Below are 72,089 nucleotides of genomic sequence, written 5' to 3' on the forward strand. Positions count from 1 at the left end.
GGCACTGGCACATACTTGTTGGATAAGGAACACATGCCTATCTATCCAGACTTTAAGGACAACCAAGTGGTTATGAATGAGGATGAACCATCTTATGTGCACGTTCAAGCAAAGAGAGAGAAGGCAAAGGCTGAGAAAGCTGCAAAGATGCCAACCATGGAAGAGGCATCTCAGTATCTTCTGAAGAGCAAGCAAGATCAGCTCGGCTACTTGATTGCATCCACTCTAAGGATTAACAAAGGGTTGGCCACCCTAACTCAAAACCAGGAGAGCTTGGAAAGGATCGTGGAGCAGAAGTTCTATGACATGGATGTGAAGGTAACTGAGATCCAGTCTGTTGTGGAGCAACTTCAGGATGATATGCAGGAGAGGAAGGGAAAGACAACCACTGATGCATTTGCCAGAGTGCCTAGAGCTCAGAGATCTGCTGCAGTGCCTGTTCTAGACACCAGAGCAACTTCATCTGCATCAGCTACAGCTTCAGTGCCACCAGCTCCAGCACCTACTCCACTAGCTCCATCTACATCGACTGAAGCCTTCGTTCTTGGAGTTATCCGGACACCTCCACCTGAAGACCAAGCCTAAGAGACGATTTAGTGCTATGCATTTTCTATGAACTTTTTGGTAACTTGTTGCCAAAGGGGGAGAAAAATGTATAGATCATAGGCTTCAAGAGAGAGTGTTGCTTTTTTGTTCTCTCTTGCTTTGGTGGTTGAACTTTATTTGGTTGATTGAGATACTTTCTGTCTGTGTGATACTTGGATGATCATGTGTGTTTGATCATATGCTACATTAATGCTTGTTGGATGACATTATCATTTTTTCCCTATATGATCATTCACTTTGCTTGGTGATGAGTGCATGTATTTAATCATTATCATTTTGAGCGCTCCACCAAGATGTGTGTGACATGGAAGAGTAACCCATGAGCTTAATTCTCTGTGAATTTGCTGTCCAAAGAAAATCATAAACTATGCACAAATTTAGGGGGAGCTCTTGCTTTTCACATACTTCTCAAAGCGACAATGTTTTCACTCTTATTATCATTCGTCGAAGCTTTGATCTATATGTTGTCATCAATTACCAAAAAGGGGGATATTGAAAGTGCAACTATCCCTAGGTGGTTTTGGTAATTCCTAACAACATATAGCTCATTGAGCTAATGCTATTCCAAGATTAATATTTCAGGAAAAGCTCAATGAATGGCATGGCATGGATGAGGAAAGTGGACCCCTCAAAATACTAAGGACAAAAATATTGGCTCAAGCTCAAAGCTCAAGACTCTACATTTTATATTTTAGTGATCCAAGATCACATTGAGTCTATAGGAAAAGCCAATACTATCAAGGAGGGATGAGGTGTTGCTTGATGAGGTTCTTGCTTCATAGTGCTTAGTGATATGCTCCAAAACCCTCAACTACCTTCCCACATCCACATATGACCTAAACCAAAAGTCAAACTCGGCCCCACCGATTCTTTCTATCCGGCGCCACCGAGTTCAGATGTCATAGACACTGCCACAAACCATAGGCAAATCGGTCTCACCGATAGGGATCTCGGTCACACCGAGATGGGGTTGTAATATCTCTGTTTCCCTTCGTAACGTTTTGGTCCTACCGAGATGAGCGATCGGTCCCACCGAGATTGCAATGTAAACTCTCCATTTCCCTTTTGTAACATTTTGTTCCCACCGAAATGAGCAAATCGGTCCCACCGAGTTTACCTGACCAACCCTCTGGTTAGCTTATTACCAAAATCGGTCCCACCGAGTTTGTGTAATCGGTCACACCGAGATTACGTTATGCCCTAACCCTAACCATATCGGTCCCACCAAGTTGCATCTCAGTCCCACCGAAAATCCTAACGGACACTAGGTTTGCTAAATCGGTCCGACCGAGTTTCTCAATTCAGTCTCACTAAGATTGGTAAATTGTGTGTAACAGTTAGTTTTTGTGTGGAGGCTATATATACCCCTCCACCCACTCTTCATTTGAGGAGAGAGCTATCAGAACATACCTACACTTCCAATACACATTTTCTGAGAGAGAACCACCTACTCATGTGTTGAGGCCAAGATATTCCATTCTCACCATATGAATCTTGATCTCTAGCCTTCCCCAAGTTGTTTTCCACTCAAATCTTATTTCCACCAAATCCATATCCTGTGAGAGAGAGTTGAGTGTTGGGGGGGCTATCATTTGAAGCACAAGAGCAAGGAGTTCATCATCAACACACCATTTGTTACTTCTTGGAGAGTGGTGTCTCCTAGATTGTCTAGGTGTCACTTGGGAGCCTCCGACAATATTGTGGAGTTGAACCAAGGAGTTTGTAAGGGCAAGGAGATCGCCTACTTCGTGAAGATCTATCGCTAGTGAGGCAAGTCCTGAAGGAAATATGCCCTAGAGGCAATAATAAAGTTATTATTTATTTCCTTGTATCATGATAAATGTTTATTATTCATGCTAGAATTGTATTAACCGGAAACATAATACATGTGTGAATACATAGACAAACAGAGTGTCACTAGTATGCCTCTACTTGACTAGCTCGTTGATCAAAGATGGTTATGTTTCCTAACCATAGACATGAGTTGTCATTTGATTAACGGGATCACATCATTAGGAGAATGATGTGATTGACTTGACCCATTCCGTTAGCATAGCACTTGATCGTTTAGTTTGTTGATATTGCTTTCTTCATGACTTATACATGTTCCTATGACTATGAGATTATGCAACTCCCGTTTACCGGAGGAATACTTTGTGTGCTACCAAACGTCACAACGTAACTGGGTGATTGTAAAGGTGCTCTACAGGTGTCTCCGAAAGGTACTTGTTGGGTTGGCGTATTTCAAGATTAGGATTTGTCACTCCAATTGTCGGAGAGGTATCTCTGGGCCCTCTCGGTAATGCACATCACTTAAAGCCTTGCAAGCCTTGCAGCTAATGAGTTAGTTGCGGGATGATGTATTACAGAACGAGTAAAGAGACTTGCCGGTAATGAGATTGAACTAGGTATTAAGATACCGACGATCGAATCTCGGGCAAGTAACATACCGATGACAAAGGGAACAACGTATGTTGTTAAGCGGTCTGACCGATAAAGATCTTCGTAGAATATGTAGGAGCCAATATGAGCATCCAGGTTCCGCTATTGGTTATTGACCGGAGACGTGTCTCTGTCATTTCTACATTGTTCTCGAACCCGTAGGGTCCGCACGCTTAACGTTACGATGACAGTTTCATTATGAATTTATATGTTTTGATGTACCAAAGGTTGTTCGGAGTCTCGGATGTGATCACGGACATGACGAGGAGTCTCTAAATATTCGAGACATAAAAATTGATATATTGGAAGCCTATCTTTGGACATTGGAAGTGTTTCGGGTGAAATCGGCATTTTACCGGAGTACCGGGAGGTTACCGGAACCCCCCGGTAACCTAATGGGCCTTAATGGGCCTAGTGGAGGAAGTAGAGAGGAGGCCAAGGGGCAGCCGCGCCCCCCCCCCCCCCCAAGTCCGAATTGGACAAGGAGGGGGGCGGCGCCCCCCCTTTTCCTTTCCCCTCTTTCTCTCCTTCCCCCCCAAGTCCTAGTCCAACATGGAAAGGGGGGTCCTACTCCCGGTGGGAGTAGGACTCCTCCTCGCGCGCCCCTTGCCTGGCCGCACCTCCCCCCCCCCTTGCTCCTTTATATACGGGGGCAGGGGGCACCCCATAGACACAACAATTGATCATTGATCTCTTAGCTGTGTGCGGTGCCCCCCTCCACCATAATCCTCGATAATATTGTAGCGGTGCTTAGGCGAAGCCCTGCGACGGTAGAACATCAAGATCGTCACCACGCCGTCATGCTGACGGAACTCTTCCCCAACATTCTGCTGGATCGGAGTCCGGGGATCGTCATCGAGCTGAACGTGTGCTAGAACTCAGAGGTGCCGTAGTTTCGGTGCTTGATCGGTCGGGCCGTGAAGACGTACGACTACATCAACCGCGTTGTGCTAACGCTTCCACTTTTGGTCTATGAGGGTACATAGACAACACTCTCCTCTCTCGTTGCTATGCATCACCATGATCTTGCGTGTGCGTAGGAATTTTTTTGAAATTACTACGTTCCCCAACAGTGGCATCCGAGCCTAGGTTTTATGCGTTGATGTTGTCCACGAGTAGAACACAAGTGAGTTGTGGGCGATATAAGTCATACTGGTTACCAGCATGTCATACTTTGGTTCAGCAGTATTGTTGGATGAAGCGGCCCGGACCGACATTACGCGTACGCTTACGCGAGACTGGTTCTACCGACATGCTTTGCACACAGGTAGCTGGCGGGTGTCAGTTTCTCCAACTTTAGTTGAACCAAGTGTGGCTACGCCCGGTCCTTGCGAAGGTTAAAACAGCACCAACTTGACAAACTATCGTTGTGGTTTTGATGCGTAGGTAAGAACGGTTCTTGCTAAGACCGTAGCAGCCACGTAAAACTTGCAACAACAAAGTAGAGGACGTCTAACTTGTTTTTGCAGGGCATGTTGTGATGTGATATGGTCAAGACATGATGCTAAACTTTATTGTATGAGATGATCATGTTTTGTAACCGAGTTATCAGCAACTGGCAGGAGCCATATGGTTGTCGCTTTATTGTATGCAATGCAATCGCGATGTACTGCTTTACTTTATCACTAAGCGGTAGCGATAGTCGTGGAAGCATAAGATTGGCGAGACGACAACGATGCTACGATGGAGATCAAGGTGTCGCGCCGGTGACGATGGTGATCATGACGGTACTTCAAAGATGGAGATCACAAGTACAAGATGATGATGGCCATATCATATCACTTATATTGATTGCATGTGATGTTTATCGTTTATGCATCTTATCTTGCTTTGATTGACGGTAGCATTATAAGATGATCCCTCACTAAATTATCAAAGTATAAGTGTTCTCCCTGAGTATGCACCGTTGCGAAAGTTCTTCGTCCTGAGACACCACGTGATGATCGGGTGTGATAGGCTCTACGTTCAAATACAACGGGTGCAAAACAGTTGCACACGCGGAATACTCAGGTTAAACTTTACGAGCCTAGCATATAACAGATATGGCCTCGGAACACGGAGACCGGAAGGTCGAGCGTGAATCATATAGTAGATATGATCAACATATTGATGTTCACCATTGATACTACTCCATCTCACGTGATGATCGGACATGGTTTAGTTGATTTGGATCACGTGATCACTTAGAGGATTAGAGGGATATCTTTCTAAGTGGGAGTTCTTAAGTAATATGATTAATTGAACTTAAATTTATCATGAACTTAGTACCTGATAGTATCTTGCTTGTCTATGTTTGATTGTAGATAGATGGCTCGTGCTATTGTTCCATTGAATTTTAATGCGTTCCTTGAGAAAGCAAAGTTGAAATATGATGGTAGCAATTACACAGACTGGGTCCATAACTTGAGGATTATCCTCATTGCTGCACAGAAGAATTACGTCCTGGAAGCACTGCTAAGTGCCAAGCCTGCTGCAGGAGCAACACCAGATGTTATGAATGTCTGGCAGAGCAAAGCTGATGACTACTCGATAGTTCAGTGTGCCATGCTTTACGGCTTAGAACCGGGTCTTCAACGACGTTTTGAACGTCATGGAAGATATGAGATGTTCCAGGAGTTGAAGTTAATATTTCAAGCAAATGCCCGGATTGAGAGATATGAAGTCTCCAATAAGTTCTATAGCTGCAAGATGGAGGAGAATAGTTCCGTCAGTGAACATATACTCAAAATGTCTGGGTATCATAATCACTTGACTCAACTGGGGGTTAATCTTCCTGTTGATAGTGTCATTGACAGAGTTCTTCAATCACTGCCACCAAGCTACAAAAGCTTCGTGATGAACTATAATATGCAAGGGATGAATAAGACTATTCCTGATCTCTTCGCGATGCTAAAAGCCGTGAAGGTAGAAATCAAGAAGGAGCATCAAGTGTTGATGGTCAATAAGACCACCAGTTTCAAGAAAAAGGGCAAAGGGAAGAAGAAAGGGAACTTCAAGAAGAACAGCCAACAAGTTACTGCTCAGGAGAAGAAACCCAAGTCTGGACCTAAGCCTGAGACTGAGTGCTTCTACTGCAAGCAGACTGGTCACTGGAAGCGGAACTGCCCCAAGTATTAGGCGGATAAGAAGGATGGCAAAGTGAACAAAGGTATATGTGATATACATGTTATTGATGTGTACCTTACTAATGCTCGCAGTAGCACCTGGGTATTTGATACTGGTTCTGTTGCTAACATTTGCAACTCGAAATAGGAGCTACAGATTAAGCGAAGATTGGCTAAGGACGAGGTGACGATGCGCGTGGGAAATGGTTCCAAAGTCGATGTGATCGCGGTCGGCACACTACCTCTACATCTACCTTCAGGATTAGTATTAGACCTAAATAATTGTTATTTGGTGCCAGCGTTGAGCATGAACATTATATCTGGATCTTGTTTGATGCGAGACGGTTATTCATTTAAATCAGAGAATAATGGTTGTTCTATTTATATGAGTAGTATCTTTTATGGTCATGCACCCTTGAAGAGTGGTCTATTTTTGATGAATCTCGATAGTAGTGATTCACATATTCATAATGTTGAAATCAAAAGATGCAGAGTTGATAATGATAGTGCAACTTATTTGTGGCACTGCCATTTAGGTCATATCGGTGTAAAGCGCATGAAGAAACTCCATACTGATGGACTTTTGGAACCACTTGATTATGAATCACTTGGTACTTGCGAACCGTGCCTCATGGGTAAGATGACTAAAACGCCGTTCTCCGGTACTATGGAGAGAGCAACAGATTTGTTGGAAATCATACATACAGATGTATGTGGTCCAATGAATGATGAGGCTCGTGGCGGATATCGTTATTTTCTCACCTTCACAGATGATTTAAGCAGATATGGGTATATCTACTTAATGAAACATAAATCTGAAACATTTGAAAAGTTCAAAGAATTTCAGAGTGAAGTTGAAAATCATCGTAACAAGAAAATAAAGTTTCTACGATCTGATCGTGGAGGAGAATATTTGAGTTACGAGTTTGGTCTACATTTGAAACAATGCGGAATAGTTTCGCAACTCACGCCACCCAGAACACCACAGCATAATGGTGTGTCCGAACGTCGTAATCCTAATTTATTAGATATGGTGCGATCTATGATGTCTCTTACTGATTTACCGCTATCGTTTTGGGGTTATGCTTTAGAGACGGCTGCATTCACGTTAAATAGGACACCATCGAAATCCGTTGAGACGACGCCTTATGAACTGTGGTTTGGCAAGAAACCAAAGTTGTCGTTTCTGAAAGTTTGGGGCTGCGATGCTTATGTGAAAAAGCTTCAACCTGATAAGCTCGAACCCAAATCGGAGAAATGTGTCTTCATAGGATACCCAAAGGAGATTGTTGGGTACACCTTCTATCACAGATCCGAAGGCAAGACTTTTGTTGCTAAATTCGGAGTTTTTCTAGAGAAGGAGTTTTTCTCGAAAGAAGTGAGTGGGAGAAAAGTAGAACTTGATGAGGTATCTATACCTGCTCCCTTATTGGAAAGTAGTACATCACAGAAACCGGTTTCTGTGACACCTACACCAATTAGTGAGGAAGCTAATGATAATGATCATGAAACTTCAGATCAAGTTACTACCGAACCTCGTAGATCAACCAGAGTAAGATCCGCACCAGAGTGGTATGGTAATCCTGTTCTGGAAGTCATGCTACTAGATCATGATGAACCTACGAACTATGAAGAAGCGATGGTGAGCCCAGATTCTGCAAAATGGCTAGAAGCCATGAAATCTGAGATGGGATCCATGTATGAGAACAAAGTGTGGACTTTGGTTGACTTGCCCGTTGATCGGCTAGCAATTGAGAATAAATGGATCTTCAAGAAGAAGACTGACACTGATGGTAATGTTACTATCTATAAAGCTCGAGTTGTTGCGAAAGGTTTTCGACAAGTTCAAGGGATTGACTACGATGAGACCTTCTCACCCGTAGTGATGCTTAAGTCTGTCCGAATCATGTTAGCAATTGCCGCATTTTATGATTATGAAATTTGGCAAATGGATGTCAAAACTGCATTCCTGAATGGATTTCTGGAAGAAGAGTTGTATATGATGCAACCAAAAGGTTTTGTCGATCCAAAGGGAGCTAACAAAGTGTGCAAGCTCCAGCGATCCATTTATGGACTGGTGCAAGCCTCTCGGAGTTGGAATCAACGCTTTGATAGTGTGATCAAAGCATTTGGTTTTATACAGACTTTTGGAGAAGCCTGTATTTACAAGAAAGTGAGTGGGAGCTCTGTAACATTTCTGATATTATATGTGGATGACATATTATTGATTGGAGATAATATAGAATTTCTGGATAGCATAAAGGGATACTTGAATAAGAGTTTTTCAATGAAAGACCTCGGTGAAGCTGCTTACATATTGGGCATTAAGATCTATAGAGATAGATCAGGACGCTTAATTGGACTTTCACAAAGCACATACCTTGACAAAGTTTTGAAGAAGTTCAAAATGGATCAAGCAAAGAAAGGGTTCTTGCATGTGTTACAAGGTGTGAAGTTGAGTAAGACTCAATGTCCGACCACTACAGAAGATAGAGAGAAAATGAAAGATGTTCCCTATGCTTCAGCCATAGGCTCTATCATGTATGCAATGCTGTGTGCCAGACCTGATGTGTGCCTTGCTATAAGTCTAGCAGGAAGGTACCGAAGTAATCCAGGAGTGGATCACTGGACAGCGGTCAAGAACATCCTGAAGTACCTGAAAAGAACTAAGGATATGTTTCTCGTATATGGAGGTGACAAAGAGCTCATCGTAAATGGTTATGTTCATGCAAGCTTTGACACTGATCCGGACGATTCTAAATCGCAAACCGGATACGTATTTACATTAAACGGTGGAGCTGTCAGTTGGTGCAGTTCTAAACAAAGCGTCGTGGCAGGATCTACATGTGAAGCAGAGTACATAGCTGCTTCGGAAGCAGCAAATGAAGGAGTCTAGATGAAGGAGTTCATATCCGATCTAGGTGTCATACCTAGTGCATCGGGTCCAATGAAAATCTTTTGTGACAATACTGGTGCAATTGCCTTGGCAAAGGAATCCGGATTTCACAAGAGAACCAAGCACATCAAGAGACGCTTCAATTCCATTCGGGATTTAGTCCAAGTGGAAGACAGAGAAATTTGCAAGATACATACGGATCTGAATGTTCCAGACCCGCTGACTAAGCCTCTTCCACGAGCAAAACATGATCAGCACCAAGGCTCCATGGGTGTTAGAATCATTACTGTATAATCTAGATTATTGACTCTAGTGCAAGTGGGAGACTGAAGGAAATATGCCCTAGAGGCAATAATAAAGTTATTATTTATTTCCTTGTATCATGATAAATGTTTATTATTCATGCTAGAATTGTATTAACCGGAAACATAATACATGTGTGAATACATAGACAAACAGAGTGTCACTAGTATGCCTCTACTTGACTAGCTCATTGATCAAAGATGGTTATGTTTCCTAACCATAGACATGAGTTGTCATTTGATTAACGGGATCACATCATTAGGAGAATTATGTGATTGACTTGACCCATTCCATTAGCATAGCACTTGATCGTTTAGTTTGTTGCTATTGCTTTCTTCATGACTTATACATGTTCCTATGACTATGAGATTATGCAACTCCCGTTTACCGGAGGAACATTTTGTGTGCTACCAAACGTCACAATGTAACTGGGTGATTATAAAGGTGCTCTACAGGTGTCTCCGAAAGGTACTTGTTGGGTTGGCGTATTTCGAGATTAGGATTTGTCACTCCGATTGTCGGAGAGGTATCTCTGGGCCCTCTCGGTAATGCACATCACTTAAAGCCTTGCAAGCATTGCAGCTAATGAGTTAGTTGCGGGATGATGTATTACAGAACGAGTAAAGAGACTTGCCGGTAACGAGATTGAACTAGGTATTAAGATACTGACGATCGAATCTCGGGCAAGTAACATACCGATGACAAAGGGAACAACGTATGTTGTTATGTGATCTGACCGATAAAGATCTTCGTAGAATATGTAGGAGACAATATGAGCATCCAGGTTCCTCTATTGGTTATTGACCGGAGACGCGTCTCGGTCATGTCTACATTGTTCTTGAACCCGTAGGGTCCACACGCTTAACGTTATGATGACAGTTTCATTATGAGATTATATGTTTTGATGTACCGAAGGTTATTCGGAGTCCCGGATGTGGTCACGGACATGACGAGGAGTCTTGAAATGGTCGAGAAATAAAAATTGATATATTGGAAGCCTACGTTTGGACATCGGAAGTGTTCCGGGTGAAATCGGCATTTTACCGGAGTACCGGGAGGTTACCGGAATCCCCCGATAACCTAATGGGCCTTAATGGGCCTAGTGGAGGAAGTAGAGAGGAGGCCAAGGGTCAGACGCGCGCCCCTCCCCCCAAGTCCGAATTGGACAAGGAGGGGGGCGGCGCCCCCCCCCCCTTGTCCTTTCCCCTCTTTCTCTCCTTCCCCCCCAAGTCCTAGTCCAACATGGAAAGGGGGGAGTCCTACTCCCGATGGGAGTAGGACTCCTCCTGGCGCGCCCCTTGCCTGGCCGCACCTCCTTCCCCTTGCTCCTTTATATACGGGGGCAGGGGGCACCCCATAGACACAACAATTGATCATTGATCTCTTAGCCGTATGCGGTTCCCCCCTCCACCATAATCCTGGATAATATTGTAGCGGTGCTTAGGCGAAGCCCTGCGACGGTAGAACATCAAGATTGTCACCACGCCGTCGTGCTAACGGAACTCTTCCCTGACATTCTGCTGGATCAGAGTCCGGGGATCGTCATCGAGCTGAACGTGTGCTAGAACTCGAAGGTGTCGTAGTTTCGGTGCTTGATCGGTCGGGCAGTGAAGACGTACGACTACATCAACCGCGTTGCGCTAACGCTTCCGCTTTCGGTCTACGAGGGTACGTAGACAACACTCTCCTCTCTCATTGCTATGCATCACCATGATCTTGCGTGTGCGTAGGAATTTTTTTGAAATTACTATGTTCCCCAACAAGTCCTTCGTGGGCGATGGCCATGATGGGATAGACAAGGTTGCTTCTTCGTGAACCCTTCGTGGGTGGAGCCCTTCATGGACTCGCGCAACCGTTACCCTTCATGGGTTGAAGTCTCTATCAACGTGGATGTACGATAGCACCACCTATCGGAACCACGACAAAAACATCCGTGTCTCCAATTGCGTTTGAGTTCTCCAAACCCTTCCCTTTACATTCTTGCAAGTCGCATGCTTTACTTTCCGCTGCTCATAGACTCTTTGCATGCTTGCTTGAATTGTGTTAAGATTGCTTGACTTGTGCTAAGATAGCTAAAATCTGCCAAAGACTAAAATTGGGAAAAGGATAGACTTTTAATTGGTCAAGTAGTCTAATCACTCCCCCTCTAGACATACTTTCGATCCTACAATAACCCCTCTGGCGGAGCTCCGGAACAGGCCCCAAGATGGGATCTCATGGATATAGAAGGTTGCGGCAGTGGAATTAGGTTTTTTACTCCGTCTATGATCGTTTGGGGGTACATAGGTATATATAGGAGGAAGGAGTACGTCGGTGGAGAAATAGGGGGCCCACGAGGGTGGAGGGCGCGCCTGGGGGGAAGGCGCACCCCCCTACCTCCTGGCTTCCTCCTTTGTTTCTTGACGTAGGGTCCAAGTCTCCTGGATCATGTTCGGTGAGAAAATCACATTCCCGAAGGTTTCATTCCGTTTGGACTCCGTTTGATATTCCTTTTCTTCGAAACCCTAAAATAGGCAAAAACAGCAATTCTGGGTTGGGCCTTCGGTTAATAGGTTAGTCCCAAAAATAATATAAAACTGGATAATAAAGCCCAATAATGTCCAAAATAGTAGATAATATAGCATGGAGCAATCAAAAATTATAGATACGTTGGAGACGTATCGGGGCCTTTTCTGGAGCTCCGCCGGAGGGGGCATCAATCACGGAGGGCCTCTACATCAACTCCATGGCCCCTCCGATGATGTGTGAGTAGTTTACTTCAGACCTTCGGGTCCATAGTTATTAGCTAGATGACTTCTTCTCTCTCTCTTTGGATCTCAATACAAAGTTCTCCTCGATCTTCTTGGAGATCTATTCGATGTAACTCTTTTTGCGGTGTGCTTGTCGAGATCCGATGAATTGTGGGTTTATGATCAAGTCTATCTATGAACAATATTTGATTCTTCTCTAAAATCTTTTATGTATGATTGGTTATCTTTGCAAGTCTCTTTGAATTATCAGTTTGGTTTGGCCTACTAGATTGATCTTTCTTGCAATGGGAGAAGTGCTTAGCTTTGGGTTCAATCTTGCGGTGCTCGATCCTAGTGACAGAAAGGGAAACGACATGTATTGTATTGTTGCCAAATAGGGTAAAAAGATGGGGTTTATATCATATTGCTTGAGTTTATCCCTCTACATCATGTCATCTTACCTAATGAGTTACTCTGTTCTTATGAACTTAATACTCTAGATGCATGATGGATAGCGGTCGATGTGTGGAGTAATAGTAGTAGATGCAGGCAGGAGTCGGTCTACTTGTCACGGATGTGATGCCTATATACATGATCATGCCTAGATATTCTCATAATTGCTCGACAGTAATTTGTTCACCCATTGTAATACTTATGCTATCTTGAGAGAAGCCACTAGTGAAACCTATGGCCCCTGGGTCTATTCTCCATTATATTAATCTTCCGTCAATAAGATTTTTCAATTACCTTTTATTTTGCAATCTTTACTTTTAATCTTTATCATAAAAATACCAAAAAAGTTATCTTATTATCTCTATTAGATCTCACTCTCATAAGTGACCGTGAAGGGATTGACAACCCCTTTATCGCGTTGGTTCCGAGGTTCTTATTTGTTTGTCTAGGTACGAGGGACTTGCGTGTGGCCTCCTACTGGATTGATACCTTGGTTCTCAAAAACTGAGGGAAATACTTACGCTACTTTGCTGCATCACCCTTTCCTCTTCAAGGGAAAACCAACGCAGTGCTCAAGAGGTAGCAAGAAGGATTTCTGGCGCCATTGCTGGGGATTCTACGCACAAGTCAAGACATACCAAGTACCTATCACAGACTCTTATCCCTCACATTACATTATTTGCCATTTGCCTCTCGTTTTCCTCTCCCCCACTTCACCCTTGCCGTTTTATTTGCCCTGCTTCTGTTTGTCTTTCCATTTGCTTTGATGTCTTACTTGGCTCGTTTGCTCGTTTGGTTGGAATAGTTGTTTATTTATTGCTAAACAGAGAACCTAAGATCTATGGATCCTCATCCGCTTGCTAATCTTTTTAAGAGATCCAATTATGATGAACCAATTGCTAGTGAGTTTTGCTTGAAATTCGTGAATCTGAAAATTGTGATGAAGTACTTTATGGAGTGATTCACGATGGATCTTTGAATAGAAAGCATGATTGCAATGATGATAGTATAAATTCTATTAATGTCAATTGTGCTTATAATATGCAAAACCCTAAGCTTGGGGATGCTAGTTTTGCTATGTCTACTACTTGTTGCAATGGTCATGATTGGGGTGATTCTTCTTATGATCTTGAAAATTTATTTAAGCCCCATGATGAATATGAGATTGATAATAACGTTTGTAATAATATTGAAAGTGGGTTTGGAAGAGTGTCGACTTTAGATCCCACATATTTGGAGAATGTTCAATCTTGTGATTTTTTTTGATAAAAGTGGGTTTGGAGAGGTCATGACTTTAGTTGATGTTAATCCCACTATTTTGGAAGAGTGTCAACTTTACATGCATGTGGATCATGTTGAGAATATTGTATGTGATAGCTATATTGTTGAATTTGATTATGATCTACATGTAATTATAATGAGAAAGGAAAATATGGTTGTAGAAATCTTCATGTTACAAAATTACCTCTCGTTATGTTGAGATTACTATTGTTCCTTTCTTCTTCCTTGCATATGCTAGTTTTTGTTCGCCTTGATAATTTGTTTGCTTATAAAATACCTATGCATAGGAAGTATGTTAGACTTAAGTGTGTTTGTCACATGTTTTATGATGCTCTCTTTGTGCTTCAATTCTTGTCTTTCATGTGAGCATCATTAAAATTATCAATGCCTAGCTAAAAGGATTTAAAGAAAAAAACGCTTGTTGGGAGACAACCCAATTTTTTTCCTTGCTTTTATTCAATAAATAATTCATCTAGCCTCTGTCTAGATGTGGTTTTATGCTTTTAATTAGTGTTTGTGTCAAGTAGAACCTTTGGGAAGACTTGGGGAAAGTCTTTGCGATCTTGTTGTAAAAAACTGAAACTTTAGCGCTCACGAGATTTGCTGCCATTTTTTTTACTAGAGAGTGCTATTTAGTTAATTCTTTTTGCAGATGATTAATAGATAAATTCCTCACGGCCAGAAATTTATTTTAGAATTTTTGGGGTTCCATAAGTATTTGAAACCTACAAATTACTACAGACTGTTCTGTTTTATGACAGATTCTATTTTGCATGTGTTGTTTGCTTATTTTGATGAATCTATGGTTAGTAATAGAGTTTATGAACCATATAAAAGTTGGAATACAGTAGGTTTAACACCAATATAAATAAAGAATGAGTTCATTACAGTACCTTGAAGTGGTGGTTTGTTTTCTTTCACTAACGGAGCTCACGAGATTTTCTTTTAAGCTTTGTGTTGTGAAGTTTTCAAGTTTTGGGTAAAGATTTGATGGATTATGGAACAAGGAGAGGCAAGAGCCTAAGCTTGGGGATGCCCAAGGCACCCCAAGGTAAAATCCAAGGACAACCAAAAGCCTAAGCTTGGGGATGCCCCGGAAGGCATCCCCTCTTTTGTCTTCGTCCATCGGTAACTTTACTTGGAGCTATATTTTTATTCACCACATGATATGTGTTTTGCTTGGAGCATCTTGTATGATTTGAGTATTTGCTTTCTAGTTTACCACAATCATCCTTGCTGTACGCACCTTTTGGGAGAGACACACATGAATCGGAATACTCTATGTGCTTCACTTATACCTTTTGAGCTAGATAATTTTGCTCTAGTGCTTCGCTTATATCTTTTAGAGCACGGTGGTGGTTTTATTTTCTAGAAATTATTGATCTCTCATGCTTCACTTATATTATTTTGAGAGTTCTTTAAAACAGCATGGTAATTTGCTTTGGTTATGAATTTAGTCCTAATATGATAGGCATCCAAGATCGGTATAATAAAAACTATCATAAAAAGTGCATTGAATACTATGAGAAGTTTGATACTTGATGATTATTTTGAGATATGAAGGTGGTAATATTAGAGTATGCTAGTTGAGTAGTGTGAATTTTAGAAATACTTGTTCTAAAGTTTGTGATTCCCGTAGCATGCACGTATGGTGAACTGTTATGTGATGAACTCGGGGCACGATTTATTTATTGATTGTCTTCCTTATGAGTGGCGGTTGGGGACGAGCGATGGTCTTTTTCTACCAATCTATCCCCCTAGGAGCATGCGTGTAGTACTTTGTTTTGGTAACTAATAATTTTTTTCAATAAGTATATGAGTTCTTTATGACTAATGTCGAGTCCATGGATTATACGCACTCTCACCCTTCCACCATTGCTAGCCTCTCTAGTACCGCGCACCTTTCGCCGGTACCATTAACCCACCATATACCTTCCTCAAAACAGCCACCATACCTACCTATTATGGCATTTCCATAGCCATTCCGAGATATATTGACATGCAACTTTCTACCATTCCATTTATTATGACACGCATCATCATTGTCATATTGCCTTGCATGATCATGAGGTTGACATCGTATTTGTGGCAAAGCCACCATGCTTAATTTTTCATACATGTCACTCTTGATTCATCACAATCCCGCTACACCGCCGGAGGCATTCACATAGATTCATATTTTGTTCTAAGTATCGAGTTGTAATTGTTGAGTTGTAACAAAATAAAAGTGTGATGATCATCATTATTAGAGCATTGTCCCAGTGAGGAAAGGATGATGGAGACTATGATTCCCCCACAAGTCGGGATGAGACTCCAGACGAAAAAAAAGAGGCCATAAAAAGAGAGAAAAGAAGGCCCAAATAGAAAATGAGAGAAAAAGAGAGAAGGGACAATGTTACTATCCTTTTTCCACATTCGTGCTTCAAAGTAGCACCATGATCTTCATGATAGAGAGTCTCATATGTTATCACTTTCATATACTAGTGGGAATTTTACATTATAGAACTTGGCTTGTATATTCCAATGATGGGCTTCCTCAAATGCCCTAGGTCTTCGTGAGCGAGCAAGTTGGATGCACACCCACTTAGTTTATTTTTGAGCTTTCATACACTTATAGCTCTAGTGCATCCGTTGCATGGCAATCCCTACTCACTCACATTGATATCTATTGATGGGCATATCCATGGCCCATTGATACGCCTAGTTGATGTGAGACTATCTTCTCCTTTTTTTTGTCTTCTCCACAACCACTATTCTATTCCACATATAGTGCTATGTCCATGGCTCACACTCATGTATTGCGTGAAGATTGAAAAAGTTTTAGAACATCAAAAGTATGAAACAATTGATTGGCTTGTCATCGGGGTTGTGCATGATTTAAATACTTTGTTTGATGAAGATAGAGCATAGCCAGACTATATGATTTTTTAGAGATAACTTTCTTTGGCCATGTTATTTTGAGAAGACATAATTGCTTAGTTAGTATGCTTGAAGTATTATTATTTTTATGTCAACATTAAACTTTTATCTTGAATCTTTCGGATCTGAACATTCATGCCACAATAAAGAAAATTACATTGAGAATTATGCTAGGTAGCATCCACATCAAAAATTCTATTTTTATCATTTACCTACTCGAGGACGAGCAGGAATTAAGCTTGGGGATGCTTGATACGTCTCCAACGTATCTATAATTTTTTATTGATCCATGCTATTATATTATCTGTTTTGGATGTTAATGGGCTTTATTTTACACTTTTATATTATTTTTGGGACTAACCTACTAATCCAAAGCCCAGTGCAAATTGTTGTTTTTTGCCTATTTTAGTGTTTCGCAGAAAAGGAATATCAAACGGAATCCAAACGGAATGAAACCTTCGGGAGAGTTATTTTTGGAACAAACGTGATCCAAAGGACTTCGAGTGGACGTCAAGCAATCAATGAGGAGTCCATGAGGCAGGGGGCGCCTACCCCCCAGGGCGCGCCCTCCCCCTCGTGGGCCCCTCGTGGCTCAACCGACCTACTTCTTCCTCCTATATATACTCATATAGCTTGAAAACATCCAGGAGCACCACGAAACCCTATTTCCACCATCGCAACCTTCTGTACCCAAGAGATCCCATCTTGGGGCCTTTTCCGGAGCTCCGCCGGAGGGGGCATCGATCACGGAGGGCCTCTACATCAACTCCATGGCCCCTCCGATGATGTGTGAGTAGTTTACTTCAGACCTTCGGGTCCATAGTTATTAGCTAGATGGCTTCTTCTCTCTCTTTGGATCTCAATACAAAGTTCTCCTCGGTCTTCTTGGAGATCTATTCGATGTAACTCTTTTTGCGGTGTGTTTGTCGAGATCCAATGAATTGTGGGTTTATGATCAAGTCTATCTATGAACAATGTTTGATTCTTCTATGAAATCTTTTATGTATGATTGGTTATCTTTGCAATTCTCTTTGAATTATCAGTTTGGTTTGGCCTACTAGATTGATCTTTCTTGCAATGGGAGAAGTGCTTAGCTTTGGGTTCAATCTTGCGGTGCTCGATCCTAGTGACAGAAAGGGAAACAACACGTATTGTATTGTTGCCATCGAGGATAAAAAGATGGGGTTTATATCATATTGCTTGAGCTTATCCCTCTACATCATGTCATCTTACCTAATGCATTACTATGTTCTTATGAACTTAATACTCTAGATGCATGCTGGATAGCGGTCGATGTGTGGAGTAATAGTAGTAGATGCAGGCAGGAGTCGGTCTACTTGTCACGGACGTGATGCCTATATACATGATCATGCCTAGATATTCTCATAATTATTCGCTTTTCTATCAATTGCTCGACAGTAATTTGTTCACCCACCGTAATACTTATGCTATCTTGAGAGAAGCCACTAGTGAAACCTATGGCCCCGGGTCTGTTCTCCATTATATTAATCTTCCGTCAACAAGCTATTTCAATTACCTTTTATTTTGCAATCTTTACTTTTAATCTTTATCATAAAAATACCAAAAATATTATCTTATTATCTCTATCAGATCTCACTCTCGTAAGTGATCGTGAAGGGATTGACAACCCTTTTATCGCGTTGGTTGCGAGGTTCTTATTTATTTGTGTAGGTACGAGGGAGTTGCATGTGGCCTCCTACTGGATTGATACCTTGGTTCTCAAAAACTGAGGGAAATACTTACGCTACTTTGCTGCATCACCCTTTCCTCTTCAAGGGAAAACCAACACAGTGCTCAAGAGGTAGAAGCACCTCGCTCCATTTCTTCTGAAGGAGTTCCCGAAGCCATGCTGCAACACCTGCTTTGGTCTCAACTATTCCTTGCTATGCAAATTCTATTTCGTCAAGCAGTGCTAATTCTGATAGTGAGGATTCTTCGGACGTGTAGTTCCTTGTATGCATTCTCTTTCCTTTTTGACACTTGTTGACAAAAAGTGGGAGAAGAACATCGAGTGATAGATGAACGGGGTATTTGCATGGTGTTTTCTTTTGCCAGTTGCTTTTCGTAGTCGAACTCTTTGGTGTTTCTCAAACAATTTTCCTGTTGAACTTATCGAACTGCCTATGGTGTTGGAATAGTCGATCGTCATGTACTGATTAATAACCCCCCTGCAATGCTATTTGCTTCCAACTATCTGTTTGCAGGTCCTATCAAAAGTTTGCTCCCATGCAATGATTATCCTCCATAATTATCTTTCACGCAGGGAAAGTAAAAGTTTTGCCAAGAAGGACATCAATTTAGGCTTATCCAGTCAGAGACATTTTTACTCCTTGAATCTATGTGTGTTATGGTTGGATACGCTATTCATTATCTCTCATTTTCTAACCTTGCACGCGAAGAAAGTCAGCTTCAATTTAAAATCTCATGAGATTTATCTATATGACTGACAAAGTGTTTTTCCTCACATATATCCTTCATATCTACTTTGTTACAGGAAAACATCATCTGAATATTAACTCCTCCGAGCAATATCCTTTATTTCCCTTACTTTGACAATTCTCGAGTATCTACGTACCTTGCAGGGAATTTACATCTCGTGTGGATTCAAATCATGTTCTGAGAAAACCTTAGTGACATATCCTTCGTCACAAATCATTTCAAAGTATTGATTATATCTAATTCTTTTCAAAGATTGTGTGACAGGAACCATCTCAGACAGTGTCGAGTGCATTGAAAGAGACCACGAATGAGATCTTATGTCAATAACACTCATACGAAGATTCACCTCGCTTCCTTCCGATTTAACTACGCACTTAGATGATGCATATCTTCAGGGGGAGCATGTGTTATCTTCGTAATTATCTCTCGTTGTTCATTATCCTTCGCATTACATTCCATTCATTATCTATCATTCGATGTGTTCAGTTTTGTCAACAATCGTCCAAAAAGGGGGAGATTGTTGGTGCAATACTGCCTTCCTGTGTTTTGGAGATTGTTGACAGAAACAGGTATGGACTGATTTGTTTGCTAGTGCATATAGAGAGAAATAGTCCATACAGAAACTGAAGAGAATGTTGTCTCCGGTGCCAAGTTCGAGTAACTTCACTGAAGTACATCTGTGCTACTGAAAAGAACGAGCTACATCTGGTGAAGATATGTAGACGAGAAGATTGCTGTGACGAAATTATCCTCTCGAATGATTGCTGCTGAAGCGAAGCATTTGGTTCGGTGTTGTTGTCCGAAGAAATTGACTGCAGCGAACGGAAGTCGAAGACAAATTGAAGACGTAGTATTCTTTTCATCTTTCTTCCTTTGTTCATTTGAGTCATAGGACCTCTGTACTATTAAGAGGGGTATAGGTTCTCGAAGCTTAGATCTGTTGTGATGCTTAGGCCAAAAACTATGAAAGTTGCGAGAGAACTCTCTTTGTGTTCTGAGCAAATACTTGTCGGAAAGAGACTGTGATCTTCTTCGCCGCGAGAGATTTGTCTCAGACCGAGGAGTTAGCATTACTTGCTCCACAAGCAATGTTACCATTGTGCTCAAAACCCTACCGTTGGGTTCGTGTCGTTCGGCCATTGGATTCTCTCGATGTCCAATTTGGTCATTTCCCATCAGGGAAGGCTGCAGCTATAAATAGCCACCCCGCACCAGCTTTGTCTGGTGGCTGCTCCACTTAAGATTTTTGAGAAGATTAATTTGAGCACCCCCTCTCCGAGTGATTTGAGTTTAAGATCCACCGAGAGAAAAATCAAGATCCCAAACTTAGAAAGTGGTTGAGCATCACAGTAGTTCTGAGTTAGAGTTCTTGTACCTATTACTCTTGAGAGTTGCGCACTCTCTAGACGGATAGGTTTCGGCTCGAGTGATTGAAGAGTTGTTGTATTCACCAAGCTAGATCTTCAGCAAGCAAGAGTGACTGTGGTTTGCGAAGGTCGACCGAAGGTTTGGAGATTGCCGACATGTATGTACCACGAGTGAAATCAACTAGAGTCTGATCAGCTCCGAGTTGAAGAAAAATAGGGTGAAGAGAGTTTATCTTCCGTGTTAAGTCACATCCCCTCCAATCAGACGTAGCCCTTTGGCAGAAGGGTGAACTGGTCTACCAAATTCATCTCTTGCCATCAAGCACCACTAGTTTATTCTACTTTACTGCATTTCATTCAGCAGTTTACCTTCGTGCTCTGTGTTGATAGTTTATCCGATCTTTATCACCTGTTGTATCATTCATTTGCTTCGATCATCTCTGTTGCTCCCCTTTGGTCGATATACTCTCGGTCCTAACAATTGGTAACAAAGCGAGTACTCGTTGTCTCTGCTTATTAAAGGCCTAACGTCCTTGGAGTTTTGAGTATGTCATATGCAGGTAAATCCTCGCGCTCTGGAAGATTTCCTATCTTTGATGGAAATGACTATATCTACTGGAAGGAAAGAATGAGGATCAGAATTCAAGCTATCAACTTTGATCCGTGGCAGATTGAGAAAAATGGATACACCATTCAGCAACCGGATGATCCCAATTCCGATGACAAAGTCAATCTGCCGTCGGATGCTCAAGCAAAAGATATCATCTGTAGTAGTCTCTCGAAAGACATTTTCTTTCGGTTCCAAATGCTCGACACTTCAAAGCAACTTTAGGATGCTATAAAAAATGCTCATGAAGAATTCATTGCCAGAACACAGACTCACACTCAAATGCTTCGTGCCATGTTTGCTGGCTTTAGAAGCCTTCGAAAAGAAAGTGCTATGGAACTCACTGGTCGGTTTACAAATATTGTTGAAAGACTTCATCAACGAGGAGTAACTGATATCACCGATAAAGATGTGGTCAACAGGCTGCTCAGTGCTCTTGACGCTACCTTCAATCCCATCATAGCAGAAATCAAGCAAAGACCAGATTATGAAGAACTTCACTATCTAGAGGTCATGACACTGTTATCACTTCACGAAGAAAAGATGGAACTGGAAAATGCAGATCAAGAATCTTCTTTGGAAGGTGAAGGAGAAATTCTCTCAAACTATGGCAGTTCACACAAAGAAGAAGATATTAAGAATCAACACACCATCACCAGAGAACTAGAGATACTAACAGAAAGGCTAAGTGATCTCGGAAGACAAAATTTATGCCTCATGAATGATGACAAGTTTGACTTGCCTCAATCATCAAGAAGGTTACCTCTGAAAGAAATGAAGTGCTTCAAGTGCAAACAATCCGGTCATCTCATAGCAGACTGTCCCTGCTGGGAAGGAAAACCTAGCAACAGATGGAAATATCTTCACCGCATTGGATTCACACGAATGGATCATCATACTAAGCTCTCAAAAAAATGAATATTCCTCATCTTATTCGACGAGACTAGTCACTGACGTGAAAGCCAGAGCAACCATCAAGTCAAATATGAAGAGAATATCATAGTTGAATAGAGCATGTGCTGATATGACCCTGGATTCTGAAGAGGAGGCGAAAGACTCTGAATCAGATGATGAAGAATTTCATAGAAGTATTGGAAGGAGCAACGCCTTCATTGCCTATGAATTATCAGAAAATTCACTCGAATCAGACTCCGATGATGATGCCTCAAGTGATGATGAACCAATCGCATTCTGTCTCATGGAAAAATCATCTAAGGATCAGGTATCAGCAAAACACCAAAAATCCATGAATGGATATTCTCCTGAATACATTGCCTATGCTAAACTGGTCAATATTGCAAAATCTCAACATGATGAACTTGAAATGCTTGAGAGGAATCTTAGGAAAGCCGAAGGATTACTAATCGAAGAGATGGAGAAGAATCAAAAGTTTGATGGAAGAGCATGACGCTTTCTCTTCAACTATTGATGATCTTTCTAACAAATATGATTCTCTTTCAGTTGTCTTCGAGAGTTTATCTGATGAACTCCTTAACAGGTATCAATAACTTGAGTCTCTGAAAGAATCTCATAACACGCTTGCGAAAGAGAAAGCTTTTCTCTTCGCCGAGCAATCTGTTCGGCTTCCTGATGATTTTATGCCTCCTTGCTTAAAATGCCTAGAACGTAGTAATGTTGATTCTCATGCTGAAACTTCTAATGTTTTCATCGAGAATATTGCAACTACTACGAATGATATCACTAACCCCTCTTCCAAGGAATTTGCTGTTGTTACTGAGGAAAATTGTAGGCTAAAGGACTTGCTTGAGACAGCATTGCTAAGGATCCTAAAAGGGCATCAAACTCTATGTGATGTGCTCAAGAAGTCAATACTACAAAAAAAATCCTCGAAAGGAAGGATTGGGTTTCGAAAGAAAACTCAACGTTGATGGAACCTATACTGGACTCCCGAACAGTATCCTCGAACGAGTTGGGTTCTTGCTAAAAGAAAAATGCTCGAACCTGCTATTATGTTAGGATATGATACTTTCATTACTGCTGTTCCTGATGAGTCTGATGACTCGAACTACAAATTCTTCAAACAACAAAATGGTAAGGTTTTCGCTCGATATACTGGGACTAACTGCAGGTCTGGTTCACCCAAGAAGCAAATCTGGGTGAAGAAGTGCATTACTGAAAATCTATCTATCACTTCTAACTTGAACATGCAGAGTAATTCTCTTCGAGATAATGATTATCATTCGCGGGATGGCTTAGGGAGTTTCTCAAATGGGTATCGATCAAACCTTCAACATAAGGAGTATATGCGTACCTCCTCAAATCATTATGCTCATGTCTCTGGAAATAACTTCAATGCATATTCATATAATTACTCTCAAAGTGCACAGATGTCTTTCAAATCTCGCCAAAAGAATACTCCTTCTCAGACGAAGCAAAATGAGATCCTCGTTGCCCATGCAAGTGTGGGTTGCGAAAAAGAACTAATCCTCTCTTGGAGATATTATCTCAGGAATTCCATTTGTTTATTCTTTATCCTGAGATCTATATTATTGGTGCTAGTTCCTTGTGTTTTTCATTTGTTTTCTTTGCTTTTTGTTGTGTTTGTGTTCTTTCCGTATATCTCATTTGCTCACTTCAGATATCTTTGTGTTCATCCTGTTGTATTCTCATCGCTGTCTTCATCATCTCTGTCATATTTTACGGTTCATCTATGTTAACTTATTGTAGTTTCCTTTCGATGCTCACTTCATTTTTTATCTCATGTTACTTCATGTGATTGCCTATAGCATTACTATCATTGTGATTAAACCTGTGTTACTACAAGCCTGTACCATAGTTGCTTCCTACGTTGATAGATATGCTCCCCAACATCATGCTTGATTGAGCTGTTTTCCATCATACTTTATTTTCGCTGTTGTGTTTGGGATCTGTTCAAAACATTCAAAAGAATTTTTGAATCTCCCATTCACCCCCCCCTCCCTTTGGTTGATATACTCTCGGTCCTAACATCTATAGGCATAATTCATTGTCTGTCTAATTAATTAATTACATTAACGACTCGGTTTCCAAATTGATTCGGTGCGGAAAAAATTGCTATTTAAGTGGACATATGTAATTAATCGTCTTGATAATTAATTGCATTAATGGTTTGATTTTCAAAGTGATTCAGCACTTGATTTCCAAATTATTTTCACATTACTGGCTACTACGAATGACGACTACTTAAATATTTCCTTTAATAATAGAGATATCACACATTTACGGACCTCTTAAGTGGATTCATTTCTGCAAGGCTATCGAGTATTGTAGGACACATTTTTCTGAATGATTTTCTTGACGTTTGAATGGACACTCTTGATTTATCGAGAATGTAGCCTCTCTGACTCGCTATATGACCGACAAGAAATATAATATGACCGCCTCCACGAACGCCTGTATCCGGCGGTCCGATGACCCGCCTGCCACCACAAAGGTGGGAGTGTGCAAGGAAGAAAAACCAACATGGAGGGGTGGTGGTGGGAGGTGAAGGCGAAAATAAACCATGAAAGAGAAAATAAAATGTGTGTACGGCCTACCAAACCCCCCACCCCCCTTAAAAGTAGGGATATATGTGATTTGGTAAGGTAAGAAAATATATGTTATTTTGTAAGATAAGAAAAATATATGTTATTTTTGTTGTATTAGAAAAGTTGTGATTGCCATTTAATAGTAGAGATATTGAAACAATAAATGGCAGCACATTAAGGAGTGTTTTTTTTATAAGGTAATCGAGAAAAATCTTATGTCTGTCTTTTAGGAAAGTGATCTCACATATATGATGTGATTTCTAAATTCTTAATTACATAATTGAATTGAATCAGCACATGCCAAAGAAAAAAGGAAACAAGACCTTCCCCTTTAATGAGATTTGATTTTTTTTAATAGGAGGGGGGTGGTGTGAGGTGAGGCAGAAAAAAGATCAGACGAAAAGTGAGGAGAAGCTATCAACTCCCTCTTTAGAAGTAGAGATTTTAGTGCTATATTATTATCTTCTATACGGTGACTCTCAAATGCATTCTTCACAATCTTGCAAAAGAAGGTTGAATCCTAGCGAGGAGAGTTAGTACATCACTTGTCCTAAATTAATGCATAACTTTTCCATGTCTAATCCTAAATTAATGCATCACTTATCCTAATTAATGCATCACTTCCTCAAGCTCAGCGTACAATGGCCTATAAATAGCAACCCATATGCAGTATATGTGATTCAAAACAGAAACATAATACAATATAGAGCAACTGTGCGCACATCTTAGTGATTAGCATGGAGGCCAAGCTTGTAGTCATCCTTGCGGCCTGCTTGTTGATTTCCTTTAGCAATGGAGGTACGCATGTAGTATACAGTATCGTTTTCGCACACAAATACCTGAACACATCGCTACTTTGCATTTGCGATGTCATTTTGCGAGGGTTTGTGGTTGTTGCATGTTATGTATGTTTGTTGGGTTGATCGTGGTGTCATGGAGTTTCTTTCTTAGCGAGTAGTCCGCATGTGGTCTATATGTATCGGTTTTCGCCCGGTTTTCCGTTAATTAACTGGGCAATTCTCTTCTTCTTAATTAATCGATGAGGCAAATCTTTTGCCTCTGTTTTGAAAAAAATTCTAAATATTCTCCATTTCATAAGTACTTCCTTCGTTCCTAAATATATTTTTTTTAGAGATTTTAAATGGACTACCATATATAGATGTATATAAACATATTTTAGTGTAGATTCATTCATTTTGTTTTGTATGTAGTCACTTGTTGAAATCTTTAGAAAGACAAATATTTAGAAACAAAGAAAGATCACGTACACCAGGAACTAATGACCAGACAATGCAGGAGATGCACAGTGCACGGTGAAAGACCTCGTCGTCGCCCAGACCACGGCGCCGACGCAGCCCGGAGAGACGTACCCGAAGCATGTGGTGACGGTGAAGAACACTTGCGTTTGCATGCAGCTCAACGTGAAGATGGACTGCGCGGGGTTCGACTCCTCAATCGACGTCGTCCCTGCTGACACGATCACGCCGGACGGCGACAATGCGCTCTGCACCCTCAATGGCGGTCGTCCGGTGTATGGAAACGGCACGGTCACGTTCAGCTACGCGTGGAGCACAGACATCAGCTTCCGGCCCGTCTCGTCGTACATGGAATGTTCCGTACCACCATAATGTTTAAGGACTCATTTTACAAAAAAATGTTTAAGGACTCTAAAAACCATGGAAAAGTATACAGCTGGTAGTGGAAAGAACGAAGCGCAGGAAATAAATGGAGTATACTTGCCGACTCTTATTTATTTATTTTGTGGGGAATTTTTTCGGTTTATTCATCAACGGTTAAGCTAGTATAAAAACATCAAAAGTAAAATAAATACATCCAAATTCGTAGACCACCTAGCGACGAGGACAAGCACTGGAGCGAGCCGAAAGCGCGCCACCGTCATCGTCTCTTCCTCATTAGAGCCGGACAAACCTTCTTTGTAGTAGACAACCGGGAAGTCGTCTTATTAAGACCTTATAAGACCATTGCACCAGAAAATTAACCATCACCGATGAAGAAAAGTGTAGATTGAAAAGATCCAATCTATAGAAACGCAAACATGGACGAACGAAGACTGGATCCACACAGATCCATTGAAGACAAACGTCAACCGAATCCAACGAGATCCACCAGTAACAAATCTCTGCCTCCGCCACTCCTCCCCACGCGAAAGGGCCATGTTGTTGCTGGTGCGCGCATCTCATCCTTGATCGATGGCGAGGTCGTCGGCATCACGCACCTCCCCCGAGTTGCGACGAGCATTTTCCTGTGGCGAACAAGAGCATCGACCAAAGTTTTTTGCAACGGGGTGCGTCAGAGGGTGTTGGAACTTTCCAGTCCCATTGTTGCCCCCGGTGAGTACCGGTGTTGCGTCAGGCGCTAGGCTCGACAACGGGGATGTGCTGGGTTTGCCCCCTTTTTTCACCAAGCGACACATTAGTTGGCTGGCACGGACATTTCTTTTTGCTACGTCCGGCGACATTATTTGCTACAACCATTTCTTTTTTGCTGGCACCAGCAGAATTTTTTATAGGAACTGGCGACTTTTTTTGCTAGGATCCAGAATTGGGGTGTTTCTTGTTGGAACCAGCCCCAGGTTTTTACCGCCATCTTCAGTTTTTGTTGGAACCAACGCCCATTTTTGCTACTACTGTCTTACTGGCTTTTGGTGGAACAAAAAGGTGCCATAGCATCCAAGTGCACCGACACCCTATTATCTTGTCCGTCGATGCACACCAAGATTCGTGGGTTGTTCTCACGAGCCACACAGACCATTTGCAGGGCCAACATGCTTATACAGGCCATTGACCGAGAAGTGCATCGATGCACGCAGTGTCATCAACACGTAGCGCATCAATGATGCGCTTCTCAAGATCTAAATTTGATCATAATTCAGTGATAGAATTGTTGCTCCTGTCGCAGGGCTGACATGTCAATCCGGATGTAGACAAGCATGTCGGATTCTCCCCTATGATGAACAGTGCGAGCAGCTAGGCGCCTAGGCCCAATTTTCTACCAAATAGTCCCTCCGTTTCTTTTTAATATGCATATAAGATTTGGTCAAAGTCAAACTTTGTCAATTTTAACTAAGTTTATAAAAAATATATCAAGATTCATAAATATGAAATCAATATTAGTTTATGCATCATGAAATTAATTTTCATGTCATATAGCTTTAGTTTTGTAGATGTTGATATTTTTTCCAACAAAGTTGATCAAAATTTATAAAGTTTAACTTTGACCAAATCTTATATGCAGACTAAAAAAAATAGAGGGAGTACTTGCAGTCTCCCGTCCTAGACCTGCTAATGCAACTAGTGGTACAGGGCCGGGTCCAGATCTCGAACAGTTGTTCTCTTGATGGACGGGGTTGATAACCGGGTGCGTAAACACCAGGGTATTCGAAATCCATTCTTGTTGGAACCAACACTAACTTTTGCTACCACTGTCTTAGGTTTTGTTAGAACCAGCCCACATTTTTGCTACCCCTAGCTTTGGCTATAACTGACGCTGGCGTCGCCATTGATGCTGAACCCGAGGGTGGGCAGAACCGGCGAGGAAGGGTGTCGCGGTCAGCGTTGTGGAGCTACCATGGATGCAACAGGGTGGTGGGCGAAAAGTTGCTACGGCCAACGGCCTTTTTGTTTTGTGATTGACGACAGCGAGTGTCGGGGGCGAGGCAAACATGCAAGGGTGGCCCGCTCGGGCGCCTGGCATGAGGGAGTGAGCGTAGACACGAGAGAGGGGACAGTCGCCATGGTATTTTCTCGTGTTTTTTTCAGATGTGAACGAGGATGAAAGACGATTGGAAACCAAGCCATCGGCAACCGGCATCTATTATTGGCCAATTTTTTAATATTGAAAGCAATGAATGCCAGGACCAAACATTTGTCGTTTAATAATTGCTCATTATTCAAACATTGGATATTTTTAAATGCTAACTTATCTTATACCATGAATCAAATTAATTCTCCCCAATCAATAAAAGACTGCCTCATTTTCACCGTACAGTGGGCTATAAAAGGCAACCGTGATGCAGAACAGAAACACAACACAATAGTATACATCAACTGTGACAGCATCTCAGTAATACAATTTGTCAAAAACTGTGACAACATCTCGGTGATCAGCATGGAGGCCAAGCTCATAGTGATCCTTGCGGCCTGCATCTTGCTTTCCTTCAGCAACAAAGGTACGCACTGACTTATACAAACTGTTTTTGCACACAAAAGGAAAGTAAAACAAACACCAGGAGCTAACAATTGGGCAACGCAGGCGATGCCCAGCCGTGCACACCGTCGGATCTCCTCGTCAACCAAACCACCATGCCGGGGGAGGTCGGAGGGCGCCCGCACTACCTGGTGACGGTGGAGAACAGGTGCGTCTGCACGCAGCTCGGCGTGAAGCTGGCGTGCGCGGGGCTCAACTCCACCGTCACCGTCGACCCGGCCGGCGTGGTCGCGCCGGCCGGGGACGACGGCGCGCTCTGCACCCTCAACGGCGGCCAGCCGATGCATGCAAACGAGACGGTCTTGTTTGCGTACGCGTCGAGCGCGAAGATCAGCTTCAGGCCCGTCTCGTCCTACGTCGACTGCTCCGTAGCCCCCTCGCCGGCTCCGCAGGCTGCACCATGATGTCCAGATACTTCCTCCCGTTCTTTTTAAGTCTACATATAATTTTTGTTCAAAGTCAAAGTATCTTTATTTTAAAATAACTTACAGAAAAAAAATATCAACATTTACAATATCAAATTAATATTGTTAGATTCATGCGAGAGTATTAAATGTTATGTGCCTGGGCACCTAGGTGCCCCAAACATATATATAGTATTGTAGTTGTTGATATTTTTGAAAATAAATTTGATCAAACTTTGCAAAGTTTAACTTAATCCAAATCTAATAAGCGGAATAAAAATGACCGGAGGGAGTACTCCGGCAGACATGCAACGACAGATGTTTTATTAAACGGAGGCAAGGACTCTATGTAATTTTTTTTAATGAAAACATGCGCACAGCTTCCTCTCAAACAGCGTCACAGGGTGGTGTCCCAAACACTAGTCTTGTTTCATTTGTTCGCCCTCGCCGTTGCATACCGTGCATCAAAACTCAAGCGATGACCATGGTCATGGCCAGGTGGTCGAAATTGTCCAGCAGGCGATGAAAACATTTTATTTCATTTTTTGAGAAAACAAGAGCTTGTATTTGGGATCACAATCACAATAGTGGAAGGGAAAAGCAGGCTCACGATCACGAGCACCACAAGCATCACAAATTTCACGCCTTTGGTTTTTGCCCAATGACCATAATCTCGCAATCTGCTCGGTCATTTTCTAAAGCGGCACCAAAAGGTTCGGGCCTTTGATTATGGTCACTGATCTCGAAGCAGGTTTTTGCCCAGTGACCATAATGTCACAACCTCTCTAGGACACCACAAAGGGGGCACAGTCCATCGATAGGCCCATGTCACTTGATGACCTCAGTCCTCGACGGGAGACAATCAGGCATAAACTGCCACACAAAGATCTTGATCTTAAAATAGGAGGCGTTTTGCACAAAGGTGTGGACCACACAAAGAGTCAATGCACGACATAGAGTCTGGTATGCCGAGCCGATAGAGAACACCCCCGACGAGGACAAAAGCATCGACAAGAGGGGCCGGCCGAAGGGTGACCCAAGCTACGGTTTTCTCGGGCCCAAGGGGTTGTTTAGATTGCGCCAGGGTCCGCCTCGCCAATCGCGGGCGCACCAATTTATTGGCGGCCGATTCCGCCACCCGCGTCTCGCCAACAAATTGGCGTTGGATTGAACTAGTGCGACAGGGCAGGCCAGGGCACACCGATTATTTGGAAGCCATCTAAACACCTACCCTATGCATGATCAACGCCAATATTTTGGATAAGCATCAATGGGCGTCGATCCAAACAGCCCCTAAATGTCCATAGGAACAAGACGTTCCAATTTCCATTGTGGGCGGCCGAGGCATGCAATATCATCGGGGCCGAGCACATAGCAAAACAAGTATAAGAACTCGACAAACAACTGAGATCCACCCCAACCATGTGTCAAATCAGAAGATGGTCCCGTCTCCATCACCTATGAGAACAGATAACCCAAGCTGAGTCTCGTGCTTGATCGACTGGATATACTTCCAGAACTGGGACCCCTCCCTATGCTCACAATTAAGAAGAGGATACTTTGCTTTCATAAGTAGTAGCCACGGACCCCCCCCCCCCCATCTTCTCAGATAATCCTCCTTACCTATCTCAGCATAAGGGCCACATTCATGTGACGAGACGCAAGAATACATAGATTCACATGTCCTCGGGCAAGCATATATCCACCCACTTGACCACATGGTGGTATTTTTTCCGCCTACCCGCCGCCTACGATAAGAATCGTGATAGGTCCTTTTCAAAGAAGCCACGCACACCTTCTAACAAAATTTACAACCCCATCATATACATGGGAGGCTCGAGAGATTGGAAGTCGATAAGCATTGGTTTACTCCCTTTGGGGTAAATCGCATGCACCACGGCTCCGACCGAGATGTGACCCGTCTTGCAACCGGGTCAAAACTCGAACGAGGATCCTCGAGTCAGATAACAGCGTCCCCAATTACTCAATGAGAAAGGCGGACAATCTACGATTAAGGTTGTTCGCAATCCGTTGTTGATCCTCAACTGGATACCCCAAAATCACAACCTCACTCTTATCGAAATTGATCTTAAGGCCGGACATGGCCTCAAAGCAGAGGAGAAGAAACTTGTGGTTGATGATAACTAGTTCTGACCCCTCTACCATGATCATGATGTCATTCACATCCCGGAGGTGAGTAACATCACCTCATTCGAAGAAAAAACACCTCTTGGAACAATATGCCCAACCACACATGAGATATGACCAAGCATCCTAGCCTTGTCCAGGATGGCTGCCAGGGCGTCCACCGCAAGGTTAAAGAGTAGGTAGGAAATAGGATCCCTTGCCACACCCCTCTAGAAGACCTGAAATAGGGGCCACTTCCTCATTAATGTTAATCACAATGTTGCCATTCCTGGCTATTTTGCATGATCCAACAATACCAACGGTCATCGAACCCCCTTCACTCAAGCACTAGGCGGAGGAAGGAACAGTCAAGACGGTCATAGGCCTTTCCAAAATCTAGCCTCATGAAAACACCTTTCTCACGCTACACCTTGACCTTAGGTACCGTTTCATGAAGATTCAGAATCCCATCATGAATCCGACGCCCCTTAGAAAGGTGAACTGACAGGCATGAGAGAGGCGCTCCACCACCGGGGCGAATCACATCACACACACCTTAAAGAAGATCCGTTCTAGAACATTGATCATCGTGGTCGGCCTAAAGTGTCGGATATCCGTCACCCCAACTAGTCTAGGGATCAGGGTAATCACACCATACTTTATACATGACATGTCCAATGTCCCAATGTTGAATTCTTGGAACGTTGGCATAATCACTGGCTGAAGTTGCCCCTAAAACTTTTGGAAAAAGGAGACGGGAGCCCATTCGGACGGAACGTCAAGCTAGTCTTCATCTCTGCGATCACCCGACCAACCTCCTATGGCAGAGATGGGAGGGTAAGTTTCGCATTATCCCCAGCTGAGACCCTAGCGTCGACTAGCCAGAAGTTTGTCGCCAAAAAAAAAACTGGACCGTGGGCTCCGCTGTGAAGAGCTCTTATAGAAGGAGTATAAATGTGCAACGCCCCCCCCCCCCCCCCCAAGAGGACATCCCTCTTCCATAAACAAAGGGATTGAGAATTTTCGTCGCCGCCCATTCACAATGGCATGGAAAAAAGGCGGAGTTGGCATCACCCTTCAAAAGTCAATTCTATACGCTTCTATGTTGCCAAAAAAGCTCATTGTTGACACTGTATATAGAAAAAAAAGACGAGCATGCAAGTTGAAGCATAAACGACAGAACTAAACACCCTACTTAGCTCTTGAATATCGTGGACGACCGATGCAATTTCCACGATGACTACCTCTATTTCGAAACCGGTTCGGATTTCCAGATCGTCAGGTTGCAGGCGCGTCATGTGATTTCTGCATGGTGGTGACCATATACTGAAAACCCCATGTCCCCATCAATGCAGGGAATAGCACACGCATAAAATTGCATCCGCACACGGACCCAGTGATATGTTTCCGATAATGCTACCCAGCGAACGCTTGCTGGAGGTGCATGGTAAAAACGAATGTTTTTCGTGGCGATTTACGTTGCTGCAGGAGCATGACGATTCCTTCAAGCAAACACGGCGATTTTTCACGGCATAAAACCCTTTCCTCCCAGAAACTGCATTGTGTTTACGAAGAAATCGCCACGCGCGTTATGAAAAAAGAATCATAAGAACGTTCGCAGATGGTATCCTTCTCAGTGAACATTCCACTGGCTGCTGCGGTCCTGTGTTTTTGGTACATACACATCTCCTTTGGCCCGACAAAATTGACCACGACGTTGCTGCGGTAGCCGTCGGGAAGAAGAAGAAAAAAAAGCGGCCGACCACGCCATCCGAAGGTTCCAGATGCCAGCAGAGACGCACGCACGCACGCCTGACCTGCCACAACGGATTCTGTTCAGAGGCCTGAGTAGGCCAGCTACGAATCGTGTGCGCCGGTGCACGTCACGCCTTCCACATCGGTCGCAAAATGGAAACTCTCTCAGATTCTATAATGTTGAAATAATAATCCTACTTTCCCGGAAAAAAAAGAAATAATAATCATACTGGTACTACTACTGTACTAGGAACAAAAACAATTGCGTAGGAAACCCGGAGTCCGATACGTATTCGCGGCTGGTCCCGCGCGTCGTAGAGATCCCGTGGGCGGGCGGCTTCCCACCTGACCCGAGCCGGGCCTGCCACGTCGGCGGAGTCCAACGCATTTCCGACGCCGCGGGCCAACGGCGCCGCGCCACGTGGAGCGCGTGCGCCATCACCGCGTCCGCCCGTCCGTCCCCCCACCTCGTAATCATCTCCGACTTTCTCCCCCCCTCCCCCATACCCCCTACCCCGAGGCCTCGGCTCGCTCGTAATCCCGACCCGGACGCGGCGGAATCTCGCGCCGGTCAAACCCTATCGCACGCGCGCGCGCGCTCTCACGGGCTCGGATCGGGAGGACTAGGGTTCGCGAGCTGCTGCCCTCCGGCGGTCTCCACGGCGTTGGCGTCGGCGGCGGCGGCGGAGAAGAGAAAGAGGGATGGAGGGGCTCCTGCACAAGCTCAAGGGGCTCGACGCCTACCCCAAGGTCAACGAGGACTTCTACAAGCGCACGCTCTCCGGCGGCGTCGTCACGCTCCTCTCCGCCCTCGTCATGCTGCTCCTCTTCGTCTCCGAGACCAGTAAGCGCCGCCTCCCCTCCTCCTCAGCCCGCAATGGCGTCGCCGCGATGCGCAATTCAAGAGTCCACGGTCCTCGAAAAGATGTTGAATTATAGTCCTAGCTAGATGTCTCTAGGAATTAACAGGTTGTTCAGCTCGGATTGGGGCGAGGCTTGATTTCGATGACGCGGATTTGATGTGCTCCTGTAGTTACCCTTCTGCTTGAGATTGAATGCTGCGCAAGATTTTCGAGATGCTTTTGGGTTTGCCGGTGGTAAAATTCATTGAGAGGTCGACAAAGGTGGTCTCTCTGGCCAAGCAATGTCTTTGCCGTCCGGGGAAGGAAAAGCTTCCACTTTTTGGTCGACATGTCTACCTGTGCTGCGCTGGTCATTGCCACAGATTGCAATGCTCGAGCAGTTGGAAGATTCCTGAAAACCTTTTCCATTTTAGTCCATTCTGTTTTGCCAGTTTGGTGGGGGACAAGATTCAGTTTTTCATGTCTAAGTGGTCATGAAAGGTCATACCTTTGCTGCTGTGTTCCTGCCTGTGGTTCAGATCATGTCTTCAGAAATACTCCCCCTGTTCCTGAGTCGATGGTGTTTACATACTTTGGTGCATACCAAGGCTTGGTGGCCGTGTGCTGTTTGGTGGGCAATTTAACCCTCTCTCGACGCTCGATGCATGGATCGGCGCGTGACACTGGTGTAATTGAGGTCGCGTGCAGGGGCCGCGCTACTACGAACGGGTAATAAGTGCACGTGAGGGGGTAATTTTGAAGGATACTCGAGTAAATGGTGCCACGAGTTAGGAGGGGTAGTTTTGGAAAATATACCTAGGAACCGCGGGAAAATCTAAGCCACCATATAAATTCGGAACGGAGGGAGTAGGTTGTCATTTGGGTTAGCACGCCTGCACCATCAATATGTTCTTTGGAATGTCTGCTGGTAAAAAGGTTTTATTTCTTAGTCAACATATTTTGACCAGAATGGGTTTGCAGTATATAAAGTACTAAAGTTTAAGCGTTGAGGTCAATGCCAATGTTCTGCCAGAAATTTGCAGTTGGAATATGTTGTGGTTTTCTCTGTTGGGCAAGTTTGGTTGTGCGTTTTTGTCCAGTGTCTAGTTATGAAATCTGCTGTGCATTTGGTCTTATTTTTTTTTCCTTTTTTTCAATATCGTGACCCTTTATATCCCTAGCCGTTTCCATTAATGCTACATATGCTAGTCTATCTCAAATAAATGAAGTACGACAAATATTCTAATAGCCACTATTTATTTGTCTGCTATTTTTGCAGGGTCGTATTATTATTCAGCAACCGAGACTAAGTTAGTGGTAGACACATCAAGAGGAGAAAGGCTAAGAGTAAATGTTAGTATTTGCCTTGTACCGATTAGACTTGATTCAGTTTTTTTGCTGCCGTAATTCAATTGTTTCTCTAAAAGGCATACTTCCGTATAATATTTTGGCAACATGGTATTCATATCCATTGTAATACTATAAATCTATTTTGCAGTTTGATATTACTTTCCCGAGTATTCCTTGCACCCTTCTCAGTGTTGATACAAGGGATATTAGTGGCGAGCAGCACCAGGACATTGTACGTACTTCAGTCATCTCCTTTTTTGCCAATTCTTGCTTTATCTGCTGATCCGTCATCTTATTCTTTCCATTTCTTGTTTTAGAGGCATGACATTGAAAAGAAAAGATTGGACTCACATGGTAATGTCATTGAATCAAGAAAAGAGGGCATTGGTGGAACAAAGGTTGGTGTCTCAGTTTCACTTAGTATGATGAGCTCATTAAAAATTCTAGGTCTTGAATAGGTGTTCAATTTAGTATGGGTGATAGTGCCTTTGGAGTTGAGGAACATGTTTCCATAGATAGCCGTAGAAACTGTGGTTGAAGTATAAGTATTTGAGTAAAAGAAATCCCTCTTCCTTACTTTCTATCTATGTTAATTACCTTTTTGGGGGAGTGGAACAACCGGAAATAAATACCTATTGTTATTATTTGGTAAGGATTTAGTGTGAATAAAGTGTACATATTTACAAACAGGGGACTGAAATTTGAGAACCATTCTGGCTCCTATATCTTGCACATGTGCATCTTTGTAGTTCTCTGCTGTAACATGGGTTTCTTAAGGAGTTAACAATGAGTAATTGGTACTCAATAATATGTCCACATAGAAATATTTTTTCTATTATACATACCTCGATACAAAATCTATATTAGTTTCCTTGTATAGTCTGTGATATTTGTCATTGTTATAAAGGGTTTTCTGTATATTTCCACCTGTACTTTGTGTATTTATGCTGGCCCTTGGCCTCCGGGGAAAACAAGTTGCATATTTGCTAACATGGTTTCATAGCCTAGGGTTATGCCCTTCTTTTTCCTCTCCACGTTAGGGTCTTATGTTCAGATAAAAAAATTGTTATCTGTGATGAAACTGTAGCTCGTCGAAATTATAAGGCTAACCTAGTCTTAACCAATATTTCTTACTTATCTCAGCAAGTAACCTCTAATCATATGGCTATATTCTACTTTGTCATTTGATGCATATGCTTGATTGATCCTTTTCATAGATCGAGAAACCATTGCAAAAACATGGTGGAAGGCTTGGCAAAGGCGAGGAATATTGTGGCACCTGTTATGGTGCGGAGGAGGTGCGCACACTTTTGTGTTTTCCCTGTGTTAATCTCATTTTCTGTTATCTGTTTTACCTTTTTAACTTTGCACTGCTTGTGATTTTTTGGAGCCCAGTCAGATGAACAATGCTGTAATTCATGTGAAGAAGTTAGGGAGGCCTACAAGAAGAAAGGGTGGGCTCTTACAAACCCTGACCTAATCGACCAGGTATATGAATTATTTTGGCATTTTTTTTTGCCTGGATATATCCAGAAAAAACTTTGTTTTGAGTTTTTGTTTTTGTTTTTGTTTAGCATTAAAAAGAAATCCATTGTATGGTACTATGTTGAAGATTGTGGATACCTTGCTGTGCTCTCTTGAATGACAGAGATGGCACATCCCTGAAATATTTGCATGCTATGCACTCTGCTGCATCATGTGCAACTTTGCATATGATACCGTCCCTTCTGTATCATAGGCTCGTAGCTAGCCATCAGCCTTCTCTGTTCTTTTTCAGGCGTTAATTTACATACTAGTGGCCAGTTAGACACGTTTTAATGTGTTTGGTAACTCATTTCAGTCTGTATGTAGTCCATATTAAAATATCCAGAAATCTTATAATAGTGAACGGAGGGAGTACTTTTGAAGGGAAATTACACACTGTAGGTTCTTTTTGAATATAAAATTGAGACTTGCTCTACTATTCGACGGCTGATTCTGTTAGACCTAATGTTGACAATACATGATGTTTGGTAATGCATTTCAGTCTGTATGTAGTCCATATTAAAATATCCAGAAAGCTTATAATAGTGAACGGAGGGAGTACTGTTGAAGGGAAATTACACACCAAGGTTCTTTTTGAGGATAAAATTGAGGCATGCTCTACTATTCGACGGCTGATTCTGTTAGACCTAATGTTGACAATACATGATGCTGCAAGCAATAAGCTTGCAGGTGCAACATGCCCCTAGAGTTGTATAATGTATGCCTTGGATCCTATAATGTCCAACAGAACTTTTTTATGCGCTTTCTCTTTCTGCATGCCTGCTGTTTGCAACTGCTAAGATTTTTTTTCTTCAAGAAAAGAACGGCTAAGATTTAATACAGTCTATGATGGCTATCGCAGTGCGCTAGAGAGGACTTCGTTGAAAGAGTTAAAACCCAACATGGTGAAGGCTGTAGTGTCCATGGCTTTCTAGATGTTAGTAAAGTTGCTGGAAATTTCCATTTTGCGCCAGGCAAAGGATATTATGAATCAAATGTAGATGTGCCTGAGCTGACTGCTGAAGGAGGTTTCAATGTAAGTAGGTTACATAATTTTTTTTCTTTCTTCCTCGGTTTATTGAAATGTTTCCCTTCAGTGTTCTCTAATATGATGTGTGTAATTTTACCAGATTACTCACAAAATAAACAAACTGTCCTTCGGGACAGAATTCCCTGGTGCTGTCAACCCACTTGATGGGTAAGTCTACACCTCCAGCACATTCAGCATGCAATGAACACAATAATATGGAGCATTCATGTTCCCCTAAGTAAATTTAAATATTTCATATTTTTTTTCTTTATTCTGCCCTCAAGTACTAACCAGTTTCATGAACACAGTGCTCAGTGGACACAGCCCGCATCAGATGGGACATACCAATACTTCATAAAAGTGGGTATTGCTGCACTCATGTTTGTTGCAGTTCTATCACTTGCTTCTGCCCTTGGTTTATGCATCTAAGATTTAATGGGTATTCCTTTCCAGGTCGTCCCTACAATTTATAATGATATAAGAGGGCGCAAGATCGATTCAAACCAAGTTAGTAGAGTTCATTGAATGATTACATGCTCAACCTTTCTGTTAACAACCTTTATGATAACTGTTACTTTCATTCACAGTTCTCAGTAACGGAGCACTTTAGAGATGGAAATGTTCAACCGAGACCTCAACCCGGGGTATTTTTCTTCTATGATTTCTCACCTATAAAGGTAAATAATGAAGACGTCAAAGATGCACATATGAATTTTCGCAGAAATATGTGACGGTTCTCACCTATGAGTTTCTAGCTTGGCTTCTCAGCCTGTCCGCTAACTTTGCTGCATGTGTTCTCACTGCACATGCAACTTGTGCAAATGGCACCATCTGTTTATGTTATTTTTAAAACGCGCGCGCGCGCACACACACACACTTGAGGACTAAAAACCTAAATCATATCCCTTTATCTATTTTAGAATGAACAGGGAAATCATGCCCCTCCCAAAATTTTGTTGTGGTCAAGCCTAATGCGCATCTCTATTACTACCCATTATTATGCTGTTATTGCATACCCGCAGAGAGAGTTGCAGGATGAAACTGGACTTAATGAAATAACCATTAGATTCGGTAAGTATATGAAGATAGTATTATTGATCTATTGTTGGAAGGAGCAATGCCTCCATCTCGTGAGCGCTGAGAGTAAAATAACATACCAAGATACGTTTGTGCCTGTGGTGTGTACATATGAGTGGAGTAAATCCACAATTTGCATGGATACTTGGTACAAAACCGTGATTTTGTCAAGTTAACTCTTTGTTTTGTTTAGTTTAGCCATTTGTAGCGAGCACAGGATTGGAAGCTACTCTATTGAGCTCTTCATGTCTCTCAGCAACTATGATTGAGTTTTTGACTCCAGCTGTATGGCTAATGTCTTGTGCAGGTGATATTCACAGAGGAAAATAGATCCTTCCTCCACTACCTGACAAACCTGTGTGCTATAGTTGGAGGTATGAACACTGCCTCTAGTTTATGCATGCACAAACTACCTTATTTTATCATATTATATCATGTTAAAGGTTGTCATCTCTTTTAGTACAGAAAGTGTCTTTATATTTGTATTCTGTTGCGTTCTGTATAAAACTGTGTTGAGTTTTTAGTCGAGGTCTCCACGTAGTGTGCCTTATTGATCTGTTTTCTGCCTGATCCTCAGGGATCTTCACTGTCGCGGGCATCATCGACTCGTTCATATACCATGGACAGAAGGCACTTAAGAAGAAAATGGAGATAGGCAAGTACAGATGAAACCTAGGCAATATTTTCCAAGTTGTGTGGCTTGTAAGGAGGTGGATCCCGCATATGCGCGCCAAAAGACGACGAGACCCCAAAGGGTTACAAGGCAATCGAAAGTGATGATGCTGCACATTAGTTGATGAAAACTTGTAAAAAAGGAAGACAGAATAGGCTGGGTCTTGGGGGCAAGTGCTTTCATGTCCATCGATAGAGACTCTGGTTGACTGGCCTGAACTGGCGCAATGCTTACTGTACTTGGAAGCTGGTGCATCACAGAATGTTTCTCGTCAATCGCTTCACTCATTGTGTGTCACATCTTCGTTACTGTGTGGTGCTGATTTTATTTTGTTTTGCATTTTAGCGCTTTGGCAGAGATATATAGTTGACTTGAGCTCTTATGAAATCATATTTGTAATCCATTTTCCTTTGATTGCAAATGCGAGTCTTTTAGGACATGATATATGGTATTAAAGGCTTTGGCCAACAAATTTTATGCAGACAATATTGTCTCACATAGAACTGGTTATATAAATTGAAATTTGTAAGTGGCATATCAAATTGTTTTTGCATTCATTTTTGCTGAACGTAGTTGACGCCGTTCGATCCAGATCGTGACAACACGAGTAGACTCCCGTCCCGATAGTCAACCCGCAAGCCAGTGCCTTTTATTTATTGTGCTATTTTATGATCGTTTGGTATTTTTGCAAACTACCACACATGTGCCAGGTATCACATTTATATAAGTACCTTGTAGGAGTATAATGCTAGTACTCCCTTCGATCCATATTAATTGTCGTCGGAGGGAGTAATATCAATTTGACATTTTGGATCAATTTGACATTTTGGATGTATGATTGTCACTTAGAAATGTATGATTGTTATAGAAAGAATTTCCATTATATTTGATTGCCATTATAATTCAAGGCGGCGTTCCAGGAACGGAAAGGCGGGAAATACCACTTTGTATGTTGCTGACAGCTATAGGAGAGAAGATCCTCATCCAAAAGAATGCGTAACAAAACTGTAGCTTTTGAACACTTCAAATGCAAAAAAAAAAAAAAAATATGTTGATCCATGAAGCTCTGACCCATAAACTGCTATAGAATGTCCTGTGCAGGCCTATGATAGTATTTCCATAAAAAAGAAAAAGCAATAAACCGTCCAGCAGGAAAATTGGCTGGCTCTTGTCTGCTCTCAAACCTTCATTCTAAGGATGTATCTAAATTGACTTTGCTGAAGAAATTGACTTAACATGTCGATTTTTTAACATTCAGAACTGGAACAGATCTGATAAGCCTCCCCTGTGGATAAAAGATTCGCCACTTGCACCGGGATCAGATCAACGCAGGATGTGCCAGTCTGACAACCAGGTGCGCATAGCTCCATCTTATCCACTCAGCTTCCAGATTACACATAATACACACGATCTGATCTGATCTGATCAAACCACTAGGAGAACCATATCAACGGTAACTATCTCATACTCTTGTTAATCCAATGTTCTAAATATAGTTAAAAACACTTCTACTCACACCATCTCGCTTATTATGGCAATGGCTCTAACTAGGCATAGATAATTTGATTATTTTGGCAGTAGAGGTAACTGTTCAAATAACACAGAAATTCATGGTCTTCTCAAAGAGAGAGAAAAAAAGGTGTTCCTAGTTTCCGATCGATCTTTTCGCGGGGAATTGCTAAAAGAAAAACAACTCCTTCTCAAAGAAAGATGCAAGCTAGCTTTACCATGGAGCTACAGAAACTATATCGCATTTGTAAATCATAAGATCAATCATACATTAGATGTTCATTTAACTTCTTAAAAAGAATAGGCCACCAAACAACCAAAATACGTGCAACTTGAACTTAACTGAAAAACAATTAGGTGGCTGAAAGTGTATAATCTACTAACTTATTTCCAAAAAATACACACTTGAGATGGCAGACATGTACTGATGTGCATTATCCAAAGATTCTCCTAAGTCATGATCGGTTTAGCTTATTCACAAGTACACATGCCAGCTTATTATTTTTAGGGGAAGTACACATGCCAGCTTAATATTTTTAGGGTAAGTACACATGCCAGCTGAATCCAAATGCTGTATATGTAGTCATTCTTGTGCCAGCCTTACAAATGACCCCACTAAAGATCCCAAGGCCTCAATTATTAACAAAAACAATGAGCAAATTATTGCTGTAACCACATAAGAATGGATACAGCACGTTCGTGTCTTCTGAAGCATTCTTGTAAGATATTCCACTGCAAAATTATTTATGTAACTGGATCATGATCCGAGTCAAACAGGATGGGTTGAGTCTGCATCTTGGCATTAATGGCATGGCCAAGGATAATTGACCAATGAGAACTAATCTGACAATGCAGTTGTTTTTACCAACATACTCCATAAGCTAGATAAACTCGATAGAACTATATCCATAAAACCTGAGATAAGAGTAGGCGTAAACTAACAAATTAGGAAAGTCAACTTCAGGAAACATCCTGGCAACTGTAACTACGGTATCAAAATGAATACACAGATCAAAATCAGCATCAGATTAGTACTTCTCATTTTTTAGTCCCAAATGGATAACATCTACCTGGAAGAAGAATCGGTCTGGTCTCTTTTAATGCTTCCTTCTATGAAACTGCTGTAAAGTTTGGACCAGATGTCCTGAAAGCATGCCAGAAGTTGTGAGAAAATTATTTTTACCCCTGGAGTGTGGTACAGACACAAGCTCAAACCAGTGATGAATCTGAATCTGAAGCTCCCATACAGACAATGGATAAATACAAAGGGCAAGCAATGTCATTAGAAAGAGGAAACCAACACTACATGTGGTTTCTCAGCCAGACAGATCTTCTCGCTTACTTTGGCATTAGATGTAACTTCTCAAACTAGGTAACTGTTCAAATAACACTGAAATTCAGGGTCTTCTCAAAGAGAGAAAAAATAGGTGTTCCTTGTCTCCTATCGATCTTTTCGCAAGGAACTGCCGAAAAAACAAATCCTTCTCAAAGAAAGATGCAAACCTTGCCATGGAGCTACAAAAACCAAATCACATTTTGTGAATCATAAGATCACTCGTGCATTTAAATTTTTAAACAAATAGCCTACCAAGCAAACAAAAATAACGCCAAACTGAACATAACTGCGCAACAGTTAAGTGGCTAAAAACATAAAATCTAACTTATTTCCCCCAAAAACATACACACTTGAGACATGTACTCTCCGTTTTTATTGAGTTCGCGTATTAGCTTTGGTCAAAGTCAAACTTTGTAAACTTTGACCAAATTTATAAAGAAAAATATTGGCATATATAGTAACAAATCAATACTACTAGATTCATTGTTGAATGTACTTCCACATCATATAGATTTTGTCATGGTAAATATTTATATTCTTTTCTATAAACTTGGTCAAACATTAGAAAGTTTGACTTCGGTCAACTCTAATATGCAGAGTAAATAAAAACAGAGGGAGTAGTACATCATCCAAAGATTCTCCAAAGTCACGATCAGTTTATTCACAAGTACACATGCCAGCTTATTAATTTTAGGGGAAGTACACATGCCAGTTGAATCCAAACGCTATACATGTAGGGAATCATTTTGGGCCAGCCTTACAAATGGCCCCACTAAAGATCCGAAGGCCTCAACTATTCACAAAGTTGTAACCTCATAAGAATGGATACAACATGTTCACGTCTTCTGAAGCATTCTTGTAAGATATTCCACTGCCAAATTATTTATGTGCTCTTACCTTTTTTAGATGATAACGATTGATGTGTTCTTACTAATTGGATCATGATCCGAATCAAACGGGATGGTTTAAGTCTGCATCTTGTCATTAATGGCATGGCCAAGCATAATTGACCAATGATAACTAATCTAAAATTGCAATTGCTTTTACCAACGATACTCCATAAGGTAGATGGAGATGAATAGAGCCATATCCATGCAACCCAAAGGAGATAAGAGTAAACAAGTAGCAGTAGTATACCCAACTTATTAGCAAAGTCAACCTCAGGAAAGCATCCTGGCAACCGTAACTACAGTTTCAAAATAAATACGCAAACCAAATCAGGTGGCAGCTGTTCCCCTGCACGAATTTACCAGTCAGCATCAGATTAGTCCTTTTCATTTCTCAATCCTAGATGGATAACATGTACTACCTGGAAGAAGAATCTGGCTGGTCTCTTTTAATGCTGCCTCGTGTATGCTTCCTTCTGTGAAACTGCTGTGAAGTTCGGACCAGATTTCCTGGAAGCATAAGAGAAGTTGTGAACATTTGTTTTTACACATGCAGCTCAAACAAATGACTGAATCTGAATCTGAAGCTCCCACCTAGTCACAATGGATAAGCACAAGGGCCATGCCACTGGAAAGAGGAAACCAACACTGCATGTGGTTTCTCAGTCGGACAGGTATTACTTGATGTAGTTTGGCTAAAAAAAAGTAGAGGCATCAAATGTCAAAATCTACATTGCCTCTTCAGATATCTCAACTGGCAGAATCCTTTTGTGGGAGTGAAAAATCAGCTTTGCAATAACAACAAAAAGCAGCTTGTATGAGGGTTAGATCACATCAGAGTGTCGTTAGAGAGGGGAGCAATGAGAAAATGTACTAATTTGATATGTTTTTCATATAGCTAACGAAATGTCACCACTGTACAAAGAGCTAACACACGAGACAACAAGCACAGACTATTACACAGACCAAAAGTTAAAGCAGCCAAACGACCCTTGCTTGCACCAGCAAGCAGATACCCAGGAAGAACTCCTAGAAGCCATTCATCTCCAGAAGGTATGTGCGCCTCTTCATCAGCGCCTTCGCGGCGAATTTGAATGGCCCATCAAATGCTCCAGAGATGAATGCGTCGGTTTCCTTGCGGCTGATATGGCCGCCATTGCTTCCCTCGGTGGAGGGCTTGATAGCAACCAGTGTAGCACCCTGCAGCGCAATTCCTCCGGGCAGCTCGAGATATGGCGCGTATTTCAGCTTCATGTTGCAGGCCGGGACCTGGGTCCTGTTGGAGCATGCCGAGGCCGACAGTTGGTTCTCTCTGAACTCCTTCAGCTGCTCTGCTCCCATGGTCAGCGTGCCCTGGCCATCGGCATCAGTCAGCACCAAGCTCACAAGTGTGGGGTGCTCCTTGATGATCGACCGGAGAAGATAATGCCTCGTCGACGCAGCGATGAGGGAGCTGATCGTCCACACGACGCGGAGCTTGAGCCCGCCATTGGTATAGAAAGACTCCGGCATGCTCCCGTTGTCCTCCGAAGACGGCTCATGCTCTGCGCCAACAGGCTTGCGGTCAACCCTGGTGCCCCCAAGGATGACACAGTTCTGAAGCGTGCTCCCGTACTCTGCCCGCCATTTCAGGAGCACCCCGTCCTCGGTGCCGCCGACATCCCCGGAAGGGAGCTCGATGTGGAGGTTCCGCACGTGCGTGAAGCTCCGGAGCACCTGCGCCGGCGAGTGGTGCGCGAGCTGCGGGAAGAGCGGCCGCCCGGCGCCGTTGGGGCCGCGCGCGCTGTGGAAGGGCTTGATGATCGTGAAGAGCATCAGCTTGAGGAAGTGGGAGAGGATGTTCCGGGGCTTGGGCGAGGTCAGGTTGAGGGCGTCCTCGCCGTCGCCGTCGACCGCCACGACGCGGTCGATCTTGACGCAGACGTCGTGGACGTGGGGCACGAGCCCGTTGAACCGCTTGGACGCCGCGGAGCAGCGGCCGAGGGAACGCACGTCCTCCACCTTGTTGAGGATGAGCAGGACGAGCGAGTCCGGCAGGCAGTCGAACAGGTCGAGCTCGAAGTCGAGCGCCGGGTCCGCGTGGATTCGGGCCTTGGGAAGCATCGCGCCGCCGGAAGGTCACGCCTTCTGCGCCGCCCACCCACCACCCAGCGGAACAAACGGCAATGGCAGGAACAGGCTGCTCGACCTTGGCTCTTCGGATGGCTCGCGCAATGGCAGCAACGGCCCGCCAAATCGACGCGACGCGACGCGGCCGCCTGAAGGAAAGGAGATGGGGAACAGCTCAGAACACGCACGGGAAACATTAGAGACATGGATGAAGCAGAATCACCATCAATAATCAAAGGGAACCTCAAATGAGGAACCGGGAGAGTGGAATCACCAATCTTTTACATACCTCAGTCGCCGGTCGCCACCGCCGCCGCAGCCGCGTCAACCAGCCCAGGCGAGCAAATCGGGGGCGGAGCCGAACCGAGACCCGCGCTCTCCTCCGGAGCAGGGCCGGATCCGACGCTGGCGAGCACCCGGGAGGCCAGGGAGCAACCCGAAAACTCGCCGCAATTCCCCGCCCGACCGACAGCTCCTCCGCCTCCGGCGAGCCGACGCGCCCCAAGGCTCCGATCCGGCGGGCTCCCGGCGCCAATCCGGCGAGGCTGCTGGCTAGGGTTTATCGGAGGCGAGGCGAGAGAGATTGGGGATATTTTTCTCCTCTGCTCTCCTCCCGGCGGCAGTTGTTTTTTTCTGGCTCGTGCGGTCGCTTCTGCTCTGCTCTCCGGCACCACTCGACGGTGGGCGGCTTTTAATATCGGCCCGGAGGACGGGGGCGGTGGCGCCGTCAACAGGTAACGGCTCCCCGCAGTTAAGCCAAGCGGCGGTGGCGCGCCGTTGGTTGATGGGTAACGGCGGGGGAGCCGTTACTCCCGGTCCACGTCAGCGCGGGGGAGGGTGGTGTGTGGTGCGACAAAGCACACAGTTTTCTCAGAGAAATATAAAGAGTTAAATGCACTGGCGGTCCTAAAAGTTTCATCGAGGTGTTACTTTAGTCCTAATTCTTTCAAAATGCACCTTTAGGCTCTCATTCTTTAGTAAGTGGTTCATGCGAGGTCCTTTTTTCATGAGCGCTCATTGCCCTGCACGTGTGGCGCGTTGACCCACGCCACGTCGACAGAGGGCCCAACCGCCAGGCGAGAAAATTACACTGGAGGTCCTAAAAGTTTCTAGGCAGTGTCACTTTAGTCCTACTTCTTTCAAAATGCATGTTTAAATCCTAATTCTATAGTAAGTGGTTCACGCGGGGTCCTTTTTTGCACGATCTTTCTCTGACATGCTTGCATGCATTGACCCATGCCATGTCAACTTAAAGACGGTTGTGGTTGTTCTTTTTTTAGAGAAAGCCCCTTGTACCCTCTCCCTCTTGACATTTCCCACCTCTCTCTCTCTCATGCCCACACCGTCACCATGGTTGGGGCAGCAAGCTCCTCGGCAAGGAAGCGAGTGGCGAAGAGGAGCATTGCAGCAGCGTCGGCAGCGTTGCCTCCTCCACAAGCTATAGAATGATCGTGCGAAAAAGGACCTCACATGAACTACTTACTATAGAATTAGGACGTAAACGTGCGTTTTGAAAAAAAAATAGTACTAAAGTGACTGCTCAGAAACTTTTAGGATCACCAGTGTATTTTCCTCGCCAGCCAGTTGGGCCCTCTGTCGACGTGGCATGGGTCAACGTGCCACGTGGGCAGGTCAACGAGCACTCGTGAAAAAATGACCTCAAGTGAACCACTTACTAAAGAATTAGGATCTAAAGGTGCATTTTGAAAGAATTAGGACTAAAGTGACACCTTGATGAAACTTTTAGGACCTCCAGTACATTTAACTCAAATATAAAAAGAGGCACCCAATTTAAATATGAGTCTGTATAGAACACATCTAACCTTGTGTCCATTATATTTGTGATCTATTTTTTTGTTCTAATTTTTTTATTCCTTATTGCTGTGTTATTTATGGAAGCTTAGATGTGACATCTTTAGAAAATATCTAGATGTAAATTACATAAACTGTTTAAACATTCGTACCTATGAATATTCGCGCACACATACTATCTCTATGATCACCTCGAATGGTCGAGCCGATAAATAATTACCGCATTCTCACCTCTTAAACTAATTTGAACCTTGAACAAAAATACTTAGTCGCAGGGTTTCTTTGCCTTCCGCAAGCGCCGCCGTCGATCTGCCTTGTCTCCGGTGACTTTTTAGGGCAATGGCGATGTGGTGGATCCTGACCATGGCTTGCGGGAGGCTCTATTTTTATACGTTCTTCGAGTTTTAGGCCTCTTTTGGTTCACAGGATAGGATTATCATAGGAATAGGAATCTTGTAGGAAATGAGATGACGTGTATCTCAAATCCTATGAGTAGAAATAGGAAACAAGATGTCATTTGATTGACACCAAATGAATTTTCTCATTGAGTCTAGGCTCTTTTTTATTTTCCTATGAAATGTGGAGGATAGGAACCAATCCTATGTAGGAATAGGAATCCATTCCTATGAACCAAAGGGCTCTAAAGGAAAAAAATCCTATAAGAATCCTATCCTCTAGAATTCCTATGAAATTCCTCTAAACCAAAGGAGGCCTAATTAGGGTTTGTGTCCCGCTTAGGAAGACGAGATGGCGGCGGCTCCTGAAGATGAAATAAGGTTCTCCCCGCTTAGCCCCTATCCCGGTGGTGTGTCTAGCATCATAGGTGGGCGTGTGGAGGTGTGTCTACAGCGGATCTGTACTTGGTGGATTTGCTCGGATCTGATCATAGTTCGTGTACGTCTGTCTGTCTTCAGGTTGGGTCCTTCCGATCTATGCTATTCATTAAAGGCAGTGGTTGTTGTTCTGTTGCGCTGGTTCTATGGGGCCTTAGCACGACGACTTTCCGGCTGTCTAGCACAATTTGCCCCCCTCTAGTGAGGGAGGAGCGATGACGGCGACGCGCCTTTGGCTTGCTTCAACGCTTGCAGTCGTCATTAGTGGTCTACAGATTTGGATGTATTTTTTTTAATTATTTTTAGTGTTCAATGTACTGTTATGATTGAAGATGAATAGATAAAAGTTTTATAAAAAGAATGCATTGAACCTTGAGATTTTCAACTTTGACATATGAAGGAATTGAAATTTTTCGACAACTTCATGTGCTAATTACTCCGACAATATTAGCGGCGTAAATGTCACTGTTTCAGCCTCTATGTGATAGACAAAAACTTTGAACTGGCCTCCTCGTGCATCTCTCCTCTGCCCACATAGCCCGGACAGGGTCTAGGATCAGCATCGAGCTCCGCCGGAACACATCCATAATGATTGGATTTGTTTTAACGGCAGTTCTTTTTGTTGACTTGTACAAACAGTGAATCTATGCCATTTGATCCGACGGCAAAGGTAGGACGAAGGCAGAAAGAGTCGCCGTGAATCGTGATACACAAGACGCAACACCCAGCAACCTAATTGGAGATGAGAAGACACGGTGTGAACCCGACGGCCCAACGAATATTAGCACGGAAAAGACACGCGCCAGCAACAAGCCAGGCCGGTCAAAAGCAAGGAAAACATCAGCACGAGCCGTCGCGACCGTTGTTTTTTTGCCGTGACACTGACAGCGAGGTGGATTCTTCTACAGTACGTACTATATACGACCTGAGGCCGACACGAGGAGGGAGGGAGGGAGCGGCGGAAACCACCAAGGCGTCGTTTTTGTGAATCCAGTGAGGTGTGCGGCGGATCTAGCCGTGAGGCGCACATTTCTCTTTTTATCTCCCTGCTCGTCGTGAGGCGTGTCGTGTACCGTCGGGAGTCACGTTGCGTCGGCACGTACGTTGCTGGCAACGGACAAAAAGCTAGCTAGATCACGCGGGAGACACGGACAAATTAGCAGAGATGCGACGGTGGTGTGCATGTAGCCATGTAGGCTAGCTTGGGATTCTCGTGGTGGTGTACAAGGGAGTGGTTGGAGGACGAGCTCCCGCGTTTTCTGGAATACACTAGGCGCGGACGTACCATGTAGGCACGTGCATGCACGTACGCACAAACTACCTGCTTCCATTTGGCGACATGTTGGCTGTCGATCGTAACGAGCTCCTGAGATTACTCTACTTACGATTGTGATGCGTGTGTAGCTACAGAGTGCTTTTCTGCTCGTCCGAGCTCAAATGCAACTTTGATGAGCGGTAAAAGTCCAAACTTTCGTAGGCATTTTGATGGAACGGGGCACTTACAAGTTTTCCTTCAAGGTTTGTTTCTTTACAAATCTTCCTTCATGGTTTGTTTCTTTAGAGGCAAAATTTCACTTGTCACTGATATAATACTGAACTCACATTCATCGAAATCACAAAAGGAAAAACTAGGAAAGTTTGGAGTGGTGCAACACATTATGTATGAATTTGACCTGACACAGCATAGTCAACATTAATCAACACAAATTCACGGTTCATTCTCAAGGAAATATGCCCTAGAGGCAATAATAAAGTTGTTATTTATATTTTCTTATATCATGATAAATGTTTTTTTTGAACCGGGCAAACCCTCTTTCCATTACTTAGAACGGAAATACAAAGTTCGACGGAAAGTCCAAGAACAGGGAGAAGGGGAGAGCGAGTTCAACGCACTGCTAGGAAACCCACCACACTCGCCCGCCATCGAAACGAGTGTTATGGGGCGAAAACCTAAGCAGCACCAAAATGAGACTAGCCCTATTACAAAAGCAGAGTTTAAGCGATCTCACACAGTATCTCAAAGCGGAGTTAAAATAGTCTTAGTAACAAAACAACCACCACAGGAGATCTTCATCGAAGTAGTCGCAGATGAAGAGACGAGACCGAAACCAGCGCTGCACATCACTTGGACGCCTCGCAGGCCCTCATCAGCAGCACTGTCCCGTTACGAATCATCTCAGCACCCGCTCGAAGTTGCTTGATGTCTTCCCCCGTCTGCAAACCTGCCCAATATAAGAGAAAAGACACTGCCGTAAAGACGATCTCAAAAGGAGATTTGATCATTTTTTTCTTAAACGTAGCTCTGTTACGAGCCAACCAGATGGCCCAAGTGACCGCCCCAGGCGCCACAGTATAAAAGGATTCGTATCCAGGTAAGAAAGAGTAGCACCAAACAAAAAATTGCCAGTAATTACTAGGGCACAAATCTGTCCCAAGCGTGACCCCAATCGACCGCCAAACAACCTTAGCTACAGAGCAACCAAAGAATAAGTGCTGGGACGTTTCAATCTGATGACAAAAGGAACACTCAGGGTTCCCTTGCCACTTTCGCTGGCGCATCACATGCCTAGTAAGCACCGCATCTTGAGCAAGTTGCCAAAGGAAGATTTGTATTTTAAGAGGAAGTTTAGCTTTCCAAATCCACTTATAGGCGCATCCACTAAGTGGTCGCTCCAACCACTTGTACATGGACTTGGTAGTGAATTTACCTGATTTATTCAACCCCCAGTACACAGAATCTTTGTCTCCGGACAAATTCAGCTTACGAACAGAGCTCTGTAGAGACAGCCATTGTTTTGTCAAATCATCATCCAATCTTCTATGGAAAAAGTCAGCACAAACTACATTCTCCAATTTATCCAGCGTGCAATTCTGTGCCACGCAAATGTTGTAGAGCCTAGGATACTGGTCCATGAACGGAGTCAGCCCGTTGATGGAGTCCTTCCATAATCGTGCCAAATCACCAGATCCCGTATGTATCCTCCTACCAATCATATACAGATCTTTGATTTTCAAGAGATTTTTCCAGCAAGGTGAGTCATTGAAGCGGACCTCAACAGTCGCAAATGTCTGATTTCTTAAGTAGCGAGCTTTCACAACATCTTGCCAAATCCCATGTTGGGTATCCAATTTCCACCACCATTTAAGCATAAGACTGATGTTTTGCTTGCGTAAGTCTTTGATACCCAGTCCACCCTTCTCTTTGGATCTACAAATTCTGCTCCATCGAACCAAATGATATCGACGTTTTTTATTGGCACCCTGCCAGAAAAATCTCTTCCTATGTTTATCCAGCTTTTCCACAAAGGTCTTATTCATCAGCCACATTGACATGTGGTAGAGAGATAATTGAGTGACCACCGAATCCAAAAGGGTGTGTCTCCCTCCCATAGAAGCAGCATTACCAACCCAAGCATCGAACCTGATTAAGTATTTGTCCACTATGAACTCCCAATCCGAGTTCCGGAGGGCAGTAAAGCTCACAGGCATCCCTAAGTACTAATAGGAAAGTGCCCAATATCACAGTTAAAGAGATCTGCATAAGCTTTATTTATATCGTCATCACCCCCCACAGTTAAGATTTCACTCTTGTGGAAATTAACTTTTAACCCAACCATCATTTCGAACATATACAGGAGTAGCTTTAGGTTTACAGCCTTCTCCAGATCATGCTCTAAGCAGATAATCGTGTCATCCGCATATTGCAGGACCGCGACCCCATTAGGGATCAAGTCAGGGGCCAAACCCACAATCAGGTTATTTTTCTGGGCATTTTTAATCATCTTAGTTAGGCACTCCACAGCAAGGTTGAAAAGGAAAGGTGAGTGGGGATCACCCTGCCGTACCCCCTTAGCACTTTGGAAATACGGCCCCACACAATTATTGAGTTTAATGCTAACCGTGCCATTGCGGAGGATTTGCTCAACCCAACCGCACCATTTCTGGTCAAAACCCCGAAGCTTATGGCAGTCCAATAGGAAATCCCAGTTAACCTTATCGTATGCTTTCTCAAAATCAAGTTTGAGAACTACCCCGACCCTTTTCTTAACATGAGTATAGTTGAGAAGTTCATGAAGGGCCAGCACCCCATCCATGATGCTCCTGCCTTTCACAAAAGCATTTTGAGTAGGACTAATAAGGATATTTGCATATCTAGCAACCCTTCTGTCCATAACCTTTGTGATGAGTTTGTATGGACAACGAAGCAAACATATGGGACGAAATTGTTGTATACGGTCAGCTCCAGATATCTTGGGTAGCAGAGTAATAGTACCATAGTTTAGACGTTGTACATCCAAAGTACCTTTATGGAAGCTATCAAAGATACGCATAATATCAATCTTAACTATATCCCAACAACACTGATAAAATTCAGCAGGAATGTTATCCGGGCCGGGGGCTCTGTTGACCTCCATGTCAAATAAGGCTTCTTTGACCTCTTCTTCAGAGAACTCTCTGATAAGGTCAGCGTTATCATCTGCAGATAATTTCTCATCGTCTGCCCAAGTATCAAGATCAAGGTGGAGCTGATTACCAGGTGCTGGGCCGAATATGTCTTTATAAAAGTTAGTGGCATGGGCCAGGAGGTTGTCTGTGCCCTCAATCTTGACCTCGCCGCATTTGAGGGCATGAATTGTGTTTTTCCGTTTACGGCCATTGGCTATTTTATGAAAATAGTCTGTATTACGATCCCCTCTCAAGAGCCAGCGCTCATGAGATTGTTGCAGCCAGTAAATTTCCTCTGCAGCTAACAATTCGCAAAGCTCCACCTGTACATCCACCTTTCTACCATAAAGCTCGGGAGGTAGAGGGCCCTCCTCTTCTGCCTCCTCCAACATTTCCAGTTCGATTCTTAATTCTTCTTTACGTTTTTTGGCATGACCAAATTTATTCGAGCCCCATCCTTTGAAGTACGACTTAAATCTCTTAAGTTTAATATTCAGGATATCAATGGGGTCAGAGGCTGCAACTTTCCTATTCCAAATTTTAGAAACCAGGTTGAGGAACCTGTCATCTTTCAACCAAGAAAGATCAAAACGAAATTCCTGAGTCATGGGGGTCTCTCTCTTTTCCTCATCAGTGTACAAAAGAAGAGGGTTGTGGTCAGAAAGCTCTCTGACTAACTTCCTCAAAGATGCCAGAGGAAATAAATTTTCCCAGGAATCAGAGATGAGCACTCTATCAAGTTTCTCAAGAGTAGGATGCGACTGATTATTAGTCCAAGTGTATTGACCTCCACTCATATGCATTTCTCTAAGACCCAGGGTATTAATAATGGCATTGAACAAGTCTGTAGATTTAGAGTGCTGCATTTTCTTGTTCTTCTCACCATTGTGTCTAAGGATATTAAAATCCCCCCTACAATATAGGGCAAATCTGTGTTATGGCACAAAGAAGCTAATTCCCTCAGGAAGTCCTCCCTAAATTCCTCATGGGCCGAGCCATACACCACTAAAAAGCTCCAGGCAATTTTAGTTTTAATGTCCCTAACATTCATCTGCAAGATGTTTTTGCCTTTGATACACCTCAACAACTCCAGGTTGTTGATGCGAATGCCACAAAGGATACCACCAGATCTACCTACAGCAGGTACCCATTCCCAGTGGAAATTGTCAAAAGGATCAAATTTCCTGATAGACTTAGGAGGAAAATCTCTCTTCAAAGTCTCTTGCAAGCCCAGGAAGTCAATGGAGTGGTCACTAATTATGTCAGAGAGGCAGGTGGCCATTCCTTTCTTGCCCACCCCTCTGCAGTTCCAAATGAGGCCTCTCATTTGTAACGATTGTTTTGTTTCCTGATTCTGGTGGCCCTACCAGAAGGCAGGGTAGAGCCACCTACATCAGTATCATTGCCATTTTCCTTTTTCTGACTCCTAGTCACAGGTCTAGGGAGTCTGATCTCAACTTTCTTCCTAGTTTTCTTGGTGGAATTAGATTTAACTAATTTCTCATTAATAACTTCGTCCTCATCTAGCCAAGTCAAATTCAAGGGGGTGTCCTTGCCCAGACCATTGGTAATGAACATATCATCCCCTTCCTGATCATCGTGAGGATTGCTGTTTTTCTCCACTAGATTAACCCTAGTAGTCTCCAACTCTCTAAGAATATCAACACATGCAAAGTCATTATCAGGAATTAACACCCCCATCTTAGTAGCCCGACTAATTATCTCAGTATTAGCCAAAACAGCAAAAGCATTATGACGAACAGAGCTGGTGTTACCTTTCAGATCTTTGGTGTTGGCCAGGTGAGCAGCCCTCGTTTCCATGTCCACATGCTGAAGGTGAGTGTTGCGCTGACTGAACCGAAGCTGTGGTTCAGGAACAAGTGGTGGTGTAGGAATAATGTCCTCGCAGTCAGGATGGGGAAGCTGTACCGTATAATCCTTCGATGTCTTCATGTCAGCCTCCACTTCTCCCACCACCTCAGAAATCTGATTAGCGTTAGCAAAGGGACAAGCAGTCAAATCTGATACAAGTAAGTTACCAGACGTATTCACCTTCAGGGTTTGGTCGTTCCCAGATACATGATCGACAGGATCATGATCATTTGTATTCCCAGCATGAAACACTACAGAACCATCATGTTGAAGGCAGTTGGCAGCCAGCTCCAGTGCCATTTGTTCAATCAGCAGGGGCCCATTAGATCCACTAGTCTCACTATCAGAGTAGTTACTGTCCTCAAGAATTTTGTTCTTCTCCTCCTCAGGAAGCTGCAAGCAACAGGCTTTGCCGCCCCGAAAGGAGGATGTGTTCCCAGTGTCATTTTTCTCAGAGGATTTATTTTTATCATCCGATGGCATATCATCTCTTTTCCGCTTGGGAGTCATAGCCCTTTGCCCAGAATAGCGAGGGATTTGGATGGGATCTTCTTCCTGAATTACATTACGCACCAAAACCTCTTCCACCTCATACTGGAAACGATAAAAACGTCCCCCAGACACCCTTCAGCAGAAGCGGGGAGTTTATCAATGTTTCGACACCCCAGCTTAGTGCGGACCGAGGAGGGACGATGAAGGGTAGACATATCAATGTCCAGAGTCACCCCCACTAAGCCTCCAACAAATGCAACATTTTTTCACAACGCTTGTTGGTAGGAATCTTACTAATTTTCACCCAGCCTACCTCAAGCACACCTTCAGATTCTACGTCCTCAGACCATGGAGTGATACGAACAACAACGCCCAAAGATTTGAGAGTGATATATTCCACGAACAAAGCTCTATCTACTTCTCTTTGATTGGGAAAACGCATTACATATTGATTAGGAGCAATCAGATGAGCTGAGCAGCGCCACCCCTGCCCAATGTATTTCTCAAATTCATCCACTAACTGCTTGGTAGTAATTTCCCCTTCAACTATAGTGATACTGACTTTAACGATCCTATCATTGTTCCGACTACTAACAGAATAGTCATGGATGTAGTGGAATCCTTGCCCTTTGGCTTGGAAGGCACACATCGCAGGTATGCACTCCCAGGGAAGGAAATCAGTACAAATAACAGAAAGATGACCCTTCTTCTTGCATCTCACACACATAACTTGGGGACATTTAGCAGTAGGATGACCCAACAGATTGCAAATTTGGCAAGAATCAGACGAAGTAGCCAAAGGATTAGAATTAGGGGGGATCTCACGCGGCTTGACATGAGGTGCAGAGTCGTCGGAGGTGTGGAGAGATTTGCCGCCCCTATCAGCATCCCATTGTTCCTGGCGGTCGAGGGCCTCTTGACTGGCCCCCGCTGCCTTCTCCCATCGATCGAACCCGGTCTCACCAGATCCGGACGGGGTATTGGATGAGGAAGCCCCGGTCGTCTTGCGGGTCCAGACATGGCTCTCCCGGCCACATCCTCTCCCCCCACCGTCGCCCGTCGTGCGCCCACGTCCGTATCCCTCGCCACGGTTGAAGCGGCCCGCGCCACGGCCATGGCGGCCGGCACCAAACCCATCCCCCCTCATGCTAGAAGACTCGGGAGATGGAACTACCACAGATTTGGTGGAGGGAGATGAAACAACTTGAGCATAAGATCTGGGATCCCCCCTGATTTTCCCCTTCCACCATGAGAAGGAAGGGCGAACCCTGGTTTCCTTACTCGTCGGCGTCTCCCAGAAATGAAGTAAGCTTTCCTCCAGATCTAGAATGGGGGGGAGAGGGGGGCGAGGAGAAGCGGCGCCCGCATATAAACCAGGAGGTAGAGTCGAAACCCTAGCCGCGGCGCGCCCATGGTGGTCGGATGCGTCCTTCTCCACGTGTCGCACATCCGAGTCGGAGGCGCGGTTTTCTGCCGGTCGGCGCCCTAGAATCCCCGGTTCATCGGAAGGGACAAAACCAAACCGCTCCCCGCCGATCGCCCCGGAAACCGGAACGGCTTAATCGAACCCAAATCACGAGAAACGCCCCCACGCGATGGCTCGCCGGCAACCCGCCTCCCCGGCGGCGCCCCAGAGGCAGCGCGAGATGGAAGACGATCCCAAACCCTAGCAAAATGACAGGGAAAAGGAATGATGTACCCGATGTCAACTCCCTCATCCACGCGCAGGTATCGGGCGTCGACCGTGCCGCCCCGGTCGTTGAGGAGTACGATGCGGAGCGCATCCTGGCGGAGGAGGAGTTCGCCGGTGTCGAACGTGACAGATCTCGCCGCCATGAGGTCCGGGGCGAACGTGACCCGCCATCGCAGGTCCATCCTTCACTCTCGTCAGAGCTGCTCCATGATAAATGTTTATTATTCATGCTAGAATTGTATTAACCGAAAACTTAGTACATGTGTGAATACATAGACAAAACTGAGTGTCCCTAGTATGCCTCTACTTGACTAGCTCGTTAATTAAAGATGGTTAAGTTTCCTAGCCATAGACAAAGAGTTGTCATTTGATAAGTGGGGTCACATCATTAGAGAATGATGTGATTGACTTGACCCATCCGCTAGCTTAACACGATGATCGTTACAGTTTCATTGCTACTGCTTTCTTCATGACTTATACATGTTCCTCACACTATGAGATTATGCAACTCCCGAATACCGGAGGAACACCTTGTGTGCTATCAAACGTCACAATGTAACTGGTTGATTATAAATATGCTCTACAGGTGTCTCCGATGGTGTTTTTTGAGTTGGCATAGATCGAGATTAGGATTTGTCACTCCGAATATCGGAGAGGTATCTCTGGGCCCTCTCGGTAATGCACATCACTATAAGCCTTGCAATCAATGTGACTAATGAGTTAGTTACGGGATGATGCATTACGAAACGAGTAAAGAGACTTGCCGGTAACGAGATTGAACTAGGTATTAAGATATCAACGATCGAATCTTGGGCAAGTAACATACCGATGACAAAGGGAACAATATATATCGTTATGCGGTTTGACCGATAAAGATCTTCGTAGAATATGTAGGAACCAATATGAGCATCCAGGTTCCGCTATTGGTTATTGACTGGAGATGAGTCTCGATCATGTCTACATAGTTCTCGAATCCGTAGGGTCCGCACGCTTAACGTTTTGTGACGATTTGTTTTTTTGAAATAAGGAAAAGATTTTCCATTTTCGTTGATTAAGAAGAAGAGAGTTGTCCGATTAATTAGAGGAAAACCTAAATTACAAACCCTACAAAGGGTGCACACGGACGACCTGGCTACCAACAAAATCACGACACAACCAACGACACAACCGTCGAGAGGTAGCACCGAACAACAAAGCAACACCAAATAGTCAACCGCAGCATTGAGAACATGGCAGCTCTGATTTTGCAGACGAGCATCACAGGAGAAAGTTACAAGCCTCGCACCGACCTAGTCCAGCGCAACACCCGAAGAGCACCGCTCGTTGAAAACCGCCATCATGGAGTCATTGTTGTCGAAGTGGCCCCGCCGCCCGCAGCTCCGACTTCTCTGTCACAGCCATAAGCCAACATAGGCACACCCATTGGCGCACCGGACCTTCGGCATCAGAAGGAAAAGTCGTGACCCGGCTCTCCTCGCCATCATCGTCGTTGCCACACTCAACGCCACATGAAGGAAATATGCCCTAGAGGCAATAATAAGGTTATTATTTATTTCCTTATATCATGATAAATGTTTATTATTCATGCTAGAATTGTATTAACCGGAAACTTAGTACATGTGTGAATACATAGACAAACAGAGTGTCACTAGTATGCCTCTACTTGACTAGCTCGTTGAATCAAAGATGGTTAAGTTTCCTAGCAATAGACATGAGTTGTCATTTGATTAACGGGACCACATCATTATAGAATGATGTGATTGACTTGACCCATCCGTTAGCTTAGCACGATGATCGTTTAGTTTGTTGCTATTGCTTTCTTCATGACTTATACATGTTGCTATGACTATGAGATTATGCAACTCCCAAGTACCGGAGGAACACTTTGTGTGCTACCAAACGTCACAACGTAACTGGGTGAATATAAAGGTGCTCTACAGGTGTCTCTAATGGTACTTGTTGAGTTGGCATAGATCGAGATTAGGATTTGTCACTCTGAATATCGGAGAGGTATCTCTGGGCCCTCTCGGTAATGCACATCACTATAAGCCTTGCAAGCAATGTGACTAATGAGTTAGTTACGGGATGATGCATTACGGAACGAGTAAAGAGACTTGCCGGTAACGAGATTGAACTAGGTATTAAGATACCAACGATCGAATCTTGGGCAAGTAACATACCGATGACAAAGGGAACAACGCATATCGTTATGTGGTTTGACCGATAAAGATCTTCGTAGAATATGTAGGAACCAATATGAGCATCCAAGTTCCGCTATTGGTTATTGACTGGAGATGAGTCTCGATCATGTCTACATAGTTCTCGAACCCGTAGGGTCCGCACGCTTAACGTTCTGTGACGATTTGTTTTTTTTTTGAAACAAGGCAAAAGATTTGCCATTTTCGTTGATTAAGAAGAAGAGAGTTGTCCGATTAATTAGAGGAAAACCAGACGAAAACCTAAATTACAAACCCTACAAAGGGTGCACACGGACGACCTGGCTACCAACAAAATCACGACACAACCAACGACACAACCGTCGAGAGGTAGCACCGAACAACAAAGCAACACCAAATAGTCAACCGCAGCATTGAGAACATGGCAGCTCTGATTTTGCCGACGAGCATCACAGGAGAAAGTTACAAGCCTCGCACCGACCTAGTCCAGCGCAACACCCGAAGAGCACCACTCATTGAAAACCGCCCTCATGGAGTCATTGTTGTCGTAGTGGCCCCGCCGCCTGCAGCTCCGACTTCTCTGTCACAGTCAGAACCCAACATAGGCACACCCATTGGCGCACCGGACCTTCGGCATCAGAAGGACAAGTTGCGACCCGGCTCTCCTCGCCATCATCGTCGTTGCCACACACGTCTCAACGCCACATGAAGGAAATATGCCCTAGAGGCAATAATAAGGTTATTATTTATTTCCTTATATCATGATAAATGTTTATTATTCATGCTAGAATTGTATTAACCGGAAACTTAGTACATGTGTGAATACATAGACAAACATAGTGTCACTAGTATGCCTCTACTTGACTAGCTCGTTGAATCAAAGATGGTTAAGTTTCCTAGCAATAGACATGAGTTGTCATTTGATTAGCGGGATCACATCATTAGAGAATGATGTGATTGACTTGACCCATCCGTTAGCTTAGCACGATGATCGTTTAGTTTGTTGCTATTGCTTTCTTCATGACTTATACATGTTCCTATGACTATGAGATTATGCAACTCCCGAGTACCGAAGGAACACTTTGTGTGCTACCAAACGTCACAATGTAACTGGGTGATTATAAAGGTGCTCTACAGGTGTCTCTGATGGTACTTGTTGAGTTGTCATAGATCGAGATTAGGATTTGTCACTCCGATTGTCGGAGAGGTATCTCTGGGCTCTCTCAATAATGCACATCACAATAAGCCTTGCAAGCATTGTGACTAATGAGTTAGTTGCGGGATGATGTATTACGGAACGAGTAAAGAGACTTGCCGGTAAGGAGATTGAACTAGGTATGAGGATACCGACGATCGAATCTCGGGCAAGTAACATACCGATGACAAAGGGAACAACGTATGTTGTTATGCAGTTTGACCGATAAAGATCTTCGTATAATATGTAGGAACCAATATGAGCATCCAGGTTCTGCTATTGGTTATTGACCGGAGACGAGTCTCGGTCATGTCTACATAGTTCTCGAACCCGTAGGGTCCGCATGCTTAAAGTTCGGTGATGATCGGTATTATGAGTTTATGTGTTTTGATATACCGAAGGTAGTTCGGAGTCCCGGATGTGATCATGGACATGACGAGGAGTCTCAAAATGTTTGAGACGTAAAGATTGATATATTGGACGACTATATTCGTGAAGGAAATATGCCCTAGAGGCAATAATAAAGTTATTATTTATTTCCTTATTTCATGATAAATGTTTTTATTCATGCTAGAAATGTATTAACCAGAAACTTAGTACATGTGTGAATACATAGACAAAACAAAGTGTCCCTAGTATGCCTCTACTTGATTAGTTCGTTTATCAAATATGGTTATGTTTCCTAACCATAGACATGTGTTGTCATTTGATGAACAAGATCACATCATTAGGAGAATGATGTGATGGACAAGACCCATTCGTTAGCTTAGCATTATGATCGTTACAGTTTCATTGCTACTGCTTTCTTCATGACTTATACATGTTCCTCGGACTATGAGATTATGCAACTCCCGAATACTGGAGGAACACCTTGTGTGCTATCAAACGTCACAACATAACTGGATGATTATAAAGATGCTCTACAGGTGTCTCCGATGGTGTTTGTTGAGTTGGCATAGATCGAGATTAGGATTTGTCACTCCATGAATCGCAGAGGTATCTCTGGGCCGTCTCGGTAATGCACATCACTATAAGACTTGCAAGCAATGTGACTAATGCGTTAGTTGCAGGATGATGCATTACGGAACAAGTAAAGAGACTTGCCGGTAACGAGATTGAACTAGGTATGATGATACCGACGATCGAATCTCGGGCAAGTAACATACCGATGACAAAGGGAACAACGTATGTTGTTATGCGGTTTGGCCGATAAAGATCTTCGTAGAATATGTAGTAGTCAATATGAGCATCCAGGTTCCGCTATTGGTTATTGACCGGAGATGAGTCTTGATCATGTCTACATAGTTCTCGAAACCGTAGGGTCCGCACGCTTAACGTTCCATGATGATTTGTATTATGAGTTATGTGATTTGATGACCGAAGTTTGTTCGGAGTCCTAGATGAGATCGGGTTCATGACGAGGAGTCTCTAAATGGTCGAGACGTAAAGATCGATATATTGGAAGGCTATATTCGGACATCGGAAAGGTTCCGAGTGATTCGGGTATTTTTCGGAGTACCGGAGAGTTACGAGAATTCATATTGGGCCTTAATGGGCCATACGGGAAATGAGAGAAAGGCCTCAAGGGTGGCCGTGCCCCTTCCCCATGGACTGGTCCGAATTGGACTAGGGAAAGGGGGCGCCCCCTTCCTTCCTTCCTTCTCCCTTCCCTTTTTCCTATTCCATGTGGGAGGTGGAATCCTACTAGGACTAGGGAGTCCTAGTAGGACTCCACACTTTGGGCGCGCCCTATGAGGGCCGGCCTCCTCCTCCCTCCATCCTTTATATACGTGGCCAGGGGGCACCCCATAGACACACAAGTTGATCATTGATCTCTTAGCCGTGTGCGATGCCCCCCTCCACCATAATCCACCTCAGTTATATTGTAGCGGTGCTTAGGCGAAGCCCTGTTCCGGTAGCATCATCATCACCGTCATCACGCCGTCGTGCTGACGAAGCTCTTCCCCGACACTCTACTGGATCGTGAGTTCGTGGGACGTCACCGAGCCGAACATGTGCAGATAGCGGAGGTGTCGTACCTTCGGTGCTAGGCTCGGTTGATCATGAAGACGTATGACTACATCAACCGCGTTGTCATAACGCTTCCGCTTATGGTCCACAAGGGTACATAGAAAACACTCTTCCCTCTCGTTGCTATGCATCACCATGATCTTGCGTGTGCGTAGGAATTTTTTTGAAATTACTACGTTCCCCAACAGTGGCATCCGAGCCAGGTTTATGCGTAGATGTCATATGCACGAGTAGAACACAAAGGAGTTGTGGGTGTGGGTATATACATATCGCTTGCCGTCACTAGTTGATTCTTGATTCAATGGCATTGTTGGATGAAGTGGCCCAGACCGACATTACGCGTACGCTTATGCGAGACTGGTTCTACCAACGTGCTTCGCATAGAGGTGGCTAGTGGGTGTCTATTTCTCCAGCTTTAGTTGAATCGGATTCAATGAACAGGGTTCTTTCTAAAGATCAAAAAGCAATCACTATACCGCATTGTTGTTTTTGATGCATAGGTAAGAACGGTTCTTGCTCAGCCCGTAGCAGCCACGTAAAACTTGCAACAACAAAGTAGAGGACGTCTAACTTGTTTTTGCAGGGCATGTTGTGATGTGATATGGTCAAGACGTGATGAGCTATAAATTGTTGTATGAGATGATCATGTTTTGTTAAAGTTATCGGCAACTGGCAAGAGCCTTATGGTTGTCTCTTTATTGCATGAGATGCAAGCTCCATATAATTGCTTTACTTTATCGCTATGCGATAGCAATAGTTGGTGAGACGACCATGTGACGACACATTGATAGAGATTAAGATGATGGAGATCATGGTGTCATGTCGGTGACGATAGAGATCATGACGGTGTTTTGGAGATGGAGATCAAAGGCACAAGATGATTATGGCCATATCATGTCACATATTTTGATTGCATGTGATGTTTATCCTTTATGTATCTTAGTTTGCTTAGTTCGGCGGTAGAGTTATAAGATGACCTCTCACTAAATTTCAAGGTATAAGTTTTCTCCCTGAGTATGCACCGTTGTGACAGTTCGTCGTGCCGAGACACCACGTGATGATCGGGTGTGATAAGCTCTACGTTCACGTACAACGGGTGCAAGCCAGTTTTGCACACGCGGAATACTCGGGTTAAACTTGACGAGCCTAGCATATGCAGATATGGCCTCGGAACACTGGAGACTGAAAGGTCGAGCGTGAATCATATAGTAGATATGATCAACATAGTGATGTTCACCATTGAAAACTACTCCATCTCACGTGATGATCAGACATGGTTTAGTTGATTTGGATCACGTGATCATTTATGACTAGAGGGATGTCTATCTAATTGGGAGTTCTTAAGTAATATGATTAATTGAACTTTAATTTATCATGAACTTAGTCCTGATAGTATTTGCATAACTATGTTGTAGATCAATAGCTCGCAATGTAGCTCCCCGTTTATTTTTGATATGTTCCTAGAGAAAAACTATGTTGAAAGATGATAGTAGCAATGATGCGGACTAGGTCCGTGATCTGAGGATTATCCTCATTGATGCACAGAAGAATTATGTCCTTGATGCACCGCTAGGTGATGGACCTATTGCAGGAGCAGATACAGACGTTATGAATGTTTGGTAAAACTCGGTATGATGACTACTTGATAGTTTAGTGCACCATGCTTTACGGCTTAGAATCGGGACTTCAAAAACGTTTTGAACGCCACAAAGCATATAATATGTTCTAAGAGTTGAAATTGGTATTTCATACTCATGCCCGTTTCAAGAGGTAGAAGACCTCTGACAGTACTTTGCCTACAAGATGGAGGAGAATAGCTCGACTAGTGAGCATGTGCTCAGATTTTCTGGGTACTACAATTGCTTGAATTAAGTGGGAGTTGATCTTCCAGATAAATAGTAATTGACAAAGTTCTCTAGTCACTATCACCAAGTTACTAGAACTTAGTGATGAACTATAATATGCAAGGGATAAGAAAAGTAATTTCCAAGCTCTTCGCGATGCTGAAATCGGCGAAGGTAGAAATCAAGAAATAGCATCAAGTGTTGATGGTAACAAGACCACTAGTTTCAAGAAAAAGGGCAAAGGGAAAGAAAGAGTAACTTCAAAGAAGAATAGCAAGGAATTTGCTTCTCTCATGAAGAAGCTCAAAGCTAGACCCAAGTCTGGAACTGAGTGCTTCTACTGCAAAGGAAATGGTCACTGGAAGTGGAACTGCCCTAGATACTTGGCGGATAAGATGGATGGCAAAGTGAACAAAAGTATATATTTGATATACATGTTATTGATGTGTACTTTACTAGTGTTTATAACAACACCTCAGTATTTGATACTGGTTCAGTTACTAAGAGTAGTAACTCAAAACGGGAGTTGCAAAATAAACAGAGACTAGCTAAGGGCGAGGTGATGATATGAGTTGGAAGTGATTCCAAGGTTTATAAGATCACCATCGCACACTTCCTTTACCTTCGGGATTAGTGCTGAACCTAAAACAAATGTTATTTGGTGTTTGCGTAGAGCGTAATATGATTGAATCATGTTTATTGCAATACAGCTATTCATTTAAGTCCAGGGTAATTGTTATTATGTTTACATGAATAAAACCTTCTAAGGTCATACACCCAAGGTGAATGGTTTATTGAATCTCGATCATAGTAATACACATATTCATAATATTGAAGCCAAAAGATGCAAAGTTAATAATGATAGTGCAACTTATATGTGGCACTGCCGTTTAAGTCATATTGGTGTAAAGCGCATGAAGAAAGTCCATGCTGATGGGCTTTTGGAATCACTTGATTATGAATCATTTGATGCTTGCGAACCATGCCTCGTGGGCAAGATGACTAAAACTCCGTTCTCCGGAACAATGGAGCAAGCAACTGACTTATTGGAAATAATACATACTGATGTATGCAATCCGATGAGTGTTGAGGCTCACGGCGGGTATCATTATTTTCTGATCTTCACAGATGATTTGAGCAGATATGGGTATATCCACTTAATGAAACATAAGTCTAAAATAGTTGAAAAGTTCAAAGAATTCAGAGTGAAATGGAAAATCATCGTAACAAGAAAAAAAGTTTCTGCGATCTGATCATGGAGGAGAATATTTGAGTTACGAGTTTGGTCTTCATTTGAAACAATGCAGAATAGTTTCACAACTCACGCCACTTGGAACACCACAACCTAATGGTGTGTCCGAACGTCATAACCATACTTTATTAGATATGGTGCAATCTATGATGTCTCTTACCAATTTATCACTATCGTTTTGGGGTTATGCATTAGAGACAACTGCATTCACGTTAAATAGGGCACCATCTAAATCCGTTGAGACGACACCATATGAACTTGGTTTAGCAAGAAACCTAAGCTGTCGTTTCTTAAAATTTGGGGCTATGATGCTTATGTGAAAAAGTTTCAACCTGATAAGCTCGAACCCAAATCGGAGAAATGCATCTTCATAGGATACCCAAAGGAAACTGTTGGGTACACCTTTTATCACAAATCCAAAGGCAAGATATTCGTTGCTAAGAATGGATCCTTTCTAGAGAAGAAGTTTCTCTCGAAAGAAGTGATTGGGAGGAATGTAAAACTTGATGAGGTAATTGTACCTTCTCCCGAATTGGAAAGTAGTTCATCACAGAAATCAGTTCTAGTGATTCCTACACCAATTAGTGAGGAAGTTAATGATGATGATCATGAAACTTCAGATCAAGTTACTACCCAACCTCGTAGGTCAACCATAATACGTTCCGCACCAGAGTGGTATGGCAATCCCGTTCTGGAGGTCATGTTACTTGACCATGACGAACCTACGAACTATGAGGAAGCGATGATGAGCCCAGATTCCGCAAAATAGCTTGAGGCCATGAATTCTAAGATGGGATCCATGTATGAGAACAAAGTATGGACTTTGATTGACTTGCCCGATGATCGGTGAGTCATTGAGAATAAATGGATCTTCAAGAGGAAGACGGGCGCTGATAGTAGTGTTACTATCTACAAAACTCGAATTGTCGCAAAATGTTTTCGACAAGTTCAAGGTGTTGACTATGATGAGATTTTCTCACTCGTATTGATGCTTAAAAGTCTGTCCAAATCATGTTAGCAGTTGCCGCATTTTATGAAATCTGGAAAATGGATGTCAAAACTGCATTCCTTAATGGATTTCTTAAAGAAGAGTTGTATATGATGCAACCAGAAGGTTTTGTCGATCCTAAAGGTGCTAACAAGGTAAGCAAGCTCCAGCGATCCATCTATGGACTGGTGCAAGCATCTCGGAGTTGGAATATATGCTTTGATAAAGTGATCAAAGCATATGGTTTTATACAGACTTGCGGTGAAGCCTGTATTTACAAGAAAGTGAGTGGGAGCACTACAACATTTCTGATAAGTATATGTGAATGACATATTGTTGATCAGAAATAATGTAGAATTTTCTGGAAAGCATAAAGGAGCGTTTGAAAGGAGTTTTTCAAATAAAGACCTCGGCGAAGCTACTTACATATTGAGCATCAAGATCTATAGAGATAGATCAAAACGTTTGATATATTTTTCAATGAGTACATACCTTGACAAGTTTTTGAAGTAGTTCAAAATGGAACAGTCAAAGAAAGAGTTCTTGTCTGTGTTGCAAGGTGTGAAGTTGAGTAAGACTCAAATCCTGACCATGGCAGAAGATAGAGAGAGAGTGAAAGTCATTCCCTATGCCTCAGCCATAGGTTCTATAAAGTATGCCATGCTGTGTACTAGACCTATTGTATACCCTGCCCTGAGTTTGGCAAGGGAGTACAATTTTTGATCTAGGAGTGGATCACTAGACAGCGGTCAAAATTATCCTTAGAGGACTAAGGAAATATTTCTCGGTTATGGAAGTGATAAAGAGTTCGTCGTAAAGAGTTACGTCGATGCAAGCTTTGACACCGATCTGGATGACTCTAAGTCACAATCCGGATACATATTGAAAGTGGGAGCAATTAGCTAAAGTAGCTCCGTGCAGAGCATTGTAGACATAGAAATTTGCAAAATACATACGGATCTGAATTTGGCAGACCCGTTGACTAATCTTCTCTCACAAGAAAAACATGATCACACCTTAGTACTCTTTGGGTGTTAATCACATGGTGATGTGAACTAAGATTACTGACTCTAGTAAACCCTTTGAGTGTTGGTCACATGGCGATGTGAACTATGGGTGTTAATCACATGGTGATATGAACTATTGGTGTTAAATCACATAGCGATGTGAACTAGATTATTGACTCTAGTGCAAGTGGGAGACTGAAGGAAATATGCCCTAGAGGCAATAATAAAGTTATTATTTATTTCCTTATTTCATGATAAATGTTTATTATTCATGCTAGAATTGTATTAACCGGAAACTTAGTACATATGTGAATACATAGACAAAACTAAGTGTCCCTAGTGTGCCTCTACTTGACTAGTTCGTTTATCAAAGATGGTTATGTTTCCTAACCATAGACATGTGTTGTCATTTGATGAACGAGATCACATCATTAGGATAATGATGTGATGGACAAGACCCATTCGTTAGCTTAGCATTATGATCATTACGGTTTCATTGCTACTGCTTTCTTCATGACTTATACATGTTCCTCGGACTATGAGATTATGCAACTCCCGAATACCGGAGGAACACCTTGTGTGCTATCAAACGTCACAACGTAACTGGGTGATTATAAAGATGCTCTACAGGTGTTTCCGATGGTGTTTGTTGAGTTGGCATAGATCGAGATTAGGATTTGTCACTCCGTGTATCGGAGAGGTATCTCTAGGCCCTCTCGGTAATGCACATCACTATAAGCCTTACAAGCAATGTGACTAATGAGTTAGTTGTGGTATGATGCATTACGGAATGAGTAAAGAGGCTTACCAGTAACGAGATTGAAGTAGGTATGATGATACTGACGATCGAATCTCGGGCAAGTAACATACCGATGACAAAGGGAACAACGTATGTTGTTATGCGGTTTGACCGATAAAGATCTTCGTAGAATATGTAGGAGCCAATATGAGCATCCAGGTTCCGCTATTGGTTATTGACCGGAGATGAGTCTCGATCATGTCTACATAGTTCTCGAACCCATAGGGTCCGGATGCTTAACGTTCTGTGATGATTTGTATTATGAGTTATGTGATTTGATGACCAAAGTTTGTTCGGAGTCCCAGATAAGATCGGGGACATGACGAGGAGTCTTGAAATGGTCGAGACGTAAAGATCGATACATTGGAAGGCTATATTCGGACATCGGAAAGGTTCCGAGTGATTCCGGTATTTTTTGGAGTACTGGAGAGTTACAGGAATTCATATTGGGCCTTAATGGGCCATACGAGAAAGGAGAGAAAGGCCTCAAGGGTGTCCGTGCCCCTTCCCCATGGACTGGTCCGAATTGGACTAGGGAAAGGGGGCGCCCCCTTCCTTCCTTCTCCTTCTCCCTACCCTTTTTCCTATTCCATGTGGGAGGTGGAATCCTACTAGGACTAGGGAGTCCTAGTAGGACTCCACACTTTGGGCGCGCCCTATGAGGGCCGGCCTCCTCCTCCCTCCATCCTTTATATACGTGGCCAGGGGGCACCCCATAGATACACAAGTTGATCATTGATCTCTTAACCATGTGCGATGCCCCCCTCCACCATAATCCACCTCGGTCATATCGTAGCAGTGCTTAGGCGAAGCCCTGTTCTGGTAGCATCATCATCACCATCATCACGCCGTCGTGCTGATGAAGCTCTTCCCCGACACTCTACTGGATCGTGAGTTCATGGGACGTCACCGAGCCGAACGTGTGCAGATGGCAGAGGTGCCGTACCTTCGGTGCTAGGATCGGTCGATCGTGAAGACGTATGACTACATCAACCGCGTTGTCATAACGCTTCCGCTTACGGTCTACGAGGGTACGTAGACAACACTCTTCCCTCTCGTTGCTATGCATCACCATGATCTTGCGTGTGCGTAGGATTTTTTTGAAATTACTATGTTCCCCAACAATTCAGACACCGGAAGTGTTCCGGATGATTTCAGAGAAAATCAGAGTGCCGGAGGGGTTACCGGAACCCCCAGGGAAGTATTGGGCCTTAGTGGGCCTGAGGGGAGAGAGAGGGCTGCAGCCCAGGAGGTGGCGCGCCCCCTCCCATGAGGAGTCCAAATTGGACTAGGGGAGGGGGCGCGACCCCTCTTTCCCTCTCCCTCTCCCTCTCTTTCCTTCCTCCTTCCCCCTCCTAATAGGATTAGGAAAGGATGAATCCTACTCCTACTAGGAGGAGGATTCCTCCTCTCCTTGGGGCGCACCAAGGCCGTCCGGCCTCCCCCTTGCTCCTTTATGTACGGGGGCGGGGGGGGGGGCACCCAAAGACACACAAGTTGATTGTTCCAAGCCGTGTGCGGTGCGCCCCTCCACCATAATCCACCTCGACCATATCGTGACAGTGCTTAGGCGAAGCCCTGCGTCGGTAGCAACATCATCACCGTCATCACACCGTCGTGCTGACGGAACTCTCCCGCAAAGCTTTGCTGGATCGGAGTTCGTGGGACGTCATCGAGCTAAACGTGTGCTAAACTCGGAGGTGCCGTACGTTTGGTACTTGGATCGGTCGGATCGTGAAGACGTACGACTGCATCAACTGTGTTCTCATAACACTTCCTCTTACGGTCTACGAGGGTACGTAGACGATACTCTCCCTTCTCGTTGCTATGCATCACCATGATCTTGCGTGTGCATAGAATTTTTTTCGAAATTACTACGTTCCCCAACAGTGGTATCAGAGCCAGGTTTATGCGTAGATGTTATATGCACGAGTAGAACACAAAGGAGTTGTGGGCGTGGGTATATACATGTTGCTTGCCGTCACTAGTTGATTCTTGATTCAGCGGCATTGTTGGATGAAGCGGCCCAGTACGACATTACGCGTACGCTTACGCGAGCTGGTTCTACCGACGTGCTTCGCACACAAGTGGCTAGTGGGTGTCTGTTTCTCCAGCTTTAGCTGAATCAAATTCAATGAACAAGGTTCTTTCTGAAGATCAAAAAGCAATCACTATACCGCGTTGTGGTTTTTGATGCGTAGGTAAGAACGGTTCTTGCTCAGCCCGTAGCAGCCACATAAAACTTGCAACAAGAAAGTAGAGGACGTCTAACTTGTTTTTGCAGGGCATGTTGTGATGTGGTATGGTCAAGACATGATGAGATATAAATTGTTGTATGAGATGATCATGTTTTGTTAAAGTTATCGGCAACTGGTAGAAGCCTTATGGTTGTCTCTTTATTGCATAAGATGCAAGTGCCACGTAATTGCTTTCTTTATCGCTATGCGATGGCAATAGTTGCAAAAGCAATAGTTGGCGAGACGACCATGTGACGACACATTGATAGAGATCAAGATGACGGAGATCATGGTGTCATGCCAGTGACGATAGAGATCATGACGGTACTTTGGAGATGGAGATCAAAGGCGCAAGATGATCATGGCCATATCATATCACATATTTTGACTGCATATGATGTTTATCCTTTATGCATCTTATTTTCTTTAGTTCGGCGGTAGCATTATATGATGATCTCTCACTAAATTTCAAGGTATAAGTGTTCTCCCTGAGTATGCACCGTTGCGACAGTTCGTCGTGCCGAGACACCACGTGATGATCAGGTGTGATAAGCTCTACGTTCACATACAACGGGTGCAAGCCAGTTTTGCACACGCGGAATACTCCGGTTAAACTTGACAAGCCTAGCATATGCAGATATGGCCTCGGAACACTGGAGACCGAAAGGTCGAGCGTGAATCATATAGTAGATATGATCAACATACTGATGTTCACCATTGAAAACTACTCCATCTCACGTGATGATCGGACATGGTTTAGTTGATTTGGATCACGTGGATGACTAGAGGGATGTCTATCTAAGTGGGAGTTCTTAAGTAATATGATTAATTGAACTTTAATTTATCATGAACTTAGTCCTGATAGTATTTGCATAACTATGTTGTAGATCAATAGCTCGCGATGTAGCTCCCCATTTATTTTTGATATGTTCCTAGAGAAAAACTAAGTTGAAAGATGTTAGTAGCAATGATGCGGATTGGATCCGTGATCTGAGGATTATCCTCATTGCTGCACAGAAGAATTATGTCCTTGATGCACCGCTAGGTGACAGACCAATTGCAGGAGCAGATGCAGACGTTATGAACGTTTGGCGAGCTCGATATGATGACTACTTGATAGTTTAGTGCACCATGCTTTACGGCTTAGAATCAGGGCTTCAAAGACGTTTTGAATGCCACGGAGCATATGAGATGTTCCAAGAGTTGAAATTACTATTTCAGACTCATGCCCATGTCGAAAGGTATGAGACCTTTGACAAGCTCTTTGCCTACAAAATGGAGGAGAATAGCTCAGCTAGTGAGCATGTGCTCAGAATGTCTAAGTACTACAATCACTTGAATCAACTGGGAGTTAATCTTCCAGATAAGATAGTGATTGATAGAGTTCTCTAGTCACTATCACCAAGTTACTGGAACTTCATGATGAACTATAATATGCAAGGGATAACGAAAACGATTCCCAGGCTCTTCGTGATGCTGAAATCGACGAAGGTAGAGATCAAGAAAAGCATCAAGTGTTAATGATTGACAAGACCACTAGTTTCAAGAAATGGGCAAAGGGAAGAAGGGGAACTTCAAGAAGAACGGCAAGCAAGTTGCTGCTCAAGTGAAGAAGCCCAAGTCTAGACCTAAGCCTGAGACTAAGTGCTTCTACTGCAAAGGGATTGGTCACTGGAAGTAGAACTACCCCAAGTATTTGGCGGATAAGAAGGATGGCAAAGTGAACAAAGGTATATTTGATATACATGTTATTGATATGTACTTTACTAGTGTTTATAGCAACCCCTCAGTATTTGATACTAGTTCAGTTGCTGAGATTAGTAACTCGAAACGGGAGTTGCAGAATGAACAGAGACTAGTTAGGGGT

At 43.4% G+C, this 72,089-nt stretch overlaps 5 protein-coding genes across 5 annotated transcripts; 3 read left to right on the forward strand and 2 right to left on the reverse strand.

The window, feature by feature from the left end:
• Positions 1–25,371: 25,371 nt before the first annotated feature.
• LOC125536516 (uncharacterized) lies at positions 25,372–26,447 on the forward strand. The gene is made up of 2 exons (XM_048699751.2): positions 25,372–25,492; positions 25,991–26,447. Exons 1-2 carry the CDS (start codon positions 25,432–25,434, stop codon positions 26,320–26,322), a joined length of 393 nt encoding a protein of 130 aa, XP_048555708.2. The 5' UTR covers positions 25,372–25,431; the 3' UTR covers positions 26,323–26,447.
• Positions 26,448–28,746: 2,299 nt separating this feature from the next.
• LOC125532972 (uncharacterized) lies at positions 28,747–29,460 on the forward strand. Its single transcript, XM_048696804.2, has 2 exons — positions 28,747–28,883; positions 28,967–29,460. Exons 1-2 carry the CDS (start codon positions 28,823–28,825, stop codon positions 29,323–29,325), a joined length of 420 nt encoding a protein of 139 aa, XP_048552761.2. The 5' UTR covers positions 28,747–28,822; the 3' UTR covers positions 29,326–29,460.
• A 4,232-nt stretch (positions 29,461–33,692) lies between these two features.
• LOC125522154 (uncharacterized) lies at positions 33,693–40,000 on the forward strand. Its single transcript, XM_048687236.2, has 13 exons — positions 33,693–34,051; positions 35,329–35,402; positions 35,548–35,631; positions 35,717–35,797; positions 36,617–36,697; positions 36,795–36,887; positions 37,786–37,959; positions 38,054–38,121; positions 38,262–38,313; positions 38,407–38,460; positions 38,541–38,630; positions 39,338–39,404; positions 39,608–40,000. The coding sequence occupies exons 1-13, from the start codon at positions 33,910–33,912 to the stop codon at positions 39,697–39,699; spliced, it is 1,152 nt and encodes a 383-aa protein (XP_048543193.1). The 5' UTR covers positions 33,693–33,909; the 3' UTR covers positions 39,700–40,000.
• A 4,296-nt stretch (positions 40,001–44,296) lies between these two features.
• Positions 44,297–46,228, reverse strand: LOC125522164 (F-box protein At5g46170). The gene is made up of 2 exons (XM_048687245.2): positions 45,834–46,228; positions 44,297–45,693 (listed from the first exon to the last, which is right to left on the reverse strand). The coding sequence occupies exon 2, from the start codon at positions 45,536–45,538 to the stop codon at positions 44,465–44,467; it is 1,074 nt and encodes a 357-aa protein (XP_048543202.2). The 5' UTR covers positions 45,539–45,693; positions 45,834–46,228; the 3' UTR covers positions 44,297–44,464.
• A 3,792-nt stretch (positions 46,229–50,020) lies between these two features.
• LOC147991949 (uncharacterized) lies at positions 50,021–56,874 on the reverse strand. The gene is made up of 3 exons (XM_087538884.1): positions 56,679–56,874; positions 55,825–56,484; positions 50,021–50,411 (listed from the first exon to the last, which is right to left on the reverse strand). Exons 1-3 carry the CDS (start codon positions 56,872–56,874, stop codon positions 50,311–50,313), a joined length of 957 nt encoding a protein of 318 aa, XP_087395010.1. The 3' UTR covers positions 50,021–50,310.
• Positions 56,875–72,089: the final 15,215 nt, after the last annotated feature.

This window comes from Triticum urartu, chromosome 1A, assembly GCF_056163025.1.
Source record: "Triticum urartu cultivar PI428250 chromosome 1A, HENAU_Tu73, whole genome shotgun sequence".
Lineage (NCBI taxonomy): Eukaryota > Viridiplantae > Streptophyta > Magnoliopsida > Poales > Poaceae > Triticum > Triticum urartu.

Coding starts and splice junctions, on each gene's coding strand:
- LOC125536516 (XM_048699751.2), top strand. CDS start 25,432: ATGGAGGCCAAGCTTGTAGTCATCCTTGCGGCCTGCTTGTTGATTTCC. Junction 25,493..25,990: donor GATTTCCTTTAGCAATGGAG/GTACGCATGTAG, acceptor CAGACAATGCAG/GAGATGCACAGTGCACGGTG.
- LOC125532972 (XM_048696804.2), top strand. CDS start 28,823: ATGGAGGCCAAGCTCATAGTGATCCTTGCGGCCTGCATCTTGCTTTCC. Junction 28,884..28,966: donor GCTTTCCTTCAGCAACAAAG/GTACGCACTGAC, acceptor TGGGCAACGCAG/GCGATGCCCAGCCGTGCACA.
- LOC125522154 (XM_048687236.2), top strand. CDS start 33,910: ATGGAGGGGCTCCTGCACAAGCTCAAGGGGCTCGACGCCTACCCCAAG. Junction 38,122..38,261: donor GCTGTCAACCCACTTGATGG/GTAAGTCTACAC, acceptor TCATGAACACAG/TGCTCAGTGGACACAGCCCG. Junction 39,405..39,607: donor CCTGTGTGCTATAGTTGGAG/GTATGAACACTG, acceptor CCTGATCCTCAG/GGATCTTCACTGTCGCGGGC.
- LOC125522164 (XM_048687245.2), bottom strand. CDS start 45,538: ATGCTTCCCAAGGCCCGAATCCACGCGGACCCGGCGCTCGACTTCGAG.
- LOC147991949 (XM_087538884.1), bottom strand. CDS start 56,874: ATGGACCTGCGATGGCGGGTCACGTTCGCCCCGGACCTCATGGCGGCG. Junction 56,485..56,678: donor GTACATCATTCCTTTTCCCT/GTCATTTTGCTA, acceptor CGGGGATTCTAG/GGCGCCGACCGGCAGAAAAC. Junction 50,412..55,824: donor TGCACCTCATGTCAAGCCGC/GTGAGATCCCCC, acceptor TATATTGGGCAG/GTTTGCAGACGGGGGAAGAC.